Here is a 68,345-nt window from a genome sequence, read left to right as displayed (position 1 = left end):
GCACACCCCTCACACCGCACTCCCCCTCACACCGCACACCCCTCACACGGCACTCACCCTCACACCGCACTCCCCTCACACCGCACTCCCCCTCACACGGCACTCACCCTCACACCGCACTCCCCTCACACCGCACTCCCCTCTCACACCGCACCCTCGCTGTCCCACACGCTGTCCCTGGGGGTGTTGCATTGGCCGGGCTGCTCGTGCACAGGCCAGCCGTTGCTGTCTTGGCGCCACAGCCCGCACCCACAGGAGTCCTCCAGGAGAGCAGCAGGGCAGAGGGGCTGTGGGGCTCCATGGCGCTGCCACACAGCCCTGTGGGACAGCAGGGGGAGAGGGGCTGTGGGGCTCCATGGCGCTGCCACGCAGCCCTGTGGGCCAGCAGGGGGAGAGGGGCTGTGGGGCTCCATGGCGCTGCCACACAGCCCTGTGGGACAGCAGGGGGAGAGGGGTTGTGGGGCTCCATGGTGCTGCCACACAGCCCCGTGGGCCAGCAGGGGGGCAGAGGGACTGTGGCTCCATGGCACTGCCACGCTGGTGGCAGATGGAGCCAGGGGTGTCAGGCTGTGCTCAAGTGCTGTGGGATAGCTGGGTTGGCCTCACCACACACAGCTTTTCTGTGAGAGCCATGGGGTCTCCAGCTGAGCCAGGTGTTACTGGGTGACCATGGGACTCCCACAGCCCCACACTGGTACGTTAGGACCCCGCTGCACAGGTTCCTACCAATGATGAGGTCCTGGAGCTCCCCTCCGTTCTCTCAAGAAAGGAAAATAGTATTTCACAGAGAATGGTAAGGGTTGGGAGGGACGTCTAGAGATCATCCACTACAAGCCCCTGCTAAAGCCCCCATCAGGTGTCATAAGGACACATCCAAGGGGGTTTGGAACCTTCCTGAGAAGGAGCCTCCACATCCTCCCTGGGCAGCCTGGGCCAGGGCTCCCTCACCTCAGCAGTGAAAGAGCTTTTCCTTATGTTTCAATGCAACTTTTTGTGTTCCAGCTTCTGTTCTCCCAGTCCTGTCCTCCAGTAAATACCAAATAACTCAAAATGAAGAGAAATAAACCACTTTTCATCCAGTGGCATGCCTGGAAGCAACTGGCGAACCTGCTCCTCTGTGATGTGCCTCCTGATGTTGCTCTTGCTTATGGTGTCTAACAGCAGCTCTCCCATGGCAGCAGCCAAGCAGGTAATTTAGGGGCTGGTCATTCCCTGCTGCTTCTAGTGAAGGTCAGTCAAGGCACACACGTGTGTCCTGGGATGGTGGGTGTGCTCACCCACCCCCCAATTACTGCTGTTCCTTTCCTTGTGTGCTATTGCCCTCTCAATATTGCTTTCCCTTTTTGTAGGTTGCCCTTACTTCAGGAACAAGGCTTATCTTTTACATGAAGTTCTTGCAGGCCCCACCTCCACAGGGCAGCTCCTTGACTGAGGTCAGTTAATGATAACCAAAGGCAACAGGATTTTCAGCTTCACTCTAGAGGTTGTGAGCTCTTCCTTGAGAAAAAGGGCAATGGACCATGAGTAAATTATATCATTTTCCTTTGACAGCATTTGGTTTTGAATGATGTGTCGTTAAAGCAGTCTTCTGAGGCATGCCATAAAGAGTTAGAGCAGATGCACCAATGCATTGAATACCTAATGCTTAAAAACACGGCAATGAAGTATCTGAAAATGTTTTTCCTCTGTTGTAGAAATCCTCTGTCCTTTTCTATAGAAAAAACATCTTGCAAATATAATCCTGTAATCCCTCTGCAGGGCTCCAAGCAAAAAGGAACATTTCAGAAGTGATTTTAAACAAAATACCATGATAGAGTACGTACAAGAAGACACAAAGCAACGGAGCAGAAGTCAGAGAAACAGCTCTGAGAATGGATTTCATCTTTTCAGACAGCAATGTGCCAGAGCTGACCTGCTCTCCTGGTACTAGAGGGAACTCCACACTGGAAGTTGTGTCAGCCAGCAGGAGCAGTTGAGGCCGGCTCACAAACCAGGTGACTTTGTCAGGGCTCAGCATCACATTCATGGAGATTCGTGGCTTCCAGCCAGCTCAGACAATGTGTTGAACTTAATCACGTGCATCTGCAAAAACAGTAGGGACAGACATTTTGCTTCACACCCTCATTGCCACTTCCCTGAGCAGCTCTCAGGCCAAGTGCAGAGCAGAGAACACAGTTCTCCCACAAACTCTGAAACCCCATGGAAGAAGAGTATTCAGTCTTCTCTGAGAGCTGTCTACTCTTCTACCCCCAAAGCACCCTGGCTTTGCTTTCCAGTTAGACTCAACGCTATCATTTTAGCCTCACGGGATGTTGATTCAGCAGGGTCATAACACCTTTTTCCACCTGTTGACTTGTTGTTAGTGAACAGCAGGCGCTCAGAGCAGGAGAGAGGGTGGAGGAGGAAAGATAAACAGCTTTGGTCTAGTCCAGAATAAAATAACTATATAAGAAACTAGAAGGGTAAAAGGACCAGAGAAGAAAAACAGCTACCATGCAGGACATGGAAGGCATTCCATTGTTTCTCCAGCCATGAAAATGACTGGAAGCTTACTAATTATCTTACTATTAACCTCTTAATTAGATATGAGTTTACCCCAGCAAAATGGATTCTTCACAGGAAACACAAAAGCCTCCAATGTACAGCACGTTACGTGGCAGAACCCAACCAGAGTTAGTTGGTTTTGGCTGCTGGTACCTGGCTTGAATGCCAGCCAGCAGTTACATGGGCTCTTTTCTTCCTGTGTTCCCATGGAAAGGTCACATGGACATCTCTGGTTCCTGATGCACCTAGGGAGAGCACACTTATATCACACAGCCCAGCTGGGCTTTAAAGGAAAATATAGCCTGATGACTGTCATTCAGCTGGCTGCCAGGCAATTGTGCTGATAAACCACAGGGAGTAGCAACAAGAGGTGTACTACAGACAACCCAGCTGAAGAGAGGAAGATGCTGCTTAGGAAAGGTTTGTATCCACCACGGATGGGTAATTTCTGCAGCGAGGCTGAAGGTGCACAGATGTGCTTGCAAATCCCCAGCACCGCTACGCTCCTTTTTTTCCCGAGTTGGAAGAATGTGACCTAAACTGAAGGCAAAAAAAATCCAAATCCATTCAAACTTTGGCTCTGCTGTTATACCAGGTGAAGTGGTTCAATCATGTCCCACTCCTGGATTTCAAGGGATCCACAAAATCCATGTCCTCATTTCAAACCTCTTTTTTACCACACTGTATGTGTCCACCCGCTCCCCCAGGCCACGCTCTGACTCACCTGAGGCCTGTCAGCACCCCGTGTGCAGCCAGCTATGCTGCCCAGCCTGCTGGGAAGTGGCCCAGGTGACTGATAAAAATACACCTGGACCAGCTGATTTAAGCCTTGAGGAATGGCTTTGAGGGACCTCAGGAAGCACGTGCTGTGAGCCAGCCTCACGAGAGCCTCGTCAGAACCGCAGCAACAGCTACTGCTGCAGCCCTCTGTGGGAGCTGTTATCCTGGCTAGCTGAGGCCTGGCTCACACTCATGTGCCCTGGCCACCTTGGGAAGGGAGGGAAATGATGCTACAACCCTGCTAAATACAGCAGGACCTGTCTGTGAGGTTCATTTTTCAGGGGCAGAGGATCAGAACGCCATGCAGTAAGTGCTGAATGTAAGGGTGTTGTGCTGCGTGTTGCCTACACGGAGGCTGTGAGAGAGGACATCCAGCAAGTACTGAGGCCCTGGCTGGGCCCTGTGAACCCCTCACCATCACAGCTTTGGCTGGTCAGATACCATCAGATGTTCTTTCAGATTAGATCTGAGTCTCATCTGATTTACACCCAGGGCCAAAGGGTTTGACAGCCTCACAAGCCCACGGTGGGACTGCAGGTGTGCATGAATTCTTTGTTTCAGAGAGCAGTTGTCTGGGACCTTAGATGTGTGTAGAGACACGAAGAGCAGCGTGCAGAGAGGACAGGGCTGCCTCTCCCTGTCTGGCCAGGAGCCAGGGCTGGCAGGCACACAGGCTGGGTGCTGGATACAGAGGTCCCTACTTGCAAGGGGAATCCAGAGCTGAAAACCACATGATAAGAAAGCATCTGACTGAGCTGGTACTTAAATAAAGGATGTCAAATCCTCCTTCCCTTTTGTAGGAGTTATTTGTGCTCTATTGTCCTCCCTAATTCCTGCTCTCTGCAAACCTGAAGCACAAGATGAATTTACCATTGAACTCTGCCAAAGGTTTCTCTTAGTCTTCGGCCCATCAACACTTTGCAGTGAGTGGAGGTGTGGACACCTTACGCACACCAGCCCATTGGCACTGGGTTTAGCGGGGTTGGGAAAGGTAGTGCAGAGCAGCAACCTTTCACAAGCATCATAAAAGGGCTCACTCAGCAGAGATTGGAAGCTGCTGCCTCACTGCTGGAGGATCACCCAAGGGCCTGTTTCCCGGAGAAAGGTTGGGCTGGGTGAGGTGAGGTGGGGTCAGGTTAGCTTAGAGGGAGCTCCTTACCATTACAGACACAGGAAGGAATCACAAGCTATGTTCTAAAGCATGTGTCTAGGCAGCTGATGTCCTTCACTTGCCACTGACTCCAGGCCTGTTGTGCATGGGAAGCAGGGAGCTGCTACTCTCCAGGCCTGCCCTGAGGCTCGGGGAGGAGAGCTCAGGGCTTCCAGCAGGGCTGAACCTCACAGGGGAGGGATGGCTCTGCATGGCCCTGCTGATGCCCCCCTGAGCCTGTACAGACAGCTCTCAGCACACAGGCTGGCACCTGCCCAGGGACCCCAAAGGAGAGAAGCACTGCAAACCCTGCTCCTGCTGAGCTGTGCCTTCCCCACAGCCTGCTGCCTCCCCTCCCTCCCTCCCTTCCTGGCAGTATGTAGGTCACTGCTGACACTGTTTTCCTCCCAGCCTCATCTGCTCCTGAGTTGCCACTTTGTTTGCAATTAGCCCATACTTTTGTAATTGACCTAAATAAGCCTGTTTGTTTCTTTCTCCTTCATCCCATGCCTCATGTTTCCAGAGAGCAGTAATTAAGGAGGACAATGCAGCACTAATATCTTCTGCAAGCTCAAAGCAGGCAGTGCCCTGGCCAGAGTCAGTCTTGCTCTTGGGGATCCTCAGCAGTGTCAAGCAGAACTCAGCAGCTTTGGGTTTTGCCATGAGAAGATGACATGACAGATCTTTAAGCTTCAGTAAGCTGTATGGCTCTCTGGCCTCCAGAGAATCACACAATCCCAAGGGTTGGAAGGGACCTCAAAAGCTCACCCAGTGCAACCCCCCTGCCAGAGCAGCACCACCTAGAGCAGGGCACACAGCAACTCATCCAGCTGGGGTTGGAATGTCTCCAGAGAAAGAGACTCCACAACCCATCTGGGCAGCCCCAGCCAGTGCTCCCTCACCTCACACTGAAGAAGTCGGTACCTTTAATTCTGTTAACAGTAGGAAAATAAAAGAACTACAGTAAAACTGAATGCAAGCAGGCAAAAATGAAAGTGCCTCTGATAATGAGTGATGGCCAAGCATCCCATTGCAAGCCCTGAAATCTACCTGTTGGTAGCAGCTGCTGCTTGCTCTGTCCCCTGCAACCGCACTCAGCAAGTTGGTCATGTGTTAAGTCTCCTGTCCAGCCACAACCCTGCCCTCCCTGTTACAGCTCAGTCATAAATGCTGGAAAATCAAATGCAATGGAGCATGCAAGTTACCTCTCTCTCTCTTTCTCTCATGTTGCTGAGCAACACTCAGCTGGACAGGTTTCAAGCACTGCCTTTTGCCTCAGTTTCCCCATCTGTTCTTATGAAGTCCTGCCCGGAGGGTGACACCTCATGAAGGTTCCCTTTACTCAGCTCTGCCTTTTGCCTTTCACATCCTTGCAAAACAAAAAGTAAACATCAAAACAAAACCTTGCCAAGAGGGGTTTTCCAAACCTGCCCAGATGTTCTGCTGGGGGGCCAGCTCTCCATCCCCCTCCTGGGCTCCATCTGGCCTCAGCACGGAGCTCCCCAGGGTGTTACAGAGCCCAGAGGAAAGGGCTCAGCACCACAGTGCCCCTGAGTGTCAAGCTCCAGCCTCTCACCTCAGACACACTGAGATGAAGCACAGGAGCTGAGATGAAGCACAGGAGCTGAGATGCCAACTACATTTCATGCCGTTTGGAAACCAAATGGCAAAAGTGCTGTCACTGCTTCTCTTTGGGGGGGTTTGGCTGGTACCCTGTGCAGCCCTACCTAGGAGCACGTGGCTCAGGTTGGTCCCTTTGCTTGTGTTTGGTTCCATAGAGAGACCTCCCTGAGAGGGCTTTGATAGGCGACTGAGGCAAAACACATCTCTGTCTCAGAGACTCTGGCCTGGAAGCAGAAAGGCAGCACGGAGACAGGCACAAACAGAGCTGTGGCACTTGGCTGTGGAGCTGGGGTTTTCCAAGAAGCCTGAATTTGGTACTCAGCTCCAGCTGTGTTTCCTTGGGAAGTGAGGCAACGGATCACCATAAACCCCTTTAAAAATCCCCATCAGCTCAGCCCCTGGCTCCCTGACACAGACTGCAGGAGCCAGGTTTCCCCCTTCCTCTGTAACGTACCTGGGCTGGCAAAATTCACCACGCAGGATGAAACTTGACCTTCCCACTACCCATGGCAACCATAACTCAGTTACACAGGACAAACCTTGGTGTGAGTTGCCCCGAGGACATGGTATACTAAACATGATACAAGCAGAAGATGAGTGAAACACAAAACTCAAGAAACAATCCTGTCACAAGAGAGTTGGCAAGTGGGTGCCCTTCAGGACAAGGACACGGGCGGCTGCACACACTCTCCCTTTTCTTTAGGCCAATGCACTTTACACAGATGACAACAACCAAACAGGGAGAACTGGGATTAACAGCAACAGTCATGTGCTGGTGAGTCCATCTGAAAAGCAGTCAAGATCCACACACTCATCTGGATGGATGTGTTTGTTCCTGTGGCTAATGTACAAATACTGTCCTGACTTCCCTAAAGCAATGCCAGTGTGGGCAGGAAACTAGTGTCAGATGCAACAGAACACAGCCAATTGGGCACCTAGCAAGATGACTGAGCAAAAGAAAGGGAAATCTAAAAGCAGAGCCAGCTTTTAAGTCGGTGGGAGAAACTGTTTGGGTGTCGTGGTGATGAGCATGGCCCCAGAAAGCTCAGCAGGTAAAAGAGAAAGCAAGGAGGGAGCAGCGAGGGCTGTGCTGCCACGTTCATGAGCAGTGAAGCGAGGTGCAACAGCCCTGCAGAGAGAGACACCAGAGCAAAAGGGAAATTCCTCTTTTAGGTAGACTCCAGGTGGTGAGAAGTAGAGAGCAGAGTGAACAAATGTCACAGATGCAGCAAACCCAAAACATTCTTCCCATAACTGCAATTAGGAAGGCTGGAAGCAACAGCCTAGAGATGTTGCCTGGGGAAGTGGCACCATCCTCCATCCCTTGAGGTTCAAGTCCTAGCTGGAGAGAGCTCTCAGCAACGTGGTTTGATGTCATGCCCTGAGGAGGGAGCTGGACTCCAGCTCCCCACAGCTCCCTTCCCAGAGGAATGCTCCTACGATGCTACCAGTGCCTACAACAATTCCTGACATTGCCATGGCAACCAACTGGGTTTATGCTGCTGTTGCAGCTTCCTGCAAAGAGCAAGAGTGCATGCTTCAAAAACCAGCCCCCAGCAGACTCCCAGCACCAGCCTCAGCCGAGCTGGACTGCCAACCTGGTGAAGGAATTAATAGGTGATCAGCTTGTTACACAGCTCATTTCTGCTTCTATTCCAATTTCTTTTTAAGATAGTGGGAAGAAAATTACATGCAGTCTTGCAAAACGAAGATAATTACATCCTTCCCCCTTGGGGAGACAACCAAAACAGCTTCAGGGGAAAGCAGCCAGTGAGCAGCCCGGGCTGGCTGCATGTGGCTCGGCACAGCCAAGCCATGGCTGTAAAACCCACTCCTGCAACACAGGCCCTGCCATCCTCTCAGGCCCTGGGGAGTGGGTGCTTCACCCTCTGCCTTGTCCCTCTGGCAGCTGTGCCTCGCTTCCTCACCCGATGAAAACGGGAGTTTTACTTTCCGACATGAATGTGCCCCTTGTAAGCTTCATCTGCAATACAATCATTTTCTCCTTGCTCAGCAAACTTTGTGAAACTGGACATTTTCCCCCATCAAAGGCAGACAATGAGGCCTTGTCTACGCTGGAGGGTGGCAGTAAAGCAATTCCCAGCGAGGCTGCCATCGGCTCAGCTCGCTGGGTGCGAGCCCTTCATTACAACTCCTTCCTGGAGACTCAGCCTCTCCGTTCAAGCTGCCTGCCCCACGTGGCAGAGCCACACAACGTCTGTGGAGGGAGATTCTGCCTGAAGACTTTTGGGTTGGGTTTGGTTTTGTTTTGCCGTGGACGTTTAATAGCTGAGGAAGCGAATGTAAAGCCTTGCCAAGCAGCCCCAGAATCACAGCATGGTGGGGGTCGGAGGGGAGCTGTAGAGATCATCCAGTCCAACCCCCTGCTGAAGCAGCTGCCACCTACAGCAGTCAGGGGAGGAAAGGCTGCTTGAGTCATCTTTTCAAACCCAAGTGTCATTGTAACCTACAAGTGAGAGCCCTGGTTGAGGAGCAGGAGTTACATCACTACCACTGCAAAAGGTTTGCAGGCATTTCCTTCTTCTGCAGTGCTTTTGCATCCAGTCACCTCATCACAAGTTGTAACACGGTGGCGTCGGATCTACGTCACTCACAAGTACCAAGATAACCACAGCAGGAAAATCCCAGCTGCTGGGTCATGGGTGGAAACACTCACGTGTTTGAACTTTGCTGAAGCTTGGCCTGGCCGAGTTTATCCAGCCCCAGACCCTCAGCGGGCCCCATCACCACCTCCCACCAGCCCCAAAGCCAGGGGGAGACCACCAAGGCAGCAGCAGCCCCTCACCCTGCCCACCAAGGGCACGTTCTGCAGGGGCTCCCCATCGGCCTCACACCTGACCCAGGCTCTTACAGCACTAGGCAGGAGGGACCTTTGCAAGGCTGAGCACAGCAAACACGGCTCCAGCCAAGCCCCGAAGGGGCACTAATGGTTTATGGAACCACGTTTTACTTCAGCTGCATAATGATGTTTTATAGGAAAGTTCAGGCCCAGAAACAGCTCAGAAATGAGGTGTCACATCAGCTAATACCTTTGCCAAGCTCAGCACTGCCAGCACCTCAGGCTTAGGCAGGGATGGCCAGAGCTGTGCCCTCATACAGAAAGGGCCTCGGGCTCATGGCTGAGAGAGTGCAGCTTCAGCCATGCCAAGCAGTAAACAGTTCCTGCAGGAAGAGGTATCTTCAGCTGTTGTTTACCCCAACAGCTCCAGGCTTCACTGGATACCAAAAGAAACCAGACACCTGGGCACCCCTGGGGTTTTTCCCTTCAAGAGAAAAGCAACTTGGCAGGGAATCTCAGCATCCCTTCACAACAACTTCGCGGGTTTTAAGACATCTCGGGGTGGAAGATGCCGTGTGAATAAAAGAGCTTTTGCTTAGCAGTTGACTTGGAGCCAAGGGTAACCACAGGCCCAGGCTTGGAGGCTCTGCTGTATCAGGGCAGAGCCAGGCTGCAGTGTGGGAAGCAGCGGGGGCTGAGCCCCTTCTCCTGATGCTGAGGACAGGGACTCAGAGGTCCAAGCCCAAGCCTGCAGGAGAAAGGAAAGAAAGGGGAGAAAGAGAAGCATCTGCCCCTCAGGCCAAGACCAGCTTGTGCAGCTCCTTTAAGGGGAGCTGGCACACTTTCTCCCATAAAACATTGCTATGCAGCTGGAATAAAACATGATGCTGCAGAAGGTGCTGCAAGGACAGAGGCCATCAGTCCCCCAGTCCCCATGGGCTGGAAACTGTGCTCTTCCAGAAACCACTGAGTAGCCCCCATCCACCCCTCTGTTTCGCTTTGTGCAGCAGTGGGATCCATCACAGAATAAAAACAACCTCTGGCCCCTGCTCTAAGCTCACTGCTGGGAACACTGGGGCTATTTTACATTAACAATCACACATGACAAAGTCCAGGGATGCAAAGTCCCTTTTTCCCAGGCCCTTTGGTGCCTCAGCAGTGTGAAGCATTTCACACTGGAGCTCCTGGCTGGTGTAAAGCTGTGCAGAGCCACGGCAGCCCAAAAGCTCTGTGCCCATACAGCCCCGTGGCCCAGAGCAGTGGGGGCAGAGCTGGGGCAGCCCCACGGGCCCCACGGTTGGCCACAGAAGAGCTGAGGAGCCAGGCAGGTTGTCTTAAGGAGTTAATCACAATGGATTCCATAGAGCTGTTGCCTAAGGAGTTAATCACAATGAGAGCCACTCAAAACAGCATCAGGCTTGTGTTTGGGTACCTGTTTCTCCCAGCTGCTCTGTAACTGCCTGGGTTTAGCTCACGAGGGGCACTGGCTGCCTTGGGCTGGGGAATGACAGCGGCTCTGAGGCCAGGAGGGAGGCAGCAGCCCTGCTGCTCACCACAGAGAAGGGAGGAAGTCAAAAAGCACACAGAAGCACCCGTTTTCCTCCTGCTGGGAGCCCCCTCAGGCCCACAGGCAGGCATGGCTGTCCTTCCCGACCCCCCTGCTAACCCTGCACCCTCCCTCCACGCACACACCCCACACAGGCAGCGATCCAGGGCTGGCTGGCTGCTGCCCTCGTGCTGAGGAGCCACGGCTGCAAAGGCAGCTCGGTCAGAAAGTGGCCTCCAGCTTCAAGCCCCTCCCACTTGGATTTCCAGCATCTGCTTTTCACTGGAGGAAAGCCAGTGACACCTCGAGGGACCAGTCCTGTATGTGACAGCCCTACAAAGAACAGGGAACCATCACGAGAGCAGCTCAAAGCACACACAGGGCTTCTCTCTGCAGGGCAAGAAGCTGAGGACACAGAGCTTTGAGATGCTGCCCAGGCTGCTGGTGCAAGCTGCAAGGCTCAGGGGGCTGCCCAGGGCAGCCTGTGGGCTTCCACCTCCCTCAGGAAATTCCCTCACAGAGTGGAGACTGGAGAAGTCTGTTTCAAAATGAACAGAGGGGATCTCCAAAAGAGCTGTGACCTGCCTTGGGCCTCCAGCTCCCAGGAGACTCAAGACATGACAAAGGTGGCAGATAAGAACACAAAACCCAAAAGCATGGGAATTACCAAGTACTCAGTGGTGTTAATGACACCTCCTTGGCCTGCAGCAACAATTAATAGGGCAAACAGATGATGCACTGCACTTGAGTGAGCACAGATAGCACAATTCCTCCACTACCTCCATCTCCAAGCACAGTAATGAGTTTAGATTCCATTTGTTGCTCGTCATGGACAAACTGGCTTTCCCTCTGCAGCTTTCTGGGCTGCATGTATGGACTCAAACCAGGTAGTGCAAAGGCTCCCTCTTGTAACTTGAAGTCAACTGAGCTGACTGGTACCATCACCTGTGTTCCCAAGGAACATGCTGGAAAGCACAGGTCCTCAGCACAGACCACCAGACATCCAGCTTGACTGAATACCTTATGCCTTTGCTCCTTTCTGTTCCAAGAAGTAGCTTTGCCCCTTAGAGTAAGGAGTCATGGCCTAGGCATGGCATAAGGAGTTATGGGATAAGGAGCCATGGGATAAGGAATCATGGCATAAGGAGTTTTAAGGAGTCATGGCATAAGGAGTTATGGGATAAGGAGCCATGGGATGAGGAGTCATGGCATAAGGAGTTATGGGATGAGGAGCCATAAGGAGCCATGGCATAAGGAGCCATGGGATGAGGAGTCATGGCATAAGGAGCCATGGGATGAGGAGTCATGGCATAAGGAGCCATGGCATAAAGAGTTATGAATTAAGGAGTCATGGCACAAGGAGCCATGGAATGAGGAGCCACAGCATAAGGAGTCATGGCATAAGGAGTTATGGGATAAGGAGCCACAGCATAAGGAGTCATGGCATAAGGAGTTATGGGATAAGGAGCCGTGGCATAAGGAGTTATGGCATAAGGTCTCACTGAAGGACTTCATCAGCTTAAAACAAATACCTTACCTGCCAGTTTCACCCGTTTTTATTCCTTCCTGTGAGCTCTCATCTTCCTCTTCAAAACAACCAACTTCTGCAGCATGTCTCCTCCAGTCCATCACTTACCCTCAGTCACAACTGTTCTCTTCATTGTACTTTCTTCTTCCAGGCCTCCAAGTCAAATCTGCTCATCTGTAGCCCTTAAACCCTCATTTACCCAGCGTGTTACCTTCCATTTAACGGAGCTGGAGCAACAGACAGCGACTTGTCTCAGGCATTTTATCTACTTGTTCTAAAGATGCACCTCCTTGACACGTGGAGGCAGACCTCCAGGCTTGCTCCTGCACCCCCAGCTGTGTTGTGCATCTCTAAAGGAAGCAGATACACAGGATTAACCTGTTTGGGCTTGGAGGGGCGATTTCACGTGCACTTCACCTTCAGCTGGCGGGGGGGAGGTTTCCTTTTACACCACTGCCTTCCCGCTCAGGATGCATTTCAGTCCCAATAAAGCCCTTTTCTCTCATTTAGCAACTCAAACCCCGTTTCCACAACCAGCAGCACGTGCTGTCCTCGAGCCCACACGAAGCCTCCGAGCCGTCCCACTGCTGAGGCGAGCCCAGACGCTGGTGTTGCCCCGAGCTCTGCTCAGGGCACAGGCGTGTGCCACGCCGGCCCCACCACGTCACTTCTGCTCCCTCTCCCTCCCTGGAAGAAACTTTCCAAGCCAGTTTCTAGTCCACCTCAGTTGGTTTATTTTAGTTGTACACTTTGCCCCTCACATACAGTTAAGAGTCCTGTTCTGTTAGATTGCTACAAAAATATCCATTTCTCAAAAGCAGAAAAGAGGGAAAGATATATTTTAATATATAAAAGGGGGGGAAAAAAAAGCTAAATCTGACATTTATACTCTTAAAAACATTCCAGTCTATGTACAGGTGTGTAAAAAACCAGACCTCCAGCTCTCGGGGGCTACCGAGAGCGAGCGCCTCGCAGGGGGCTCCTTTGTTCTCCTCATCCTAAAAGCTTTTCATCCTCTGACATTATTGCCTCAAACGACAGCATTTAACGTTGAGCTTTTTGTTTTTCCAAAAGGTTTGTTCCAAGCCAACTGGGAGCTGGAGGGAAGAGCAGAAACAACCCCAGAGTCAGCACCGACACCCACAGCCAAACACTGGAGCCGCAGCGGCAACAAGGGAGAGCGATTCAAAGGTGCCTTGCTGCCAGCAGAACCCCACACAGACCCTTCCTGGAACTGCACCAACTTCCAACTGTTCACAGCCAAATCTGGGGTCTTTTCTGAGTTACTTAACTACTCAAGTGGTTACCAACCAGGAATCCAATTACCAGTTACCAACTGGTTAATTAACCAGTTACCAACCAGGAATCCAATTACCAGTTACCAACTGGTTAATTAACCAGTTACCAACCAGGAATCCAATCTTTTTGCTGTCACAAACCTTCACACCGTGGGGTTTTGTTGCAGTCAAACTCCTCCCTGCCCGGTGCCAAACCCTCAGGCATTGTCTCTCCATTCCCCTGAGGAAGGATGAAGCAGCCTCAAGGGACAACATTTCTTTTAGATCCCACTTGAAGAGTTTCCACCTTCCAGCTTTCTCTGTCCCACAGAAGTGTGCAAAGCACAGGGGCTTTTAAAAAGGAGCCAAGTGTCATCAGCACATGATTCTGTCATTAAAATTGGCCATTTGGAGCCATAAAAGGATGGGGGTGGGGGGGAGAAAGAAAAGTCAGGGATTGGGAACTGGAGTCACAGTTCTGGTAGCTGTTTCATGGACAGGAGGAGTGAAACCTACTGGCAGCAATTCATCACCCACTCCAGCCTATTAGAAATGCTCAGAACCAGACCCCCAGGTAAATGGATTTAAGTCTGTTTATAGTGGTACTAAACTGATTTAGTTCCTCCAGACTCCCACTGGTTTAAAAGAAGGTTAAAATGCTTTAATAATAAGCAATGTAGGTCTAAATACTCCTTCATATTGTAAATCCCCTTTCCTAAGGCATTCAGTGACAACTGTGAGCTCCTGCATCGCTCTCACGCTCACCTACACTCTCCCAAGCCATTAAACAGGGGCTTGTATCAATTACTCAAGCAGCAACTACGCAGCAGGCAAGAACAAGTTCCACGTGGCTGATTGAAACACCACGCTGCAAACGGCCCAGGGAAGAGCCTTCTGTGTCAGCTCTGGAGTGTGCCGAGCTCCAAGGGCTTCTCTCCTGTGTGGCACAACAGAAAAGGATGCAAGCACGATGAGGAAAGGCCCCAGGGAGGTGTTTCCCTCGTGGATCCGAGGCACAGCCCCAGCAGCTGCAGCTCAGCCAGCAGGGTGCCCACACACCGCTCCCGAGCTCTGCGCTGGAGACCCAGAGGGGGGGGAATCTCGGGCTGAGAGTCCCAGCTGCCGTGGCTAGGGTGGTAAGAGAGGATTAAACACTCCTGATCACCAAGCCAAATGCAGCAGTGAGCTCTGCTGTGGTTCAGGAGCAGTTCAGAAGCCCCTCAAGCGCACCACGGCTCGTTTCCAAAGGGGTAGGAGAAGGTTGTGTGCACGCGCTCGTCAGCAAATCATCTCTCCTGGGCTCAACATTTCATCTGTCATCGAGGAAAAAAACTATGAAAACAAACCCTGTGTACAAAAATATAAATATCTTTACAGTCCTGTAGGCCCTTCACATCCACCAGTTGAACAGCTGAAGAGAAGCTACAGGTTACTGAGCAAGCAGTGGCAGAGAGGAAGAAAAAAATACACCTTGTGACTCAATGCTGCCCTGTTTCCCTGCCAAGGAGCTTTTGTGTCGACTCTTTTGTTTTTTTGCTATACACAGCTTGTGCAAATGCAGTGAGAAACCTCTGAGCATCTTTCCTGAATGAAGGTTTTGGGGAGATATACACATATTTTCATATCTACATTCACATATACACCTGGCTCCTTCCTGCTAGGCTACAACAGGCCTGGAGAGCTGGCTGGGTTTGTCTGAAGCAACGCTGCTGGCCACCAAACACAGCTTGAAGGATGGTGGGGGTGGGGGGGGGAGGGAGAAAACACCTGGGAATACACTCAAGCTACTTCAGTAAGGTAAAGGTGGAGCAATGGGGTGCCCAAACGCCTTTCTGCTCTGCAATTCCTGCCTTCCAGATGCCCTGAGCACCAAAGGAGGGTTTGTACAGGGCAGGAGGTGCAAGGGAGGGGATTATTTCAGTAGTTTTATTGAGGGTAACATACTGTCTAGCTTGGAATGACACTGGGAAAACGTCATTTTCTTCCCCATGTAGTGAGAGTGAGGGATGTTTAATAGCAAAGTCTTCTGTGCATAAGCTCCTAAAGAAAGAGTCTCTGCCACAGAACTATCTAGCACCAAAGAACGGAATCTCTTCACTTCAGCCCTGTGCACGGCCTCCCGTTTCCTTACCGCTGCTCTGAGAGCAAGAGCCACCCTCACAGCCTGCCCCCACCGCAGAGCCAACGTGCCCCACCCCATTTCTGCATAGATAATTCGCTTGGTACAAAACCAAGGCACCCACCGTGATTTCCTTCCCCCCTCCCAACGACCAGAGAGCTGCCTCCCCAAACCACCAAGCCCAAAGCCATCTCCTTCTGCAGCCCAGGTTTTCCTTTGACAAACTAGTTCTGGGAAGGATCCCATCCGGGAAAGACACCATGTGCCCAGCAATGGTTACAAGGTCACCTTCCTTGCTTCGAAGGGGAAGAAGGACACCCAGAACACAACAGTGAGGTAAAAAGAACGTCAACGTGCTGTAAAGTCCCACAGCACTTGTTTCTCAGTCTGGGGCCTGCCCTCAGGTGGGGAGAGCGCCGATGCCACGGGGCGCTGCAGCCGAGGGAGGCCGCCAGCCTCCGGCACCGCTCCGCGGCTCCGTTCCGGTCTCCGGCACAACCCAGCCGCGTCTATTTGCCGGCGGCGCCGGGCGGCGAGGTGCCGGTGCCGGTGGCTTTCGCCCCCACGGGCGCTAAGGGAGGCATCGCCTTGCCGTCCTGTCCTTCTTGAACGGCCGCAGGCGACGCACTTTTCGCGCCAGCGGGCGCCAGTTTTGTGACTATAGGTGCCAACAAAGGCATCACTTTATTGCTCTGCGCCTCCGAGTCCGCCGGCAGGCTCCCCGCTTTTAAGCCGAGCGGTGCCAGCTTGGGCATGGGCCGCCACAGCGTGTCAGCGCCGCCAGCTTCCGCGGTGCCCTTCATCTGCAGAACCGGCGGAGCCGCGCTCGCGGCCTCTGCCACGGCGCCCAGGCTTGTGCCGCCGCCGCCCGGGGCCGGGCCGGGGAGCGGATCCTTCACTTCGGCACCGATCACGATCTTCAAGACGTCCGCCTCGGACGAGGGCTCCCCGCAGCTCTTGTCCCCGTCGGCGAGGTCATCGTCCGCCAGGTGCAGCAGGAGGGGGCTTATGGAGCCCCCACCCTCCGGGCCTTCAGACAGCTCTTTGAAGCCGCTCCCCAGGTGGCCGAACTGGAAGGAGGAGCCGGCTGCAGGCGCCAGCTCGCCGCCCGCCCTGCGCCGAGCCGCCGCGTCCCCGCCGGAGAACTGCGAGGCGAGCGCGCCCGGCAGCTCGGCCATGGCCGAGGCGTCGTCGTTGAGCTGCTGGTTGAGGAAGGCGATCTCGTTGAGCAGCGAGGTCAGCGTCTCGTCCGTGTCGTCGCTGTCCTCCACGCCGCCCAGCAGCTCGCTGGCGTCCAGCTCCGCCTCCTCCATGGCCGACGCCACCTTGCGCAGCTCCATCTCTATGCGGGCGTCCTTGATCTGCAGCCTGTGGAACGGCAGCTCTTTGGGCTTCGGCCTCTCGGCCGGGGGCTCCCCGTCCTTCCTCCTGGCCTGGCCTCCCGCAAGCTCCCCCAGGCACAGCTTCTTGCCGAAGGGCTCGGGAGGCTCCTGGTTACCCGCCGCGTGCCGGCGCTGCGGAAACCCGTCTTTGCCGTCAAAGAAGGCTTTAGCGGCGCCCGAGCTTTTCCTCTCGTCCCCGCCGCCGGCTCCAGCGCACGGCTTGGCCTTTTCCTCCGAAAGGACGTGACTGCCCTTGCTGCCCTCAGGGGGTTTCTCAGCAGCCTGAGCGCCCGCAGCCGCCGCGCCTTTGTTCCTGCTGAGGCCGAGCCCCGCGCTGCCCTCGGCAGCCAGCGACGTCACGTTGACGATCTTTGGCATCACGAAGGAATCCTCGCTTTCTGCAAAAGCAAACACAGCGGCACCTGTCAGGATCCACGCTAGAGAGACAACTCCTCAGCTCCTCATCACCTCTAGATACAACTCGCTCACTTGCAGGTCTTCCTCCGGTCAGCTGCCACTCACGGTGTGAGCAGCTCACACAGCTTCAGCCAAGTGAAGCCTTCACACACCAACAGCTTCGCGTTCTGCCTGCTCAACGGGACTCAAGTCCCACATCTGTTACCCCAGAGCCACCGGCCCAGTCCCTTCCTCCAGCAGGCAGGCAACTAACTGCAAGGCTCGGGATTCTGCCGATGGGCCAGGAAAACAGCACAGTTCCCTCTCCCTGGCTGGCTTCTTCATGCTCACCTTTTGCAGTGCTGGTTTTGCCTCCCACAGAGGCATTTCAGGGACCGTGGCATTACTCACTTTTTGCCTCTGAGCAGTTTCCTACTGTTGCACTCAGCTTTTTCCCAGCCCCAGCTCTGAAGTGAGCTTCCCTTCCTCATTACGACCCAAGGAGCACAACGAAGCACAAGGCCAGTGGCTTGCTTTAGCCACGACAGACAGCAGGCAGCACACTACTGCCAGGAACCAGCCCACACCTGTACAGTGCTCAGGCTCGAAGAACCTCTCCAAGGGGCACAGCAGAGCTGGCAGGGTATGGGAAGGGGTTGGGTCAGAGTGAGTGTCTGACCCCCCCTCCCATCACTGTGCCCTGCAGCTTCCCCAGGGGAGTGCATTACAGCACACACACCTTCCAGGCCCCACTTGCTCTGATTTTACTGAGGGCAAGCAGGCTTGCTGAGGTCAAGTTAAAAAGCTTTTCTCTGTAATCCCCCAGAGGCTCCTCTAAACTGATCCAAAGCATTCAGTGCTGATTTCAACACCCAGACAATACCTACCATCACTTCCTAGTGACAAAACAGTTTACCTTCATTTGTGCAAGGGTAAAGTTCCCTGCACACAAGCAAAACAAGATCCATAAAGAACAAAGAGCCTACCTGAACGGGGCTGTGTAGCTGGAACTAATGTTGAGGGCATTGGGTTTCCAACAACAGTTGACAGTGTAATGGGAATGGCAGAGTTAGTAAGGATTCCTTGCACCTGGACAGGGACTGTTGATCCTGGCAGCTGAATCATCACAGAAGCAATACCTTATCCAAGAAAAAGAGAAGGGTGGGTGAGGTGGGAACAAGAGTCTTTCAGATCCTCAGTTAAGCCTGGAAAAGATGAACTTTGCACTTCTAGGCAAGACTTTACACTGTAATACCATCTGGAAACCCAGTCTGTATTTGACTGTTTAGGTGATCAAGGGCCCTTTCCTGCCTTTCCCTAGTTTGGGAATAGTGAATATTGATTTTACTTCCCTGCTGGTACGCTGAGAGTTTGAGTCAATGACATAAAACCCTCTCTTGGAGTCAAGCTCTACCTCAGTCAGTTCTGTCGTAAAAAACCTCCAAAAATTAGAGCAAAAATCACACGTTGCTTTGTCAACTGCTCTGCAGCACTGTGAGCAGCATCACTGACATCCCAGGCCCATACCTGGCTGTGGAGTTATGGTGGTGCTGACAGCTTGAGGCTTTAGCTCTGCCTGCAGCAGCGTGGGGGGAACGGTTGCTACGGGCCCCGGCACCAGCGGGCTCTGCAGCGTAAGCACCTGCCCCTGGGGAGTCATCACCAGGCTTGCAGCAGTCAGTGTGAGAGAGGATGAGGTGTCCTCTGTGAAAAGGAAACAAGTGCATCAGTCATTTGCTCTGGTATAGCACCCTTGATGGCAAATGGGTGAAGTGCAGCTGTGAGAGAGGCTCCAGCTAGAAGGTTTACAAGCCCTGGGCTAGGAAAGCTGCTGCAGAAGCTATGCAGGCTGCTGGAACACCAGCCACACAGCTACAGCCAGGCTGGACCATCTCCTCATGCAGTGCCACCTCCATCAAGCAACACAGCAGCCTTGCTGAAGTTGCAAAGGTGACTTGTCCAGCAACAGAGACAGACTCATGACTCCAACTTCTGATGCCAAACCTCCCCAGGACAGGACAAGAACGAGCTTTGGGAGACCAGAATGATCTGTTCTTATACAAGCCCAAGACTACTTCAAGCCAGGTCTATTTACTGCTACCTAAATGAAAGGCATGCCCAGATCCTCACAATGTCACAGTGTTACTGCCACAGTTGGGGTTTCTGCCACTCTTTTGTTCCTTCCTACGTCTGTGGTGAGAAAGAGTGGGTCTCCCATCACCCTGAGCACTGTCTAGGGAGGGATGGTTTATACCCAGCAACTGCACGGTGCTGGGGGATGAGCTTCAGGTTCTGAGTCAGCACGAGAACCAGCACTCTGAGAAAGGACTGCAGTGCAACTCCATGATACCAGAGGATAACTGAATAGGAACTGACTTCCCATCATTCTGAGACTCAAAAGTGGTGCTGGCCTCACCCTTACTGAAAGGAGTCTCCACATCTATTGGATGGACACCTCCTGGTCCTATGCTCAAGCTCTGCCTCAAGAACAAAGCCGCCTGCACAAGCACCTCGCCCTCCCGTGGGGTGTTGCCTGTCTGTGAGAACCTTCAGCCCACCTTTGGCAGAGACTGCTTTTTTGGCCAGGATCAGGGGCTTGCCTCTTCCATTGGTCACAGGTGTTTTGGGTACTTCTCTGGAGGGAGCAGGAGATGCTTCTGGTTGGTTGCTGACAGCTGAGGTCACAGCAGGTTTTTCTGCCTCGGCATGTTTCTTCTTTTTCTGTGTTTCTACTGCTTTTTGCTTGGCATAGATATATTCCAGCTTCTTCAGGACAACCTCTTCTGTCTTCCCTACAGAGAAATGATCAGAGAGTCAAGCAACCTTCAAACTCTCCTTCCAAAGCCAAAGAGCTGAAGATAGAACCAAAACCACATTGCCATGATTCAACTGCTACACAACACACAACCACCCCCCCCACCAAAGGACACGCTTAGAGAGAAGCCATTAGCTGTTTATTCCAAAGACACCCATTGTTTTACTTACCTGCAACTCTGATGAACAGAAACCAGCTGGTACAAGCACCAGCTCTCACTGTGCAACTGCCACACTACCCACAGCTGTGGAAACACCCCTCACATCTCTCCTGAGGGGAAATGTCTGACCACCAGACAACACACTCACCTTCAGCTGCTAGGAAACCTCTTGACCTACTGGACCCTGTCATCCAATGATATTTAGAGCTAAACTAACAGATCCCTGTTTGACACTGACATGAAAATCGTTGCCCTGAACCAACCCAGAGGTTGTAGAGCTGATTTGTTTAGTGCAGGTGCACACAGTCTAATATGATCCAAGCTCAAATGGCTCTACTGCCTTGTTTCCTGTGCCATGTTCTAACACCACAGTCTGTCTTTGCTGAAGTCTCTGTTTAACAGCCTCTCCCAAGGCAGGATTTTCTTTCCCATCAGTTTTGAGGCACCTCACTAGGAAAGCAGAAGATCAGACAACTATCTCGTGAAGGTATTTGCCTTCATTCCCTGCCCAAAAGGCCCCTCTCGTCCCTTCCTGGGGTAAGATGAAGGTTTGCTAAAACACTTTCCAGTTTCCCTTCCTTGTAAACTCAAACACACATGAACTGATTCACACAAACACACCAGGTTTAAGGACTTCACACAGGTTTAAGGACTTCTCCTTTCTCCAAATGAGACAGTAAGACATCATAAACTCAGATGTTTTTGTCTCAAAGCCTCCAGGTGAGCAGCAGCTCAGAGAATCGTTTCTTCTGCAGACAGAGCTGCCACCCTCTAGACACAACTAGCACTAGTTCTCAGGAAAGTAGTAGATGGACAGTTGTTTGCAAACTGAGCAAAGGAGGTTTTGGGGCTGATGAATGACAGCACTGTGAGACACTGGGCACAAAAGCCATTTCAGCAAGTCGCAGATGGCACAATGAAGTGATTTTCCTCTCCCAACCACTAAACCATACCCCATGTGCAGGAACTCAAGCCTGCAGCTCGCAACACAGAGACCATTCTGCACTTCTTCTAGGCATAAACTGAAGCACAATAAAGCAATTCTCACCAGGAGGATGAGTCTATGCCTGAGTCAGCGCTCTGCAGGTCACGGTTTGGCGTCAAGAGTCTAAATTCGATGTGAACTAATGACTCACCTGGACACTCAGGGGATTACTCAACTCACTCCCACTCCTAAAAGCCTTTTCTTTCGCTATTCCAGCTAGTCCATATGTGACACAGCCCCAGTCTCACCTGAAAGCGTGGATACCTTCCGAATCAGAATGTCCTGCTTGCGTGTCAGCAACTTCTTCTGCGCAATAAGTTTATCTGCCTGGTCTGTCAAGCCTTGGATTTCTTCGTAGGACTGGAAAAGTGTCAGAGAACTGAATTATTAACCAATGACACACAAAACAACACCACACTTTTCCTTCCCACAAACCTCTGCAGAATTTATTTGGACGTTTGCATCACCTTGAGAAGCCAGGATTGAGGTAAGCGTGGGAAGTGCCACGTCATGGCAGCTCTCTGAATGCAAGCTGGAAAGCCATGAATATCCTCATCATCCTTCTTCTGAACTTCTGGTGAACTTCTAAAGCTCAGCTCTTTCAAAGAAAAACCCCCAAGCCCACAAATTTCATGGTACAGCCAGGAAGCATCATGATGCAGCTGCAAGTTGTGCTTTGTTTCTTGTCATCTTTACACTGAAGCCTTTAATGTCACTGTAATAGTTAACGAAACGCTGTTGTTCCCCTGAAGTCTTCAATGAGTTTCAAACTTGCCTCATCACAGAATGTTAAGGGTTGGAAGGGACCTGGAAAGCTCACCCAGTGCCACCCTCCCTGCCAGAGCAGCATCACCTAGAGCAGGGCACACAGGGACTCATCCAGCTGGGTTGGAATGTCTCCAGAGAAGGAGCCTCCACAGCCCATCTGGGCAGCCCCTGCCAGTGCTCCCTCACCTCAACAGGGAAGGAATTCTTCCTTGTGTTTCTTTGGAACCTCTTCTGTTGCAGTTTGTCCCCGTTGCCCCTTGTCCTGTCATTGGCCATCCCTGAGCACAGCCTGGCTCCATCCTCCTCACACCCACCCTTGATGCATTTGTAACATGAATGAGCTCACTTCTCAATGTATGCAGCAGGCTGCTGAGGGGTTAAAGACAGGAGCTTTCATGATTCACAGAGAACACAACAAGGACTGAAAACGTGCCATGTGTCCCCAAGATCAAGCTTGTAGCAGATGTCACCCTACTCCAGAGAGTCCTGCAAGGGCGACCCCAGGTCTCTATCCACAGTATCGCCGGGACTCACTCCAAGAGCTGGGGCTCACTTCATCGCTCTGTCCAGACCAAACGACCTTTCTCCTTCAGAGCACCTACCTGCTTGAGAATGTAGGATTTGGAGACCTTGGGAAGGTGTTGTAAGCCCAGAGCTCTCTTCAGCTTCTCAAAGAGGTCTCTCATCTCGTGCCGGCGCCGGCGCTCGTTGGCCGTGTGCGTCTGGCGGTAGTGAGCGAACGCCTCTGCCTCGGACTTGAGCCGCCTGCTCCGGAACGAGCGTTTCTGCGGAGGGGAACGTGGGCAGCAGGCTCAATGACAAAGGCCACGTGAGGGGCAAACACCCTGTTCAAAGGCATGCCTCGTTCACAAGGGCTCTACACACACCTGAGGACTTCATGCCATGCCATTCTGCTGGTATGTCTTCATGAAAGATCAGTGTCAGAAGCACAAGCAATAAGCATGAAATGCTGACCAACGAGAAATGACCAACAGAATCACATCACCCCTAAAGGAGAAGACCATGAGCAGTCCCTTCTGGTCAGAAGCTTTGCTTTTGTTTTTTTGCAGTAGGAGGTTCCTTAGGCAAACCACAAGGTCAACAGCAAAATCACGCGTGTCTGAGCCAATTTTTGTTGCTGTTTGCATCTCAAAGCAGTCTATTAATGAATGAAACAGTCACATCAAATGTAGGATGCCTGAACTTTCCCTGCAGTCCAAACAGTTTGCTTTCTGGTTTGTTTCGTGGGTACATAAGGGTTTGGGCTCAAGAGACATTGTGGGTGAGAAGGTGAAAGGCGGCATCGAAACTCATCACCAAGAAGCAGAAAGTGTCAAAGACAGGCTCTGATTTTGAATTTGCTGACAGACAATAAGCATAAACACTGATCTCTATGGATGGGGAAGCCTGGTCATTGCTCTCACAGGTTCTGTACAACTGTGCCATTTATTCCATGATGAAGCAATACTTAAAGGCAGCGTTAATGTATCATCACTTGAGATCTGCTCCAAACCCCAGTGAACCAGCAGAAAGACACCTCTGGTCAAATGACACTACTTCTGAGCCTGCTTGGCCTGAGGAGGAACCTGAAGGCTGACTCCTGAAACCTGGCTCCTGACACCCACTTTATGCTCACAGGCATACTGAGCGTGGTAAGGGCTGCAAATGCACCTGCTCTAGCGCTGGGCGTTAGGTTCCCTCCAAGGACACGCCTCATGTCGGAACGTCGAGGGCAGAGAGAAGAACACATGGAGCAGGAGAGGCAGGCAGAGCACCCTGGGGCCCATCTCCACCTCAGGCAGAAGAGTGGTACCAGTCTGCTCTCAGCTATGACCCAGTCCCCAGCCCAGCCCAGCAGACGCCTCTAGGTCTGACATCAAGTGCATCGCAGATGGTTACGGTGGACAGTCGGCGAAACCGGCTTCAAAGCCACCCTAAAATCCAGCATCAGCTTCACAAGGATTGCAATGAGCTTTGACTTGAAAGGACTACCTTCAACTTGCCTAAATACATATTACTTAAGCTGCTGTTGTCAGGAGTCCTTTGCCCCGTGTCTCCTGCAGCACGGGCAAACGCTCCTCAGCTGCTCATCGTCTCACGCGTGCCGTACAAATTATTGCCGCTGACAACACCAACCCCTCAGCAAACACCCTCAGAAACGAAAGGCTGCTGTTGCTCCCGTGCATAAAGCTGAACCTGAGAGCCACTGGTGCCAGGGGCTGTCCTTTTTCTGCAATGAGGTTTGGACCGAGCCGTGTGGGCGTTTGGCTTCGTGCGTTTCATGGTAACCACATGGAAGGCAGACAAAGCACGGGAAGGGCTGCACTGGAGATGCAAGTTTATCTTGAAAAGGGAGGTGTGATACCAAAAGGAGAGAGGAGAGAGCAAACATATACCTTCGTAGGTTTTTCTGTTAATTTCTCATCCGAAGAATAACGAGCATGGTATCTGGAAGAAAGGTAAAAAGGTTTTCCCAATACTACTCATCTCATGCACTCTATCCTCATTAACTACATCCCAGCAGCCTGCAATTGCTCATTTGTGTCTCTTGAAATCAAAACCCTTCCTTGCATTAACTCCATGAAAGTTGAGTTTCTCAAGATAGTGAACTCTAACTCCAATGGCATCGTCCTGGAGAAACTGTGCTGCTCTGAAAGCTGCTCCGAAAGTTAACCCCAAGTGCAAGAGACACACTGTGTTTCACTCTGTGCCAAAGAGAACCAATTCAGCCTGTGACTGGGAGCTGCAGAAAGCTGGGGGGTTAAAATATGGTTCTTTTTTTAATTAATTAACAGCCCAGATTCAATTCAGATGACAGAGCAGTCCCTCCCCCCCCAAGAACAAACCAACCAATCTCACATTGCTTACAACCCTAATGGACGGTAACAGCTTCCTCCTGTCTCAGGAGCTTCAAGAAAACAAAGAGCAATACACAGCACAAAGAGCAAAACATGACATCTGTTTTTCACCCTCTCACTGGAAGAGCTTCCCAATTGACAGCCACGAGTCACAGCATCCTTTATCTAAGGGTAAGAGTTGAGCTGTACCTCTTACTCTGCATTTACACCTGCGAGGGCAGCAACAGTTACAAAACCAAGCAAGGGGAAAAATGAACAGCCCTCCCCTCCCAACCAAAGCTATCCAACCATGGCAAACTAAATGTACAGAAGAAAACAGTTTCTTCACTGGGGCAAAAGACCAAGCTTTCATCCAGAGGATTAGGGATTAAGCCAATGGCTGCTCCTACCTAAAATAACAAGTCCAGCAGCTTGGGAGATGCCATTTAAAATGAAGATGACACTGCTCATACTCAGTTTGCAGGAAGGGAGGTGATTCACTCGTAAGAATTTTACATTACACAGCAGCCCCATGAAAAAATTAACTAGAGAGGGGGGGAGAAAAAAAAGCCTCAGACACCTCAGTGTGCTCTGACAGCCCCATCCTCAGCCACTGGGAAGCACCAGCGCTCAGCAAGACCTGACACAAGCCTTGCTTTACCTTAGCATGCCATTAAACCTGCCGTTTAACGGGTTCATTCAGTGCCAGCTCATCAACAAAACACACAACTGTAGTGCTCTCCAAGGATGCTTACTTCAGTTTGGAAGGTTGGGTTTTAGCAGCTGTGGCCTTCAGGCGGGCAATGTTTATCTTCTCTGAAAGCTCCTCCACGGTCTCAATGTCCACCTGCTCGTCATCCTCACTGTATTCACACGCATCCTGGAACAGGTTTTGTTTTGGTTTTGAAAGTGAGTATCTACTGAGCAATAGAGCTTAGGCCAAAACAGTTTCACTACAGTCTCAAAAAGAGATTACATTAAAACATCAAGAAGCATGAAAGAGTCACCATCACCAGCTCCACTGCAATGACCAGTGGGAAGCAGGTGGCTGCTTTAAGGGTCACCTCCAGGAGTTCCTCCCACTGGCAACTCTGCAAAGGGCAAACCCCACCTCTTGTCCGTTTTTGCTTTGACTATGGGCGAGATAAAAAGCTTTCCCAGGGCAGAGCTTTCCTGCCTCTGTTTTCAAAGAAGATTAAACTGCCTTTGCAACCTACTACTGCAGGCTCCTGCTAATTAGCACGTGAGACAAGTTGAGATGGTTATCACCTTGGTAACGGTCTCTCATACCTAAGACAGCAACAGTCAGTACATCATACAAGCAGGCTTCTTTGGCTCATACAGTAAACTGCTTACAGGATGAAGAGTATCCTTTCAGCTCTTTCAAAAAATGCTGCCCAATAATTAAAGGTTTATGACATTCTGAAGAACACTTTTTTCTCTCCATGCTTGCCTGATCAAGAAAACTTGCTACCATCTGTGAAGACAGAGACAGAACAACTGCAGTCGTGTGGCAACCAGAGTTAAGTACCAATCTTGCAGCCATTCACAGCACCAGGTGATCCCTTCTCCATTACTGAAAAGGGGCTTTTTTAATTACAATCTTTTATCTGCTTACGGCATGCAGAACTCTCTCTCCTCCTCACATAACAAAATGCAATCACACTTCCATTCTGTACTCTATTTCACCCAGTTCCCTGAACTAACCCAATCTTGTCCTCCTCCTATTCTTCTCTTCTCATTTTCCTTTCTTCTCTTTCCTTTTGAAGATCTCCAGTCGTCTTCTTCACTCAACAGAATACTTACCTGAAATTGATGCAATCAGTTAATCACAAAAATACCACCACTAAGTGCAAGGGGAGGGGGAAGCTGTCAGCAGGACTGTAATTAGTAAATGGCCCCTAATCAATAGCTTCAAATAACGAGGGTCATTATTAAACCACCTGCAACCCACACTGCTGCTTTAAGAAACTGATTAGAAAGGAGAAAGTGTTGCACTTACTCAGCTGACCACATATTAGGATACATCCAGCACTATTAATGAAAACAAACAAGAGCAGCTGGAATTACCACGCAGACACAACTAACAAGTGGTTAAGGATACACAGGTCCCATCACCAGCCAAGGAAGGTGCAGCTATGTTAGTTCAAAGGGACTCAATCAATAACCAGAGAGACGACTTTAGCCCCTTTTGACCCTGAAACTCACAGCTTGCAGCAAGGGCTATCTCAGACTCCAAGAACACTTAAACTGCCACCTCAGTTCTGCTGCCAGAGTGACCAGCACCGTGAATCACGCTGCCAGACAACAACCTCCTGCAATAACCCCATCTCCCACAGCTGGGTGGGCTGAGGCTACAGAGAGCTGAAAACAGAAGGAGGATGAATAATTAAGCCAGTTTGCTCTCTTTTGCTGAAGGCTGCACTAGGGAGAAAACCTTTGCAGAACACAGTAATGTGTTCCTCACAGCAACCTAGCCTCTACTGGAGCACACACAGAGAGTGTGTGCACACACACAGGTCTATTAAAAAGGGCACATGTAGACAAGTGTGCCTACAGTACACCTGTTTTCCTGTCTACATACACACACACATATGCAACACTGCCTGTAGAATCTTCCAGTCTTTTCAGAAGAACAAAACCATGCAACATCCTCCACCCTCACAGCCACTCTCCAACACTCCCAAGTATTCCCTCACCTTCCATTCCTGTCATCAGGCAGTCCTACAGTGTGTTGGCAGCATAGATTCTGTGCAGAGAGAGGTACAAACTTCTAAACTACTCACTTGGAGGAAGCTGACATTCCTTCCTGTACTATGAAGTATGGAGATATTACTGCTGAAACAAAGAAAAGCGACGCTCAGGTTACCAGCTGTAGCTGCTGGACCTGAACAGACAAGCATCTGTACTTCTACACCTTGCTGAGCACACTCCCATCTTACTAGCTCGTTAAGAAAGTCATGTCCTGGGAAAAATAAAGAGCCACCTTAGATGAGAAATTACTGGCCTTAAAAAACAATCTCAGTCCCTCTTTCTTCCACAGCCATTTTTAACACGCTGCTGGCTTGAAAGACACCAACCTCCTCTGCCCAGGAAAGCAGCTCTGGTCTCCCAGAGCTCTCCTGTTCGCAAAGGAGGTGAAGAAGTTATTCTGCTAACATCTGGGGTTTCATGCAGCTTTCCTTCAGAGCAGCTGGGAGTCTGCATTATGCCACAACAGGCCTCGGTATGTGTATAAAGAGCAGCGTGGAGGTAAAACAGATTCTACCTTTGACAGCACAGTACTGCTGGGGACATAAAGCCCATAAAATCCTCATTTGCTCCATCTTGAAAACGTCCTCCCACAAAGCAAGACTCCTTAGCACTGGGACCAGGCAGAGCACAAGAGAGAATGAACTGTCTTTCCCAAGGCAGTAGTGCATCGCTTTGAATTTGACAGGCTGGCCAAGAGCTCCACGTTAGCACTGCTCCCCACAACAGCAGGAGATCCAAAATCAGGAGACACCACGTCCCTAGGACCTTGGTGGGGTCCAACCAAACCCTGCTTGCAGTCTCTATTCAGAGTGGGGTGACTGAGTTACGACTACAGTGCACTTCAGCAGAGGCACTGCCCCAGCTCTCCAACGCTGCCTGGCATCAGTGTGCAGCTCCCCACGTCTGCCAGCGACTCCCAGCCAAGCACTCACTCTCAGCAGGAGCTCTGTGTGCAATCAGCATGCCTCAGAGAGTTTAACGTGGTGACCCAGACCACTTGAGTTTCTTCAGACAACAGGGACTGACTGATAGGGATCAGTTTGCTTAGTTACTCTCAGAAGGGTTTACTCATCACCAAACCCATGGCAGTTCACCCTCTTAAGCTTCTCGTGATGCAGTTCGGGGGGGGGAAACGCAAAAAGGCAGAGACATCACCTCAGGAAGCTTCTCTCCTTTTTGTAGAGTAGAAGAAGAGTCTACAAGAGTCTCTTAAGCCAAGTACACAAAGGTAGCCCAAGGTAAGGAACTGATATGCAGAGACAGGAACACTTCAGTCATTACTGCAATGAGAACCACCCAGGGGAAGTGTAGTAAAGAAGCTACAGCAGCTACTGCAGGTAAGCAGCAACCACCCTGACTCTCACTCCACTTCTCTGGGGTTTTAATGGCTACTTCCAGAGCAGCTAAACCCACTCCACCTTCCAAACTAACAGTGAAAGAGCTGCCATTAGTGTTCCCACACGCTACTAGTGGAATGGACATCCAGTAGCAGCAGTGGTAGTGGACAGCCACGTACACTTTGCTCCTGCCTCCCCTAGTTTAATGCAATGGGCACACTAGGTTTATACACTATGGCTTCATCCAGTCTGACAAATAACACCAGTGCAGCCTGTCTTGTAAAGACTCTGCTGGTCAAAAGGGTACATCCCAGTGAAAATATCACTTACATGTCTGGCTTTAGAGCTGACCTCTCCATTCTGCACTGACACCTTAACTTCACTTGCCAACAAACCAAGAACTCACCCAGCTTCCAGACAGGTTTTTACAGCCCTCTGAGAACTCCTTCCTCAGCTTCACTGCTCTACAACCAAAGCCAGCTTGTTCATGTTGCTGTGAGCTTATGGTGAACACACTCCAAACCATATCAGTCGAAACCCACATACTAAGTTTCCACAACAAAGGAAAGAAAATGCACCTTTGAAACATCAACCCTGATCACGGGCTACTCTATGACCCAGCATGACATTACCTGGCTTACCAATGGATTCCTAAGACCACTGTGTCTGGGAGGTTTATCCAGCATCAGGTACTAATTAACCATGGTTCATAGAATCACAGAATGGTAGGGGTTGGAAGGGACCTTTAGAGATCATCCAGTCCAACTCCCCGCAGAAGCAGGGTCACCATGGTTCTCAGAACGTGGTTATTAACTCTGCTGAAGTTACTGAAGGATACAGGAGGTATCAAACAGTCACTGTCTGGCTCAAGACAGGACAGCAACAGCTCAGTTTGCAGCTTGAAAGGAGGTCCAAGAATTGCACCTGCTTTCAGTTTCCTCCCTTTCACATAGCTGAGATGGCAACACATCCTTGGCCCAGGCTGCCCAGGGAGGCTGTGGAGGCTCCTTCTCTGGAGAGCTTCAAAACCCACCTGGATGTGTTCCTGGGCGACCTGATCTAGGTGGGAGCTGCTTTGGCAGTGGGGTTGGATTGGATGAGCTCTGAAGGTCCCTTCCAACCCCCACCATTCTGTGATACTATGAACAGCGAGCCAGAAAATGAACTGATTAGTCAGTTCTTCTGGAAGTGACATAAACTGTCTGAAGGCCAGAGTGGCTGACTTAACTGAGTTAGTCTGGCTATGGTTAGAAGAAAAAGCAGCCTAACTTGGTTTTGAACTGTGGGAGCACTGCATTAACACAAAAAGGGCTGAAGGAACTACCTACTTTCATATTTCTGAGGGCACTAACATCACCTCTCCTGTGTGTGTTTGTTCTTCAGTCCTTCTCCAGTTCAACCTTTCTCTGTCCACTCTCACCTCACCCCAAGAGAAAGCTGCCTCATTTCTCACGTCCACTTGACTGAGTCCCAAACCCACGTGGAACCCTTGATGCAATACTGCAGCGTTTCTTAAGTCACATACTGATGCATGAAAAGCATGGCAAGGAGCTACATGAGGGGTTGTTTTCATTTTGGGGTGAAATTTGAGGGAAATTCTATGAGCATTGAAACCTAAACGTGACTATGTGAACCACAACGTTTTACCCTCGTTCTGTGCCTTCTGAAGCAATTTCCTTTCCAGTGACTGTGGGATGAGAGCTTTCACACCCTACTGGAGTGTGTCCCTGTGTTTCAGTAGAGTCAAGCATTCCTTCCAGAAGTAAATGCTAAACACACTAAGTAACAAGGAAACAGAAGTGCTGGATTGGCCACTACATTTTAGGATCAAGAGTCATATGATAAGGAACAAAGTTGTTAGGATAAATACTGAAGACAACATGCAAAGGTTCTATCACAGCTTGCTCAATATAACCCCTGTTATACCCCTGAACAGTGTTTCTAAAAGGCCACCTATATAAAAGCATGCAACTAGAGAAGAAACGAGACATTGCCCCTTGCAGCTGGGATCTAGGCTTGCTAAAGGAGCCCAGAACACAAACATCACATTGTATCTTTCAAATCCACGGGTCAGGACAGGTCAGTTGGGCAACTAAAACACAAAACCACCACCAAACCAAAACCTTGATCACCAGATAGATGCTTACCATCTTCTCAATATCTACTTCATCTTCACTGGGGAAGTCAGAGGTACCATCCAGCATCTCGTCAGCAGAGTCATCGGTTTTTTCATCCTCTTCCTCCTCGTCGTCATCTTCCTCTTCTTCCTCTTCCAGATCATCAACAGCGATCTCATCAGCAGCCTTGCAACCCTTTTTGTGCTGCCTGGGCTCCTGCACCCTCTGCTCCGGGGTCAGGCGGCCGCTTTTCTCCGAGGTATCAGCTTTGTTACCCGCCTCGCCTTTGTTGTCTAAGGTGGGCACGATGCTGGATATTTTGCTCCAAGAACTGTTTACGTGTGCTAGAATGTCATGACCCGTTTTCATTTCTTCCTGAGAATCAAAAGCACCTTGTCCTTTACTGTTCCTGCCTTCCTGGCCAGCTGCCTTTGCTTTGCCTTCCTCGGCATGGCCTGCATGCCCTTCTCCCGAAGCATCATCCTGCTCTGTTGCACAACTGCCCTCAGACTTACTTCCTTTTTCCTCTCCTCCAGTTTCTGCTTCTGTGGAGCTGTTGTGTTCCTCCCTGTCTGTTTCTGCCTGTACAGCATCACCCTGGCATCTCTGTTTGTTCTGAGACAGCTCAGTCCCTCTCTGCTCCTTCTCCTCCTCCAGCTGTGCACCTTGCTCCTGCTGGCTCCCTGACTGCCCGGGACTTGCCTTGTTGTCCTCCTTCATCTCTCCTTCCTGTTCTTTGCCTGCTTTCTCTTTCTGTTCAGCATCTATTCCTTCCTCCCCGTGGTTCTTCAACTGCAGAGTCTCCTCATTCTCGAGACTCTGTGGATGTGCATCATCCAGAGGAGCAGCCAGAGACTCATCTGCTGCCTCACAAACAGTTTCAGAGTTGGCTGCCACAGCCTCCGCTCCGCTTTCAGGACTGACAGGATGCTCCTTCTCCTCAGAAGCCCCTTTTTCCTCCTCATCGTTCGGCTTCTCGCTGATGTACGAGTGGTCAGACGAGATGACATCTGTGGAAACATCATGCAGAGAAGAGGAGCTATCATCACAAGAGCTCTCTAGCACCTTGGGCTCTTTCTCCACCATCTCTAATGCAGCGCAACTTTGATCAGGCGTGGCGCCAGACGCCGCCTCTTCGTTACTCGACTGGGTAACCGACAACTCGTTGTCTTCTGGCTTCTTATCTGACACTGCAGCCTCGGGCTCGGTCACTTCGGCATCGTCTGAGCACGAAGCCTTGTCGTTCTCCTGCTGGGCACCACCCAATTCCTCTTTCTTGCATATTTTCCTGAAATCCTTCTTCATCTGAAGAGACGCAAAATGGTGCAGGATAGAGTTTGGCACGGTCTTCTGTCCCGGGAGCTGAAGCAAAGCGAAACTACCAGACTGCAGAGGGATGAGATTAGCAGTGGGAGCCGACAGACCACCTGGGCTGCAGGTGATTTTGGACTCGGAGGCCGTTGGGCTTGTCACGCTGCTGGCAGCGGAAGGAGAGATCCTCAGGGTCAGAGTGCTTGCCTGTGACACGACGTTTGTCACCGAAGGAAGAGAAGACGCCTGAGTGCTGAGGTTACTCGTAGAGGATAAGGTGGGCACTGCTGTTTGTACAGCTGAACTGGTGGCAGGAGAAGTGGAAGACACAGAGGAAGTGGGAGACACGGGTGACTCTGGAGGTTTCGCGGGCGCGGGCAACCGGATTCCTACAACGGATCCTACGAGAAAACAAAACCTCAACTAGTATTTCCTCAGAGCAATTTGCTTTTAGGATGTGACGCTGTGCTGGCATCCAGCAGTCTCAAGGATGACCATGTAATCAGGTACTTGACCTCAAGTCCTCAGTGGAAGAGCTGGTAACTGCATAAAGACAGATGGACTGTTCAGTCTTGAGACGGAACACGAGGTGCTTTGAGTACAAAGCACGAGGTGGCTACTCTAACAGATTTAACAGGGGCTGCATTAAGCTTTCCAATCAAAAGAAAGGGCATTGCCTTTCAGGTCCTCTGTGTTTTACTTTTCCACTCACTGCAAAACAAGAAAATGGGGGTTTTCTCAAAGAAAGAAAGAAAGAAAAGACAATCCCTGGCAACTAGCTTCTCCTGCACAGCAAAGGAACGTACAGCAGAAAGGAATTCACCCAGCTTTCCCCCTGGTTCTTTACCATGCCTCATGCTCAAACCTCAACTGAGGCACAGGATTATTTTCTCTCCTCCCCACAGTTTTGCTGTCTACTGGGCTCTCTCTTCTGCTCAAGATGCCCCTTTATAAAGGGAGAAGGAACACCCTACTGGAAGGCAGACATGCATTTGAAATGTACTTTGTTTATAAAGGTTTTGCTTACAAACAGGTACAACAGCCTCCTACCTATTTTCTGTCAGTTACTAGCTCTTCCAACTTGAACTATGCACTAGAGACAAAAGTCAAACACTTTTCTTCTCTTAGAAGGAGAAAACGCAGTGGTTTTGTACTGCAGTTTAAGCTTTGATGGGAACAGCTGCTGTACAAGCACTAACAAACCCACGAGCCAAAGCAAGCCAGAGCAGCACATCCACTGAGACACAGGTAACAGCTTATGCTTTTAAAGTTACCTCTCAACCGACAGATCATCAGACCTGCTTACAAGTTATGGCAGCACAATGCATGTGTGTCTGCTGTCACACACACAGAGGCCCTTTTCCTTGCTGAACACAATCCCCCAGTGCTGCTGCCTTGGCTGTTACCTGCTGTATTTCAGATACCTGCTACTCCAGGTGCGTTACACTGGAAGAATTACATTATGTTCTCCAGCTACCCCTGCAGAACCAAAACAGACTGTGGTTCAGCGGGTCCCAGCAGGGGAAAGGAGCACCAGAGGCATTTACTACACAATTCCTGGGTAACGCAGCTGTCAGCCGAGAAAGAAGCAGCGGACTCTGTACCTAGATTGCGGAACATCACGGGCTGGGCGCTGGGCTGCGTGCCTGCAGCTCGAACCTGCTGCAGGGGCACAAGCTGAATTATCTGCCCGTTCGGGTGTCTGAACAGGTTCACATTCCCGGGGCTCCTGAGGGGCTGAAGGATCATCCTCTGCCTCTGCGTGAGCTGCGCGTTGTTGAGCGGGCGCAGGGCGGGCGGCGTCTGGTGCACCGGGATCAGCAACAACCGCGGCCCTACACGCTTCTCTGTCCCAGGAGACATCTTCTGAGGAGACTGACTCACAGCTTGAGGAGAGGCATCTTCTGCAACGGTTAACAAGTTACACAAACATCAGCTTGTGAGGACAGCGACAAACCAGCAGCAAATGTTTTGGAAACAACCGAGTCTGGAAGCACTCTTCCTCTTTCTCTTCACGGAACACACTGAGAACCAGACAGGCCAGGACAATCTATTTCACACAGTTCCACTGACATCTCATAGAAGCACAGAGTGGTGGGGGTTGGAAGGGACCTTTAGAGATCACCCAGTCCAGCCCCTGCTTAAGCAGGTCCCACCTGGATCGGCTCACACAGGAACGTGTCCAGGAGGGTCTTGAAGACCTCCAAGGAAGAAGTTTTCCATGTTCATTGATGACAGAGTAATTCCCTACCTACTGCCTGGACTCTACACCAGTCACGAAACACTAGCAGATGGAGCTGTGCTACACATTTCTGTAAGCCAAGGAATGATGAGAGACTTCCAGCTCGTTACATAGCAGCCACTGCCCTTGTAGTTACATTTTCCTCCCTCCTCTACTGGCTCAGGCTGGAACAAAACAAGCAGCCCAAGAGACTCCATTTCTTACCCTGTTCTGCAAAGGAGGATGAGGCAAGTGAATCTACACTCAAATCAGGCTCTACAAGTTGCAGACTATTCCAGGCAGAACGAGAAAAGGAGGAGTTTGCAGCAACAGCCCAAAGCACCCCAAGTCTTACCTCTCTTTGGATTCAGTGAAGGACTTGAATTAACTCCTGACAGTAGAACCGGAATAGAAGCAGCAGGGGAAGTCGCTGTGGTCACCACGGAGGCGGCTGTTGTCAGTACGACCGTCGAACTGGACGTTGTGACAACAGGACAAGTGACAGTTGGTGTCGTCACCACCGTTTTAGGGAGTGACACGGCTGCTACGGGTGCAACAATGCCTGTTGCTTTGGTTATGCTCACAGTGGCGGTGGGAGCGGTGGAGGAGGGGGCAGCGCAGGTGGCGACTCCAGGCGTGGCGGGAGCAGCCGTGACCGTCACGGCAGGAACGGCAGAGGCAGGTTCGCTGGCTTTCGTCTGGCCAGGAGAGCTCACGGGAGACGCCGCTGCAGCGCTGCTTTCCACGGTGACTGGCAAAGTGCTGATGGCCGTAGTGACCCCAGGGGAGACCGTGCACTGAGCTGGGGAGGTCTTGGAGGGAGCCACGGGAGTGACAACCATGATGGGCGTGGGCTTGACGCTCAGCTTCTGCGGCGCTGACGGGGGCTGGCGTGTGCTGGGGCCGGGAACCTTCCTCTGCAGAGCTCCAGCTTTGTTCATGACAAACTGTGTGAACACGCCACCAGGTGAGGGCCGGGCAGCTGCAAATGAAAACCTGCAGGTCAACATTTTCACGGATTGTGTCTTTGCCTTTCATGCAGTGCTACAACCGTAATCTCAGCACGAACCTGAGCCTCCGTTTCCTTTGCACCTCTTAATTGAACTGCAACCTCTGTGGCAGTCCTACCCACATCTCACAGAGGAGAAACACATCTGCTTTATCCCACCTCTAGAGCTTTCCTTTGTGTCTCCTCCTGGCCACACCAAAGAATCATGTCTTGAGGGGTTGTGTCCTCGATCCTGAAACTACTGACACACACGTCTAATTCCAGCACAGGAAAACAAACACCTACGTGAAATAATGGTCTCACCAACTGTTTTCTAACCCCACATTCTTCCTGTGACCAATCTTCCTCTTTTCACTGCTTCTTGGTTTTCATCCCCCATCCACAGCCATGGGAGGAGGAGGTGGGAGGGGGACAGAGTTTGCCGTGTCCCCTCCTCACTGCAGTGACACTCCTGCAGCTGGCAGCCGGGGGGCACAAATTTCACCAAGGGGAAGTGATTGCTATTGGGGAAGATCCTTTCCCTCATCCCCTGGCTCCCCAAGGGATCAGAATACTGCACCCCTCCAGATGCCTACAGAGGAGTACAACAGCATAGAGATGATGGAGCAAAGCCAAACTAGGGCTGATGCCACGGTTAGTTACGGAGAGAGCATTTTTAACCCCAAATACGCCAGAACACTTCAGTCATAGGTGCCAATCACTTCATCCATCAATGAAATGCAGCCAGCTCTTTAATATTGCATAAACACAAGAAACAGTCAAGTTTTATTACAGGACAAGGAAAACAACACACCCATTTACATGGCAATGAAAACTTAGGCAGAAGGAAGCAAAAGAACCCACTGGAAGTTAAAAAGTTTTGCCAGGACACAGGTAACATCCTTTCCTCTTGCACAGTTTCTTCAGCTCTTTAGTTATCACCAGGGAGTATGTGGATGGGCGCTGGGGACTTCAAAAGAAAACCCAAAGAAAAACCCCAAAAGAACTCCTGCAAAATGTAACAGTTAAAGGCAACTCCCTGTCTTGCCATGCTGGGGTAACCATCCCAGTACCAACTCAGACACGAGCACCAACTGCTTCTTCCGACACTCTATTGTTTGTTTTAAGCTCAGAGCGCTGACTAAGTCCAATCCCGTTTAGCTTGTGAAATCCAACGAGCTTAGAGAGGCTGGTGTGGTTATTGGCTGCACACCTGTCGTTTCACTAATCCACATTTGGACCATGTTGCCTTTCACTGCTGCTTCACACATCGTCAGAACACCTGACAGCGAAGAACCACAGATCAGAGTGATCCTTTCCTTCCTTTGAAGTTAAATCCACGTTGGCCGAGATGCAATTAAGGACTCGCAGCGAGGAAACCCTCCAAACCAAAAACCTCCAAGCTTAACACTCAGTGTGTTGCCATCCACTCTTCCTTGTCTCTTGGAAAAGAAGCTCTAGCAGCATTAACAGAACAACTAACAGTCAGTACCTGTAATCTTACTCCGAAGCCAAAATTACAAGTGTCTGCTTTAAAGAGGTTATTGACTGCAGAGGTGGTTCAGGTAGGCAATGCAGCCCGAGGCAGCGCTCTCTGCTGCACAGACACCAACAGCAAGGCTGTACACTCACTTTTTGTACTTCAGCTTCAAGCAATTTAAAACACAGTAAGAAGTTCCGACCTACCTATCTGCCTCTGTGCTGGGACATGGGTTTTCAGAGTCGTCACACTGGGGGTTGAAGTAGTGCTGGTGGAAGATGTAGTTTTGGGAGTTGATGTTGTGGGCACCTGGACTGATGGTGTCCCAGAAGCAGCTGCTTTACCATTGGATGCTACCTTGGAGAACATAGTACTGAGGGTTGAGATATCAAGTACTGCGGGTCGCAGCCTGCCTGTGATATAAGCTGCTAGCCGATTGGCAGGATGTAATGCCCCCATCTGTCCCAAAAGCAGTTTGGCCTGAGGATATCTTTTATCATTAACCTGAAAAAAGTGGAAAAGGGAAACTGTGTGAAAAGAATGCCAATCCACCACCTCTGGAGAGGTGTTTCATTGCATGGGACTTCTAAGTGTCCTCTGCAGCAAAAATAAAGAAACCATTGCAATTCAGAACGGGAACTCCTCATCTCCCTTCCGCCCAGGAGAACTCCAAACAGCTCTGGTATATCCAGGGGATACAGACTTGAGATGCTACTCAGACTCTCACATAGAACCACAGAGTCCAAAGGAGCATGTGAAATGGCTGACACAGGAGTGAAGCTGGCACTTACTTTCCCTGTCCCTTATTTACACTACAGCCCTGGATAAAAACGGGTTCTCAAACTGGAGGAGTGTTTGCAATGAAATTCTTAAGCCTAACGAACACCCAGCATCACAGAAGAAAGAATACTCATGTCACACACACTGGGACAAAACTCTAAGGAGCTTGTAAGACCTTCAGCAGCTTTTTGCTTATCCAAAGTGTGACCTGACACCGTGACTCAGGTACGACGAGTTGACTAACTGCCAGTTCAGAGCTGCGGTGGTACCTGACTGCGCAGGAGACAAAACACCAGCACCTTTTCAGATGCCAGCTTTTATGCTTAGTGGTGGGTGGGAGGTTTGGCTAGTGCTGCGTGTAGCTCTCAGGTGGTTTGATAATACCTTCTAAAAGCCAAATGTATTTATCACACTGCTAGAGCAAGTCCTGAGTTTGTAGTGATCAATTTTGATTGAGGACAAGAAATCCCCCCCTACATCTTCTCCCCTGCACTAGCTTCTCTTTGTGAGGGTGCCACGTCCGCAGAGTGTCATGAAAACAAACGCCACCCTCATTCATCTGCATCCCTTACTATAACCACAAAGCCTTTGACTGAAAAAGATCTCCACCCTAGCCCTACAGCTCCTCCTAACACTAAGCTGGCAGCACGAAACTGAAGAGAAAGGATTCAGTCAGAATGTAGGGTTCTGAAGCCTCCTGATGACCAAGCTATACTCAGCAGGGGACGCGGGCTCTGGGTGAACACTGGCAGTGAGCTGCAGCAGAAAGCAACTATCACAGAATCCTGATTCCACGCTTACAGCTTCGTTTTAAAGTTTTGTCCCAGTGTACACTTCCTTAAAAACACTCCCTGTGTGGCCTCTGACAGCCACTCATTTGGGAGGACTCTGTCAAATGCACCTGCAGAGAGCTTCCCAAAGCAACGAAAAGATCTTGAGAGAGGTTCTGTGCTCGGGCCACCGAGTCCCAAACGGCCAAAAGAACAAGCTAAACCACCAGGTTTCCCGTGCTTGAGTCAAGACTGAGAGGGACACGCTCCTGGGGGGGCAGGAATGCCACTGAACGCTAAGAATCCTCGCCTGGACAGCCAAAAGACTAGACAGACAAACTACAGCCTGCTCTCTTCTTCAAGGGCTTCGGGGCTACCGGACGAGACCGAACCTCATCTCCACAGTAAAGGCAGAGGGACCCACCTGAATCAAGCCCGAGGGGCTGACATTAGCTTTGCGTTTGTAGACGACCACCTTCCCCGCGGGAGAGAGCCCTGCGTAAAACGGCAAAGCTCTGCCCCCGGGCAGCTTCTCCCGCTGCGCGGCCACGGCGCCCGCCCGCAGCAGCCGCAGGTGCTCGGGGGTCCCGCGCGACGACGCTCCGCTAGCGGGGGGCTCCAGGACACGGAGCTCGGCCTTCTTCTCGTCCTTGCCCCGGTAGGACGGCACCGAGATCTTCACTCTGGAGGAGTAGACGGGAGGGTGATGCTCGTCCTGGCCTTTGTGCTCCGGAGCCAACTCAATAAGGAAGCTGCCCACTTGGAGGCACTGGGGAGCGTTACTGTCCATATGCTGCGATAAGATGCTCAAGATCTTATTGTTATCTTCCTCCAAGTTGCAGTCAGAGATAATCTCGATAAATTTGGTTGGTCCACCTGGAGTGGTGTGATGAACAGAGGAGGTAGAGTCCCCCTCGCTACGGGAAGACCACGAGCTTTTCTCTGAGGAAGAATCGAGATAGGTTTCTGCAATACTGCGGCATTTCAATCACCTGGATATTCAAACAGTTTCATTCTGCCCACACCTCCACCCTTGTCTCAGCTGCAGGGCAACAGCGAGCAAAAACTGTTCAAAGCACCGCTAACCCTGGCAGAGCTTCAGAAGCAAAGCAGCAACTCGCTACAGACTAAGGGAACTGCTCCTCACAGCTGGTTCCCTGCAGCCAAACCACCTCGGGTTGTTTCCCATTGCACCACAAGCTAAACAAAGACGGCTCGTTTCCCGGATGAAAGATCTCCAAGCAACACCAACATGCAGTGGAAAGCATCGCTGGTTATTCAAGAGGTGGCACTTGTCTCTTGGAGGGTCAGAAAGGGACCAAGTGTCCTAGAATGGCACAGCGTGTGACTAGCAGAGCTGTCTGTTGCAGCGGATGTGTGGCAGGAACGTGACCTTTTGTCGTCACTGCGGATCCAACGCCGCTTTGTGCAACACTGTTAAGGATGTTGAGCCCTGTGTCCTGGCCATTTTAATTGCACCTGACCACTCACCAGCATTGTCATCTAAATGCATTACTGTTCCATTGCCATCCTCAAATGGAGAGTGTGCTGTTGTACACGTTAAACGGTGACAAAGCTCAGCTCAAAAAAGGCAGCTGTATTTCATTAGTGGGTCACACAAAGCCTCCAAGTACGGGTCCCACTTTAAAAGCTCAGAACGTGATCTGGGCCACCTCAGGCTGAAGGAGAACACAGATGTCTAGCCTACTTCTTTATGAACTGGAAACTCAAACCCGGTGTCTAATGTACCAAAACTCCCACCTCTCAACTCAAAGAATTCAACGGCAAACACCTTCAAACGTAGGTGCTTCCTTGTCCCACATGGTTCTAAGTGGAGAACACGAGGATCCCAACCTCACAGCACCACTCAGGTGTTCATTAACTCTTCAGTAACTACAAAGTAATAGTAACAACAAAAAAAGGGGGGGTGGGGGGAAAACCACTCTTAAAGACAAGTCTACTGCACAGTGTTATCTTCTACTGCTAAACAAGCTACTGGAACATTTGAACCTTAGAGCAGGCACTGGATAGTTAGTCTGTGGTATCTCCCACATCACACACACACAATTGCTTAAGAAAGGAAACTGTAAGCATACCATAAGGTTTTTGTTTACAACTGCAATAATTCCTGCCAGCAAATGGACTTTTGTTGCATCAATAGCTGCAACTTTTCAGTAGAATAAAGCCAACATAATCCTCCACAAAAACGTGGAACTACCAAGAGGTTGAATGAATTCTACTCAAGGCTCGGCTCTTACCTTCTGGTTTGTCAGTGTCTTTGTCTGCCTCACAGGCTGTTTTCTCAGGAGACTGAAGCTCTGGTTCTTGCTCCTGCAGGAGGGAAGAAATTCAAGAAGAACACTCATTCTGTGTCTCTCTCTCTCACACCACAAACTGAACTAGCTCATCATACCAAACCACACAACGCATGCTTGGACAACGTTACAACTCTCGTCTCAGCAGAGCTCTTTTGACAACGAGCTTCTACTACATCCTAAACACAGTTGGCAGTCAGGAATGTCCACAGACAAGACTGTTTCTATCACGGCAACAGGGCAAGTTTAGCAGCGCTGATGGCTAACAGGCTCCCACCTCCACAGCCCTGCCACCATCAGATACAAGTCAAGCCCTTGTGGTGTGGACAAGTTTCTAGAAAACAATGACTTCAACTTTCCCAGTACTTCTGTCTGCATCTCAGTTACTGGATGACTTTTTACCTTTACACTGGAACTCTGTGAATCACTTCTGCCTTTCTGTTGCCTCTTCTTCTCCTCCCTCCTGCGCTCATAGGCTCGGACCCTTGCACAAGTCATCATACTCTCAAAGTACAAGTAGACAGGATCCTTGTCCTCCTCTCGAATCTACCATTCACAGAGAAAAGGAAAGGAGAGGACACACATTGGAGTCGTGGAACACTTTTGTTTCCTAACATCACTTCAACATTAATGCTTCAACAGTAAGCACCGAAAGAAAGGTGTAGCACTTAAAGCTGCCTCTGCCCTCTTTGTATCACGTAATGGTATCACACGGGTCTGTGTCTTGCTTCCAAACTAACATGTTCAGGGAAGGGGGGAATGGAACACCACCACCAGCCCCCAAAACCCAAACCTGTTCACACACTCTTCTATGTGGGGAAGTGAGTCCCAGATGTTACCTGTCAACATTACTTGGTGTGCACTGAATAGCCACTGCCATCTTTGCTCTTCAGATAGTAAACTAGACTAAGCTCTACTGCTGCTGTTCCTTTTGTTGGATACTAAGGTGAGGTGAGAAGGCAGCTTCTTCCAACACTGGCAGTGAAACCTCAGATAAAGAGACTCCAGAACTACACCCAACGTTGTGTGTCTGTGTCCCAAGCTAGTCATGACTCCCAGGCTACATTATGCAGCTAATAACTTACATAAACACCACAGGGCCAGCAATTCTTTGCCAAAAATAGCACAGATTATTGCTTTTTGTTTTAAATGAAGCTGTTACTGACTCGTAATCACCTTTTACCATCTGCATATTGCTACAATAAATTCTCAGCAGAAGACAGACGAGGTTAAAGGTTCATCCAGTCAGTTGGTCCTGGCGTATCAGCACACCTATGGGCCACCCACCCCAGGCTTTCAGCCCGAATGCCATCCAAGAGAAAAGCTTTTGGCACCGTTTAATCTTCAACACAAAGGAAAACAAACACATCTATTTTCCTCTCTTACCACTGGGTTGGGTTTGGGAGTATACACTCTGCCTGGCTTCGTTCCACTGGAAGATTTATGCTTGCTAGAAAGCAAGACCTCGGGGCTGGGCATCGCCGTGGATTTCACCGGTTCAGTAACGGACGGTGTTGGGATGAAAATTGGTTCTGGATCTATTTCACCTTCTACTTTAACCCACAATGGACAATTCCTAACAGGCTGCTCTGGCTCCGAGTCACAGATAGCTGGAAAAAAACAAATACAAGAGGTAAAGCAAACCAACTTCCTTCGAAATGAAACCCATCTAACACAGCAGTTGCACAGCCACACCGCAGCCACCACCCCGCACACACAGCAAATGCTACTGCTGTGCCCTTCTGCTCCCAAATTCTAGACAAAAGAGACTGGGACTTGCAGACAGGAGAGAGGAAGTGAAAAGAAGAGATTATTCTACCTGTACTGTGGTAGCAGGTCCAGGAAAACGCTGAAGAATCTGTGATCTTCACTCATGCTGTGTACTTAAGCACAAAATGCTGCCCCCAAAAACCAGACTTTATACCTCACCTCTGTGGAAGAACTCGTTTATTCCAGTGGACACCACTGTGTTCTTTATCATCTGTTGCTAAAAGTACTGCTAGCAAGAAACTGACAGTCCATTTCTACCCCTTGGGTTTCCTCAGGCCAGATCTGAAACTGCCACAAATCACTCTATTTCCACTGAAGGTCAACGAACCACAAGGCTCCATACAGCAACTGAAAATACAGCTCCAGGTACTTGATAAGAAGGCAAGATTACCAACAGTGATAGCAGGAGTTATCTCACACACTTAAAAGATACCTGGAGAGTTGTGGAAGAGCTTTAACTACCGAAAGGAAACTGTGGTAGTCTACAGGAGAGCAGACGTGGCATCTCCTGCATCCTGAAATGACATTGCTATTGCATCCCAATGAAATGCCCACCAAGACAGGTGGTTTCTGCAGTGCTGTAAGTAATCACTTTTGCCCAGCAATACTCACTGTATTCCACCTTCTTCCTCTTCTTCTTATCTTTCTGCTTCAGCTCATCCTCCTCCCCATCACCACCTTTGTCCACATCCTCCTCCTCTTGCTGTCCTCGCGTTCCGTAGAAGACGAGGTTTCCTCGTGCAGCCTTTTTCATGATTTTCTTATGCTTGGATATTCCCTTTACCAGCAACACTCTTCTCTTCAAGCAGGTGCACCCAAACATGCAGTCTGGCCTGCGGCAGTGCGTGGGCTGCCGCTTCTCCATGGCCAGGCTGGCACACACACACCCCAGCCGACAGAAATCGTTGTTGCACGAAGGGGCCCCTCGGCGCCTTATGATTTTGTGGATGGGTTTGGTTTTGAGAGAAGCCTGAGGGAAGTTTGAAAAGAAGCACATGCTTCAAATTCAGGGAGAGGAAATTTCAGGAAGATTAAACCAAGCACATGGGAAATTGCTAATTGCAGTTGCCTCAGAATAACCCCTTCAACTGCACGGCTTACAGATGGAAATGGCACCTGTACTGAAATAATCCCAAACCAAAACAGAACAGGGGGGAGTTTTGCATTTGAAGGCTCCCAAGAGGCAATTTGAGACAGCTAAACCATAGAATCGTAAGAATACTAGGGGTTGGAAGGGACCTTTAGAGATCATCCAGTCCAAATCCCTGCCAAAGCAGCTCCCACCTAGATCAGGTCACACAGGAACGTGTCCAGGTGGGTTTGGAAACCTCCAGAGAAGGAGCCTCCACAGCCTCCCTGGTCAGCCTGGGCCAGGGCTCCCTCACCTCAGCAGTCAAATAGTATTTTACTACTGGATATGGATGTTAATAATGGATATTAATCATTTGAATATTACACCTTGGTAACAAGTAGGATGTGAAGAGAAGAAACGAGGCTATGGTGTGGCAACCAAGTTACACGACCAGAGGGAGTTGTTTTCACTCACTTCAACTGAAAAAAACCCAACTCATAATAAAAAAAGCCAACAAACCCATAAACACAGTTACTCAACAGTGACTGTATTAGCTGGAACTTTTAATGGTGAAGATATGAGGTTCCTCCAGCTACTAAGCATTCACAGCAACACTCTTGTCACAGCGATGTTCTTCCCCACATACCGCTGAATCAGCACTCCTCAACTACACCAAAAGGAACATCAGGCTTTGTCGTGCTCCTCAGGAGCTGCAGCCTTGTTTTCTGCATCTCTATGCAACATGGGCAATTTGGACAGCCTGGGAAAAGCAACAGCACAGAAAGCAAGCAAGTGAATGGAGATGTACCTGAGCTGTCAGCAGGGTCGCCAGAGAGATGTCTGCTCGCTCCTCTGTAATGTAGGTCCGTGGTTTGCCATCCCACACTGCACAGTCTTCCAAGTCCATTAACTTCACTTGAGACTTTGACAAACCCAAGGGACGACCTCCCTGAGGCGCCTGGCGCAGGCTGACCTGTTTGGGAAGCGTGCCTTCATCCAGAGCCGGCACCACGCAACCCTCCGCCGGGTTAGCCAAACCGCTATTGGAGACGGCCTTGGCAGCCCTCTCCCCTGACGATGAGGAGCTCTGCTTCTGCTTCACAGCAAAAGGGGAGGGCAGTATAGGCTTGTAGGACGATCTTCCTCTGCTGGTTGTTGATGTCTGTTTGGTTTGAGACTTTGTTTTCCTAGAGGTAGATGTCAGAGGAGTGGGCTTGAAGGTGTAAGATGTTGATGGAATTATGGTGGACTGCTTCTTTAAAACACTGTCAAGCGTTCGCACGTAGCTGGTGCTCTTGGTGGGAAGCTGATACACCACGGGAGAAGTGGAGGTGCTGGAAGAGAAGCCCATACTTGTTTCCATCAGTTTCCCTTCGTTTTCCAGGTATTCATCCAGCTTGTCGCTGCAGAAGGCCGAGCGGTTCTTCAGAGAACCTTCTGAACTGCCACCTAAACAAATCAACAGCTTGAGCTGGGGAAAACACGCTCACAAACCTGACAGCAACCACACACTACACAAGGGGAGAATGCTTCTCTGAAAAGATAGAAACAATTCCTCTGGAAGAGCACAACAAAGGCATGTCAAATAGAATCCACTCAGAAACACAACTGGCTGTCTGAACAGTCGTTTCTGGGGAGGTTTCACACCCGTGTGCGCTCACAAAACCACCAAGTCTTGTCCTGAACACCAAGCCTACCTGGGGCACCACAACACATCTGCAGTCCCCCACCACCACCTCATGTGTGAGTGGTGAAGGTACAACACAGATTGTTTCACCTAAACAGAAACTGGGCAAACTGCAAATGCTGAAGCAGGGAAGAAGCAATTAACTGTGTAAGGAACAGTTCTGGCAACTGCACTTAAAATGCACTGATGGAAATGAAAAGGGGGCAACAGAACTCTCACATCACCATACCTGCAGCTCAATTCAGAGCTAACAAACCCACCCCAACTCTCACAGCACTGATCTTCATTGAAGTCTTTTGTGTAAAACAGAACACGCCTATTTTTAGCTCGCTCAGGGTAGGTTTCTCTGTTCCACCATAGACCAGGGAAGCACTACCAAAAAATTCTCTAATCATGATAGCTTTTATCTTACAGAAATCAAGCTCTCATTAAGACACACACAATCACCACACTGCCAGTTCTATGGAAGGCCAAGGAAAAAGGCCACACGTTGGAAATAAGTCCTTCGAGCTCGTCTTGGCTTTTTACCTTCATTTCTAGAAGCACCATGCAGCTTCCCTCGCCAGCCTTTGATTTTCCTGAAATCATTTGTCTTTCCTGTCCTGGAAACAAAGGGAAATCCTGTATCTGGAAAAGAAGAAAGCTAGTCTCAGTTTGTGAGTCAAGTCTGATTGCATCAATGTCCCAACAAGCTCTTTATTCCCGTTCAGGGCTAGATCAACGGCAGCAAATCAACAGATTGAATAGAGACCTGGTTTTTATACTCCTTTATTGTTAACAGAACACTTAAAGTCGAGCTTCCTGGGAAGTTCTGCTGTTCTGCCATGCATTCCCTATCCCATATAAAACATGTTTCCTCCTGTATTCTTAGTTTTATTCTCCTTAGCAATTGTGCAAACAGCTGATTCCAAACTAGACTGGGCGAATCAGCCAGTCAGGCTAAAAGGGAACAGGCGGCTCTGGAGCTGATACTGTCACCTCTCTGCATCAGGAAAGCAATTTCAGTCTCTCCCCTCAGTGGAGTAAATGACTCCTGTAAAACCTGTAGAGGTTTCACTTAAGGTTTGCTGTTCTGTCAAATTCAGATGAGACAGGAAAGGATTGCAAAAGGCAAACAGTGACATCTCTGTCAAGTCATCCATCAGCTCTGGGAGCCAAGCTGGAGTGTAAAAATACTAACAGGGATCCGAATCACTGTTTTACATATTACTAGGCTAGAAATAACTGCATTTGACACTGAGCTGACTGAGGTCTGCATTGGCTTTGCCTCTTCTGCAGCATAAACACAGCTGAGAGACAACATCTGCCTCTTCACCAGCTCCAAAAAGCAGCATTGAGACACGGTAATCAGAACATTCAAGCAGGAGAACGATAAACACCCCTATACTTTGTCCAACTAGTTTAGTATTTAAACCAGTATCTACCATCTATCCCAGTCACAGTGCATCTGAAACACCAAGCCAGTTTCAAAAGGCACAGTCAGCACTTTTGTGAGTACTCAGCCCCAAGCTGCTCTTCTGCAAAGTCCTAACACTCAGCTCTGCTACAGACAACTTCTTTTCTTTTGGATGTGAACAATACCAGAGAAATGTAGATTGCTTGAGCTTTTCCTGAGGGATCTGAGAGCAGTTCACGTGGATATTTACATTTAGCAAAGGCAGTTCCAAAAGACAAATCAGGCTGATATTAAATAAACTGGACAGGTACTATTACTGGATCACAAGCATCACTAAAAGGGAAGGCTGAAGACAACCTGGCGAGAATTTCTCAAGACTCCTTGGCCAGGAATCCCATGATGACTTAAGGAAGTTCTCACTTCTTGTCACTTTAATCTCTTCTAAGATGTCAAGTTCAACTAAGTGGCCATTTCCTCCATCTGATCATTGATAAGAAAAAGGTTAAGGATTTGCTGAAACCTCAAGTGTTTCCCTTCTACTACCAATGCTCAGATGGAGGAAATGGCCAGTGCTAAAATGACAAAACTGAGAACTTCCTTAAGTCACCAAGAACTTCTCAAGTCCTTAGGAACTTCCTACAAGAGTCTACTCACCTGGAGAATTGGGGTTGGTTCCTGGATAGCTCCACAAGCAACTTGAGTAGGAAAGAGGAAGCTGCACACCCAAGTATTTCAAGTCAATGCTCATCGTTGGGTCCACAGAGTTCAACTTCAGTCCCACTGCAAGAGGCAAGTATCAGTGAATGGCTCAATGCAGCAAGATGTTTGGAAAAAGAAAGTCAAGACATTTGCTTACAAAATAAACTGTTACAGAGGGGCTTTTCCAGCATTCACCCACCATTGCAAGAGAGATGAGAAAGAGCATTAGGCACTCCCACTGGTACTTATCTCCCAGATTTGCAGCAGGTATGAGTTAAAGAGTATTTTAGGGGCTGGGAAAACAATGTAAAAATAGTTACTTCTCATAGTTTTCTTGATTATTACTGAGGTTTCCACTGCAATGTATAAACTCAAGTGCCAGTCTTGTGAGGCTTCTCACAACAAAAGCGTGTGTTTGGTTGTTAGCACTGTTTACATCCCTGGAGGCTAGAGTTACACAGAATCACACCACCTGAAGGGCTGGAAGGGACCTCGGAAGCTCATCCAGTCCAATATCCCCCTGACAGAGCAGGACCACCTAGAGCAGGTCACACAGGAACTCTGAACTGGGTTCAAGCAGTAACTATTTGACACTTCGTATCACTGTGTAAGTTACCAATCCTGCCAGGGCTACTTACACACCCCCTCCTACTGAAAGCAGTCCTCATGCAAGAACACGAACCATACACACTTCAGTTTCAACCAGCAGTAAGGGACAAAAGCAAACCACTGAGGAAGTAAAGTGTGTCATATCAAGTGAGTTGTATTCAGCCAGCACTCTCAGGACCAGTCCATCCAATGATGCACAACTCAGTAGGTTATTCCAGGCTTGGCATTTTGCATTTCATTTTTGCTTTATAAGCAGGGGGGAAATTGGCTTTAAAGAACCTAAATTGCATTGTCAGTGTCACCACAAATGCTTAACTACCTGTAACACCTTCCTTCATCACCTCCTGCAAAGCACTCAAATGGGAAGAGTCACTTGTTCACAAAAGCTGTCTTTATCTGGATTTGTTTTGCTACAGACACAGAAATGCTGAGGGGCTGCTAGTATACCTGACTCCAACCCTGTGACACTGCATCCAAGACATGACTGTTGGTAGTCTGGAGCCCAGAACATCTACTTAGGGTTTTAGCCACAGAAACCCACAAATGTTGCCCCTGTTGGCAACAAGCCTGAAATTCATATATGAAATATGAGGTGTGAAACTGAAAATGTGCAACTTGACAAGGCTGAGGACAAGGTGGCATTGGCACATAGAGTAGGAAGCTTGGGTTGGTGGTGGACATCTGTGCTCCATACATGGCACCACAGCGACCTGAGAACAACACACGTGGAACAGACCTCAGACATGGGTGTTTAAAGGGATCCCATTGTCAAAGGCAGTCTAGTGAGATGCCATTTTCCAATCTCCACAGAGAAAATAAGCAGCAAGCAAGTCTATCTAACTGTCTGGTCTAGAAACATGTCAGCTGGGACACGCTGAGACGTCACCCGTTTCATCTCCAACTCTAGTGAGCACAAAATGGAAAGAGTACACAGGTGACTTTTCATGTCACTCCATCTGAACTATTCTGTCACCTTCAAAACCAAGCATAGCTCTGTTGATCACTCCAACAAAAATGAGGTTACCCATACACAAAATCCCTTGTTTCAGTTTAGGGTGGTGAAGCAAAAGCCACCCAAACAAAAACACAGGGTGGAGTGAGCACAGCCTAGAGAGGACAAAAGGTCACGGTACGGTGTCAGCACAGGTATCACTGTGCATGACAGGTGAGTTATCACTTGGATCCATCTGTCATCTCCAGAGAACTGCTACATTTCAGTTGCTGTAACCAAATAGCAGCAAATGGAGAAGTCTAAGAACTTTCTCCTCTGCAGCAGCTGCACAATGCATGACAACAGTGCCTCTGACTTCCAGGAACAGAAGGGATTCCAGTTAGTTCAGACAGACGAGGCATCCCACAGCACTCCAGCAGGAGCTTTCCTTCTAACACCTTCCAGACAGAAAGGAGCCTGGTCTGTAGCAGACGACAAGGAGATATTACTCATCATCTGTGACCAGGAAATTTTGGACAACAAGTATCAGAATCAAGGCTAATGAGGCTGCACCAAGCTCCAGCATGCTACTTAGAATCAGTTTGGCCTAGAGGCACTCGCTCCACAGCCACCTTCTTATGTCCTATTGATGACCTTGTAAGAACAGAGAGGAAGGAGGAGAAAATCCACAGTCTCCTTTAAAATCATTGTGCTCTTTCTCAAGTGTGCAATGAAAGGCAACAGATCTGTAACTGCTTGGAAGGTGAAGGTGATATGCACAAATATTAACTCCAGTTCCTTTGCAGCAGCTGAAGTCTAGCAACAAAGGAACACACACTGAGAGCCTGGCGACATGACATGTGTGTCTCTGCAGCAATGCTCTTGCTGCAAACAGTCTCCACATAATTTCTCTTTTCCCTCTAGAAGTTACACAGGTGAGGGTCACTGTCTCCATTGATGAATCACAACTCACATTGAACAGGCTCAGCACATTGTCATCCAGCACTGGAAACAACAGTCACAAGTGTTCAACACACTTCACCACCACTGACTGAGGTGCTGGAGACAGAAGGTGTGGGTTTTACAGCTCCTGAGTAAAACCACCCTCACTAGTGTTGTGGTTGCCAACATACCAAGACTTTATTAGACTTTTATGGGGTAGAGATAACATCTAGGAGACCCACAACATAGTCCTAAAAAGCCTTAATGCTGCTGCAACAGTTGCTGTGTGCTGTGTCCAGCAGTGCCAGCAGCTGACCACAAAAGGCATTTCACCACCGTTTGTGAACTACAACCACACATGCAGGCCTGGGAGGGCAGGCTGGACAGTCAGGGCTGCTCTGTTTCTGGAATCCTGGGAAGACAATGCTGCATTTAGACATCCATGATACAGCCACCAGTGCTGATGCACCACCGAGCTACAACCTGGCTGGACGTTGGTTAGAGAATACAGAATGGTGGGGGACGGAAGGGACCTTTAGAGATCATCCAGTCCAAACCCCCTGCTAAAGCAGCCCCACTTAGATCAGCTCACACAGGAATGCATTCAGTTATCTTGTTTCATTCCCACCTCATCAAGGAGGGAGCTCTCAGAGCTCTCACACCACTTTTGCCAAGGTGGAAGATGGGAATGTCAACTCAACACTAGCAAGACACACAGGCATCCCTGTAAATGGCTGCAGAACTGACAGGCTAGTTCTCATCACAGCCCATGCATACATCATCCAGTACCTGAAGTCTCAATCCCTACAGCATTACAGCTGTAAGTTTGAAAGTCAAGGCCAGAACCTCAAGAGCAAAAGGTAAGACACTTCCCTACAGAACAACCTCTTCATCATCTGCTCTGATGCCTATATGAATGCCACCAGACTCAGGACTGAAGGCTTTCAACACCATCAGCACAGAGAACATCAAGCTCTGCTGTGTTGATCCTTGACCACGCTCTGGCCTCAGGATAATGTTGTATATAAATGAAATCTGGATCTACAATGACCCAAAGAAATACAGACTCAGACATAGCAAATGTAGTCTTAGGTAAGTGTTTCTGGATCTCCAGCTCCAGCATCCTCTGAATGAAGCATACAACAACATGCAGCCTCTTGCTCTGCTGTTGAGAGCTTCAGGATCTATCTTTTGCCTCTTTCACTTCTTCTAGTTCACAATACAAGTGTGTGAAAACAAAAACATCTTTACTGGCTCACTGAAACTACTTCTAAAGCCTGAAAGGAAACAACTGGGTCAGCCACCAGATCCCCTCTCATTGCCCCAAGTGGCAACAGGGAGAGTTTCACACAAATTCCCTTCATGATTCACATTTGTACATGCACACCTGTACACTTCCCTGTGTTTGAAACAAATGGACACTGGACCCCAGCTGTATTGTGTACACAAGGGATTACATCCTGGAGGAAATTAACAGCTCAGTATGATTAAGCATCACATACAACCAGGTGCTCATTTACCTTCCTGAAGGCTAGGATGTATTACTTGCTTATGCCTCAAGGTCTTCAGCTCTCCCATCAATTCCTTTTCCAGTACTTGTATTCTTGCTTGACAATCTACCCAAAAATAAGAGGGAACATGTTAACAAACATACACCATGCAAAAAAACCCCATTACTTCAGTGGTTATAATGGCTTTAAATGGAAGGAGAGGAGATTCAGATGAGATGTAAGAAGTTCTTCCCTGTGAGGCCGGTGAGGCTCTGGAGCAGGTTTCCCAGAGAAGCTGTGGGTGCTCCATCCCTGCTCCAGGTCAGGTTAGATGGGGCTTAGAGCAACCTGGCCTAGTGGAAGGTGTCCCTGCTCCTGGCAGGGGGTTTGGAACTAGATGACCTTTAAGGTTGCTTCCAAACCAGCTGTGTGATTCCAGGATTCCTTTTCCAGCATGTCTGTAAGTTACAGATTCCCTTCCTGCAGGGAACAGCCGCTTGCAGAAACCAATTAAAACACATACCTGGATCATTTGTGGTCACCAAGGGAGCCTGAAGGTTCTGTGACTCTTCTCCTCCAGCTCTATCAACAGTGTGAATGTCAAGAGCTTCCTACATACATGAAGAGGCTTAAGTAAGTGTAAGATACCTTAAAGTACATCTTAGATGCCAAGTAAGCCCCACCAAATATCACCTAAACACTTAAAAGGCGTGAATGTTTAATAAACAAGTATGAACTCATTTACACTCAGCTCCAGATGCCACTGCTTCCCCCCAGGTCGCCAGGAGGTAAGAAAATGTTATGACTAACACAGGGACAAGTTAAGAGCAGGCTTGGAGAGAAGCCATAAACCTCACAAGTCAGTCTGGAAGAAAAGATACCTTCAGCTTGTAGTTACAAAGGGCCTCAAAAACGAGACATCATAAGAGATTCCCAGGTTTTACTCAAAGCAGTAGTTTTACCTTTGATGCAAAGGACACAAAGAGGACTCCATCAACATCTTCAAGGTCTGGCTTCACGTCTGGAAGGACACTCCCAGGCCCCAGGGAGGTGTTCTTGCTCGTTATTACAGCTTTCCCTATGCCTTTAGGGGGTCGACCAGCCTTGGTAATTTTTAGTTTCCGTGGCCTTCCTCTTTTAGTTGTAACTGATGACAGGGTGTTTTGGCTGCTGCCAGAGCCTTTCAGGGACATGGCATTCTTCAGCATGCCAGACCTTTTCCTTCCACACATCTCTTTAGCTGAAAAGTGACAACTTACTGAGCCCCTGAGATTAAAATTAGAGGATTTCGACAGACCCCACTGGTCCTCTCTGATGGAAGAGTATTTATGTGTCATTTTACTCCCAGCAGACTGCTTTCTCATGACGAACTCCTCAGCCACAGTGGCTGTGTCCGAGCAAGAGCCTTTGTGATTTTCAAAGCACTCGGGCAAGGAATCCATCACTGCACTCAACGAGGACTTGTCCTTCTTGCAAGAGGACAACATGGTCTGTGGCAGCTCAGATATCTTCACCGTGCTCTTTGTGACTGCACAGGGTTCCAAGTAGACCACAGGCATCTTGCCACTGTCCAGTTTTAACATTTTGGCTCTGGCAACACCCGAAGGGCTGGTCAGCAACCGCTTCCTGGACCTGAACTCTCCATCAATCCCGTCCGTGTCGTTTCGCCTCATCAGGTGTTTCTGTACGATGGGATCATCATCATCAGTGTTGGAATACTCGTCAGTTTCCTCATCTGTGTCCTCCTGTTTCACACTTACTCCTTGAGTGCAAACACCCGACTCGTAGTCATAATCGTCTAAGGGTTCCTCTTTAACCACAACATTAATGTGTCCGTTGGGGTCCAGCGGGGATGCCACACAGGAATTGCTTTCATAGCTGCTAGCAACAGGGCTGGGGTGGCAGGGAGGGGACAGAAACAAAACACAACATTTTTATCAAAGCTTCTCCTTTACCAAAATTCTATCATCTCCCACAGCTCTTGGTCACACGTTGTAAAAACCTTGCCAGATGCTGCGAGGCACGAGCCTGCTGAACAAGCTGCCCTTTGCAAGCTTATGTCTTTACAACTAAACACTCATAAAGAAAAAGCAAGCCACCATTAAAACCAGTTCAACTTCTTATCTGGAGGCAGCAGCACAACTTCCTTCCCTGGGAATACCAGGGGACATTTGCACTCTGTGAGACTCAGCGTGGACTCACGTTTGAAATGCTCAGAAGTGCTCTTAGCTTGCTCTGTCTCTCACTAAGTCACTGGGATAAGGCCATTGTGCTTGCAAACATTAAGCCAAGTAAGGGCACAAAGCACTTCAGTTTACTAATGTTTTAGTTACCCCATCCTGAAGCCACATCCAGGGCTACCAAACGGAACTGCTGCTCAGAGCGGTTACAGAACCTTACTGTTCTATTGAATTATGGCCCACCTTCCACCAGGGCTGAACAGTAACCCAACCAGAATTTGCCACCTCTTGCATTAGATCCTGTAAGCTAAGGCTGCAGCCAGTTACACTCACACAGTGGGCTTCTTTGACACGTCAGTCAAACACCCTGCAGTCAGCAGCGCTGTTAAGCTCACCAGAAGCTTATCACCACAAGAGGAAAAAGCCATGAAACCAGAAACTCATACCCACAGTGAACCTCAGAAAATAACAGAGCTTATGAACTCAACTTGTCAGAAGCATTCCAATGTTCCTTTAGCAGATGATTTATGTCCCATTGTTATTAGGATTGTTAAAACAGTATTTGTTATGTTAATGCTAACCACTTCAAATTAACTTAGCTGTCATAATATAACACACATAAAGGGAATGTTGCCTTATACATTTAGCATACACGTGTGTGCATATTTCATTATTGCCATCCATCACCCCCCTTTAAAGAATGAGCGTGCTCAGCTGAACCACTGGCTGGGACTGAGAGGGGGAGATGTGGAGGGAGCAGCTGCTCCTGCCTGCACAGATTGAGGAGAAAAGCAAGACACACAACACGGAGTTGGGAGTCTCCACCTCGGGAAGAAACACTGAAGTGTTAAACATGAGGAGCAGAAAGTCAGGACACAGATTCCTATATTTACATCTAAGATTCCTAAGAACACAACAGAAACCATCTAGAAAACCTGCTGTGAAAAGAGGAGGACACTCAGTGAACAAAATTAAGCCTGAAGCAGAAACCTGCCTTGTGAGGGACCAGTCCTGTCCTGGAGGTTCCTATTAGAAAGCTTCCAGCTTCCATTTAGTAATAAGAAGATCAAATGTGAAACTAAAAAGCCCTTCTTCTCCAGCAAAAGCACCATGAAAGAAATGGTAAGACACCAGATCCACAACTGAAGTGCATGAATGTTATCGAGAAGATGTGAGTCATCTCCTACCCTCTGAACAAAGAGACAAAACAAATCCTCACACACTTGCTGCCCAGGAAGACATTTCTACTCTGGACCAAAAGAAACTAAGTCAATTTGCATCATCTGTTAGTGAGATGAGTTTTCTTCCTCGAGCAAGAAGGGAATCTAACCAAATCCAAGCTGTCCAATTCAAACAGTTCTCCAAATAATCTGCAATGATCAAAGTTTCCACTTTTTCAGCTGCAGCTGACCTCAGGAGGAAACAAGAAACCACTCTGAAGAGAAAACAAACCTTTCAGTAATTATTTTCAGAGGTTTACTGTTTTACTTCCACTACACAATGTTATGTAAACACTTCTGCAGGCTGCATTCTCAGGAAATAAGCAAAGTCCATCCTGTGTGAAACCAGCACACTTTCAGTCTTGAGGGTGGGTTTCTGTAGAACTTATGACTTTTGTAAGAGTGGGAGAAGTCTAGAAGATGTTCTTATACACTGACAGTGGGAGAGAATGCATAAGAAAAGCTGGGGCACTCTAGATCCCAAAACAATTCTGGTATTCTTAAGAATTATTACAGCTGAACTCCACTGAAGCCTCCAAGAATGGAGAACATCATCACTTGAAGCTTTTCAGTTACTGCAAAGCAAGATGATGTTTTCTGCAAGACTAAAAAAAAACCCATCTAGTAAATCTCTGTCCCCTCTAAAACCCATTGAGGGAGTATAGTGAAATAGCCTTAGAAACAAGATGGGTAATTCTGTCACAAAGACAACTGTAGGAACTGAGCTCTAACTGTACCATTAACTTCACCCTGGTACCCTGCAGTTAAATACACCAGTACTGGTCCACATGGGGCTTTGTCACTAAGTCTAGCTGCTGAGGTCTGGTGGTCACAGACAGACATGAAGAAACCTGGCACGACAGAACCCTTTTTTTAAATCACTTCTCCCAGTTCAAAGTATTTCTAGCACCTCTTGATACAGACACCCTCCACGCTCAATCTGCTCTGTTCCACTGTTTAGAATTTGGAAGCTCAGTGACACTGCAGCAGAACAATTGGTTTGGCCAGGCTTGCTTTCCCAACACAAACTGCTTAGCGGGTCCCACACTACAGGTAGGCTCTCGAGGCACACTAGACTGCTTTACTACTGTCCTTGTGACATCAACAGGAGGGTTCAAGAAGTCTGTACTGCCCAAGTGCACAGATATAAAACTAGCACAGAGCAAATTAACGGTGCAACAGTTATACCTTCCCTAGGTGCAAACAGGAGGTGACTATCAACAGGCAGACTACCTCGGGCTACTTTGTGGAATAAATGAACTCACACAAGCAGTGATTGCCAAAACAGTGGCATGCTGCCAGTTACAACTTGCCTTGTAGCAATCCCTGCACGGATCCAGCCTACACACCCGTGCACACCACACCCCCTCGCCCATCCGCTGCAGAGCGCCGCGGTGTGCAAAGCGAGCCTCAAAAGAGAGGCAATGTTTTGATGACTGCAGTGTGCTCCCTTCAGAACTCTGAAACACTAAACTTAACCTTCTGAAATGCTAAGAGGGTGAAGAGAAACCCCCCAGAACTCCTTTATAAAAGGTGTTAAAGCAGCACGGGGGGGGGAAAAAAATACACAAATCTTCCAGTCCTCAGACACATGACAAAGTCCAAAGTGACAGATGACTGTTTAAGCAAAGGAAAGCTTTTCATAATACCAAGTGCTCTGCCACCTCAGCTTTTAGCTGTAAACCTGTACACTGAGCACCCTGCTATGTTTTACCACACACCCCACCAGCACTCGTGCTAAAAGCAGACCGCTCACCAACCTTTCGGAGACTTCTTGTTTTAGCTTTGGCATATCACTTGAGGACAGGTCAGAGTCCGGGAAACTCAGGAAGTCCCTTTCTGAATTAAAGGATTCTTTGTCCAGGTTGGCATCTGATGGGTTTTGACCGACAAATGAAGGATCTGAAGCTCTTTGATGCAAATCCAACGCATCGACTTCAGCGGCGCGGCCGCGGCCGCCGGCGGCGCTCAGGATGTCACTCGCTTTCAGTTCCAAGTTACCGCTCTGCTTCGCGTCGCGCTGGGGCCGACTATTCAACCCATCGTCTCGGAACCCTTTAGCAAAAGGGTTGTAATCTATTTTCAGCTGGGTGATCTGGATGTTCTGGTAGGCTGTCACGGCGAAGAACTCCGTCTGCGGGAAGGTGAAGGTATGGACGTCGGGGCCGTTGAGCTGAATGACTCCCGTCGCTTTGTCTGCAGGCACCAGGTGAAGTCGTGGCAGGTAGCGGTGCATGGAATGCAAGATGATATGACCCTCTTGGTCCAGGGTATTGTTGGTAAGTTTGAGTTTGTAGAAGGACACCGGCTTGTGCATCCAGTACTGGCCAGTGGAAGGGGATTCTGGGTGAATAAACACTCGCCCCAGGACGTGGGGTTCTGCCTTCCCGCTGGGCTCCCACCAGCGGCCGTTCCATTTGTACCGGTGGTTGTCCACGGGGGAGATGTCCAGGACCAGGATGTACCTCTGGGTGGCTTCCAGACCCGTGATCCAGTATCGGCAGTAGGGGAACATGCGCCTCCCCTGCTTGGTCAGGATCATCTCTGTGTTGCGATGGTAGAACTCATTCCACATGCTGTTGTTGTCCAGGGTGACCGTAATGCCCCCCGAGATACAGTCAGCTGGGAGGCAGGTCCTGGCTTTGGACATCACCGGACTGGATACGCTGGTGGCGAGAGCACAGGCATCGTGGTTTGCTACCAGGATTCCTTGGTCGGCTTTACCGTTGCCCTGCTGCTGTTTCAAGATGACAAAAAAGGCAGGTGCTGCTCCAGACACGGTCCCACCGTCCTGGCTCCCCACGACAACCTGCTGCTTCTCCATGGTGAGCACCCCTGCACGCTCTCCAATCAAACGCCAATCCTACACGGTCCCGATAATCTTCTCTGTGCGCTCACCATCCTGGAGGCAAAAGGGAAACTCAGTTAAAATTAGTCCAACACAGTCTAAGAAATTAATTAAGCTTCATGAGAAGTCCTTTTGGTAACAGCTGTCCACGGTAAAAACTTCACAGCTAATCAGAACTGAGTTCAAGTAGGACCTACCAAACCAAGGCTGCCTGTACAGACATGGGGGCTGTGCTATCTTTAAACTGCATTTTCCTATGATGCTTGGCCACAACACAACTCCTTGCCCTCCCTGACACTACTCAGTGCTCTTTGTTCCCATACTGCCTCAGCACTTGGGACCATTTGCTTATTAAACAGCATTTAGCAAAACGTGCCCCAGGTTTTCAGAGGAGCAAACGGCACGGCGCTGACACAGAGGGAGAAGTCCCTTGCTCCTGCCAGAGAGGTCCCAGACTGCTCAAAAATGAAAACAGGGAAAGAAGAGAAAAAGAAATAAATCCCCCAAATGCCTTTATTGAAACAGACTAAGTTTTGTGTGGTTGGGATCTCTTTGCCAGCCCCAAGATCTTCCAAATTGCTTGTCAAAGGCAGACAAAGAATACAAGGCAAAAAAACCCCTTCAAAACAATAAACTTTGGGGAAAATCAGACAGGCTAATGCCCCCATAAGGCCATGCAGCTAAGATGAAGTGGATGAGCTCACAAGTGGGGCAACTCACAAGAACTCAGATGTTTGGTCCTTATTACCTATGGAAAATAACACCAACAGATTGATTCTTGTATCAAGTGTCTACTCACAGTAGGAACCAGAGACAAGAATGAATCACAGTCACTGGGAGTCAGCTGCTTGAAAACAACTCTCTGGAAAGAAAGATGATGAACTGAAAATCACAAGTTTGAAGCAAAGTAGGTATCCAGCAAGGCATTTCTTTTGTTAGGACTGGGGTACTGTAGGAGGAAACACTGCTCTATGCAAACCAGCTGCCACTTGCATGTAGGAAATGACTTGCTTGTAGGAGGCAAGTCATGCTCCACAGTAAGTGTTCTTGACACCTAACATGAGACCTACTTCCATGTTTAAAACTCTGCACTTTAAAACCCCATGGAAAAGTTAAACTGGAGGCAAAAACCCAGTCAAAACTGTTCTCCATGGGCTGGGATCTGCCAAGTTAAGAGATCTGGATTTCAGTTTTGAGGAGGAAACAATCCACTATAAACACACTCACACTGACCCAACCACCCAGGACTGCTTTCAGAGAGTCTAGAACACAAAACAAACGAGTTGTTTAGACTCAGCTTTATGTTTCAAGAACGTTTCCCTGCTTTCTCATTATGTCCCAGTAACACCTAAAAGCTATCCTCCCAAAAAAAGCTTTTCCATGTTCATCTATACAAACACAACAGACATACAAATGTCTACTGAGTAATCAGATACATGGAGTAGGAAGAAAGAGATCTCATCCCAAGCTCTATGTGATACTCCACCACCTTTCCCTCTCTATATCCACACACAGCACCTTCAGATGTACACTGAACCTACAACCCTAGAGTGTGTTCACATTAATGCTGTGGTAGCTTATGAAGGAGATAAGCCAGATTTGAGATCACCCTGGCAGTGCAAGATACTCAGGAAGCCTGGGACATTTATTTCTGGCACGTGTTAAGTTCTACTTCAAGTAACATCAAAAAAGCTCAAGCACCACACATTCAGCAACAATTGTGTGCGTGCAGACAGCCCCTGAGTCATGGGTTCTGTTTTCCAGCATTTAAAAGTTCCTGCCACTGACAGCACCGAGTCAGCCCAAGACCTGTGTGGCCACAATGCCATTGTGTGCAATTACTGCAGCCAAAAGCTACATTATTTCGGCACCAACGTGATCTATTACGACAGTTTCGTGTGTTTTATTACACTTGGTCACACTAGCTTGTTTTATTGTAGAATAGCACTTCTAATGCAGTGTTTCAAGTGAAACGTGCATATATCAGCTTCAGATATTCACCTCTCCGACCTTACATTCAATATGTAACGGCAAACCAAGCAGCTGAAGGCAAAAGTACTCAAAGCCGCACCGAGACTTATCTTCCTGCTTTTAGCATATGCAGGAAAAAAAAGTTTGGCGGGAGGACTGGATGATCCCTAAAGGTCCCTCCCGACCCCTGCCGTTCGGCGACTCGAGGAATAAAGGCAAACCCCGGGCAGCCGAGGAGCGGGCGGGGCAGGGGGCAATGCCCCGCGCAGCGATGACGCCAGCCCGTGTGCGCACACAGCCAGCGGGCAGCGCCAGCCCCGCCACAGCCCGCCGAAGCGCCGCCGCCCGCCGCCGACGGCCCCGATGGCAGCGAGCGCGGGACGCGCGGCGCTGCCGTTCCACGCCGCGGAAAACGGCCCGCCCGGAGGGGCCGGCCCCGGGGCAGGTGGCGTCCGGGCCGCGGGCCGAGCGGCGCACTTGTCGCTCCCCGTGTCCCACCCCCCCCCCCCTCCCCGCCGGAAGCCTCGGGACGGGGACGGGCGGCCGCCGCCTCCGGGGCACGACCGGGGCCTTTCCGGGAGCGGCGGGGTGCGCACCCAGCGCCCGCGGGGACCGGCGCACGTGGAGGGGAGGGGGAACGCGGCGCGGCGCCGGCCAGCGGCGCTCCCGAGGCGGCCCCGCCGCGCCCGCGGTGCGTCGCGTCGCGTCGCGTCGCCGGCGGGGAGCGGCCCCGCCGGGCCCGAGCACCCGCAGCCTCGTGGCGTCAACTGGGGCGGTTCGGGAGGCGCGGGCGCGGCCCCGCTCCCCGGTAGTTACCGTGCGGCGAGGCGCGAGGCCGGGGGCGGGGGGGGCGGGGGGCGGCTCTCGCTTCCTTTCTCCTCACGCGGACCGTGTGTCCGCCAGCTGGGGACAACGTGCGTGCGCACCGCCCTGACGTCAGCGCGCCGCCGCCGCGCGCAGGCGCGCCACCGCCGCGCGCGCCCGCCCGCCCCCCGCCTTCCCCTTCCCTCCCTCCCGCCTGCCCGTCACGTGCCGGCGCGCGGCCGCGGCCCCCGCGCAGCGCCGCGCGCGGAGAAGCTTCTGGAACGGGGCGCGGGCGCGCCGCTCGCTCCCTCCCTCCCCGCGCTCCGCCGCCTTCGAGCCGCTGCCCCCGCCGCACGGACCCGGCCCCCCGCACCCCGGGGGGAGGGGGGAACGCCTCCCGCGCTGCCACGCGACGGCCGGGGGGCGGCGCCGGCGAGCTCCGCGCCCCGCACCGCACCGCCACCCCCAGCGCACGGGCAGCCGCCGCAGGGCCGCTGGGAGAGAGGAAGCCCAGGGACGGGAGCGGCTCCGGGGTCGGGGTCAGCCGAGGAGGCAACGCGAAAGCCGGCATGTGCGTTAGGCTCCCTCCCTCTGCTCGACTCCTCCTCACGCGTCTGCAGAGCTCGCGTCCGCATCTGACCCGACAACAAAGCTCCATAAGCATCCCCGTGACGTTTCAAAGACACTTGAAAACTGTCCCTCAAAGCAGTAACAGAGGTAGGTCTGTAAGAGAAAAGCACGGGGCATTTTTTTTCTCCTTTTAACTAGGAAAACGGACTCGGGATGAAAAGAACACATTGCAGGGACAGAGAAACTATGCGACCTGAGCTAGGTGACCCTGCTTCTGCAGAGGGGTTGGACTGGATGATCTCTAAAGGTCCCTTCCAACCCCCACCATTCTGTGACTCTATGAAACAGAAGATTCTTTCCTATTTGCAGAATGTAAGACTCACGTGGGTACTCCCAGCAGTTTATACAGGAGGCAAAAGGGAAGCTTTAGCCCCACGGTGCTGGGTTTGTCTGGAGCAGAGTTAATTAGCTTCACAGTAGCTGGTACAGGCCCATGCTTTGGATTTGTGCTGGAAACAGTGCTGATAACACAGGGGTGTTTTGGTTATAGCTGAGCAGTGTTTACACAGTCAGGGCTTTGTCTGCTTCTCATCCCACCAGCGAGCGGGCTGGGGGTGCACGACAAGTTGTAAGGGAACACAGCCAGGACAGCTGACCCCAGGGATATCCCAGACCATGCAATATATTGCCCAGGGAGAAAAGCTGAGGGGAGAAGGAGGAAGGAAGGAAGAAATGGTGTCTCTCTTCCCACCTGCCTGCCCATGGTGAATGCATTCCTTGCTTTGCTTTGCTTGTTGGAGCAGTGTCTGCATTACCTGTCACACACAGTCTATGAAGAGAGCACTCCAGTTTAGCTGTAAACCCCAGAAGGGGGACGTGCAGCTTGACCAAGGACCCGGCTACCAAGGGAGTGCCACCAGCTGTGTGTGTCTGTGCACATCTACCTCTCTAAAGAACAAGGCCATGGGGGTGGAGGGGTGCTGGGCATGAGGCAACCAGAGCAGTGCAGTCCCAACCAGCCAACAGCCAGCCAGCATGAACCAGCACTGGCCTCAGGGGCTTAAGCAAGTGGGAAGACTGGGACCCAGGAACCAGCCGCTGGGCAGACTGAATGAGACCAGCTGCCAGAGGGAACGTACCTTGTGCATACACATACACACCAAGTCCTTTTTTTCCAGCAAGAAGGCCCTTAACATGAATAAGAGCAGTCCCCCTGAACTGAGTAGCCGTGCCACACTCTTGGCCCAAAAGCCACATGGTTCCACTAATGATAAGCAACACCAGAGAGTGCCAGGGATTTTGCTGCCATGCTACCTAACACAGGTAGAAATGCTGGCCTGCAGCAAAAGCAGAACCTCTAGTTTTTCAAGAGAACAGATGCACCAGTGGAAGTCACAGCAGAACCACAGATTCCCACCAGCTTAAGCAACCCCGTTCTGAGCAGCACAGAGCTGACCAAATGCTCCTAACACGCTCCCTGCTGTGCAACACCTTGACAAACTGTGTGTTCAGGATCCAGTAAATCACATTCCTTCTACAATAATGCCTACAAGCACGAAGCTCTAGTTCAAGCCGACATAGGACAGGTAAGGCAGGAACCGTAACTTTCACCAGAGAGTGAAAGCCTGGCAGACTGTGAGAGCCCAGAGGTGGCTAGTTGGAGCTGTAGCAAAAAAAACCCCAGTGTGTTCAGCCACTCTCATTTCTAACCTGTCTCCAAAAAAGAACGACTCAGTAACAGATCACGAGCTGGAGGGTCACAAGGCTCAGGCTTTGCTAAAGCTCTCTTTGAGGGAGCAACACCGGTTGCAGACATAGTTAAGCAGAACATAACAGTTGCCAATCTGGCGAAAACATGAGAGGTGCCGGCTACATTTTTGTTAGCAATCCTCTTTTGAGCTGGAACACAAAGATCTCTGCTACACAAATAGATACAGGACGCCTCTGTCACACAGTATCCTTTGGAAGGCAGGACTACCAGGGGCATTGCTGGAGGATAAAGGAGGCTTTCAGCTCTCCAATTCACCAGCGGAAAGTAAGCGCTAACTGAACCTAGACTCACAAAACAACAGCTAGCAAAGCTATGTCAGAGCAATAGAGCCACAGCAGCAGTCCACCAGCAGAGCCTACTCTACAAGTGTGTTACTATGGTCAGGCAGCCCTGACAGTCACACAAAGGTACAAGCTTGGGCCGCTAAACAAACCCCACGGATTTGAAAGAGCTGAAAACGTAGCCGTGTCAGTCTGAAGCGTTGTGCAACGTGCACACTGGAAGGGTTAAAATACAAACCCCTACTCTCTTTAGCCAATGTTTTGCCACTTTGGAGAATAATTAACACAGCAGCACCCCAGAAGAAAGACTGTTAATTTGGAAACTAGAGATAGTTTAATCCAAGCCAGGGAATGGTATCTAGTCCTGTTTTTACACCGTTAACCAGCCCCACTGGCCTCCAACTGCTTCTCCTCTCAGAGCTGAATGTGTGCACTATGCAGATGTCTCCACTCATCCGCAGCATCTGTGACAGCCTTGGACCCCCATCCTTACCAGAAGAGAATCCCAACCCAAATCTACTTTAAAAAAAACCCGTTTACATCAACTTATTTATGATAGAGAAGTAGCTTAAGTTCTTCCTTTAGCTGCAGTGAGGAAGTGTAGTCCCTTATCAAGAGTAAAGTGGCAAGCAGTGGCAGAATCCAGCTAAAAAGTGGAAGGGGGTGTGAAAATATTGCAGGAAATGGACTATTGCAGAAAAAACAAAGGGTAAGAAATCTGCTTTTCCAGGTTGAGGTTTTCTTGCCGATGCAAACACATTAAAAAGCCCTATCCTCCCACTATCCCCACAGCAAGTATGACACACCTTGTGTGCTGTCACGTTTTGGCCAACAGCATCACTTTCTACTGAAACCAAACGCACTTCATCGCACCAAAACCAAATTCACTTGGCACTCAGAGCCCTGACTGTTGCATCACGGTATGTTGTACTTCAGGAAGTGCTTCAGCAGCTGTCAGCTGCACCCCTGCAAAAGCAGCAGCACAAGGGTCAACACTTGGGGGAGGAAGAGGAGGGAAATACCGGCTGCACCTCTCCAGGACTGATCTTTCAGTCCCCCCATGAAGTTGGTGCTTCAACAGTGTTAACAGTGCAAGGTACAGTGCACAAAACTCTCCATCTCCCAAGAGAAATGCAGAATACAGGGATCTTCTCAAACACTGAAGACCCCAAAACAGAACTACACAATCCATCTGTGAGCCACGGGTGGGAGGGCAGCGAGACAAGCCAGTGTTCACTATACAAATAATTGCTCTCTTTTTCTATCCAAGATGGTTATTTTCAGGAGTGAAAAATGGGGTTTACATTCCTTTCCACACATGCCCACTACTCAGACATTCAATGGTTGCACTCAATGCATTTTTTTCAATAAACTATTATTTCAACTGCTGAATATTCCAAAATAAAAGAGATGAAGCAATGTTTGATGCTTTTTGCCGTGCCACACTGGCAGAAGTGAGCCATAACCACCAGGAGTAATGCCATTTTGAGGATTTTCTGTCCCTTTATGGCCATAAAAAGGGCCATTTGTCACATTCATGAATCTTCAGCTGGGGATCTTGTGTACATCATAGGAAAAAAAAAAGCAGCAAGAAAATTAAGCAAAACAAGGCAGGCAAGTAAAAAAAACCCCTCACCTGAGCTTAAGTCTACCCTACTCATTCAGCTGTTCTCTTTTAGCAATACTCGCTGCTACAGTCACCAATGGCTCACCAAGTTAGAGCTGCCAAGGAACTTATGTTCCCCTTTTAAGCTGTGGTAAAAAGAGAACACCAAATAAAGTACCAAACTGCTGGTGATGGGTTCCAGGTTTATATCCCATCTCCACGGTGGACTTATTTACTTACCCTGTGGCCCAGCAGAACACACTGTGTTAGCAGAAAGGACGAGAGTTGGCAGAACAGCACAATGCCATCACCACGAGCATTTGTTCAACAGTGATTAGGTCACAATCTTGTCATCCTTCAAGTTGGCTTTTCCTGAAGATGGTGACTGTAGCAATGAATGCAAGCATTGTTATTGTGGATATGTTCACATCCCTTACTGTCTTTCTGGTTTGGGCTTGATCGAAAAAGACAAGAGCATGAAAAGAGACTTTCTTCTGGTTGCTTTCTTCTCATGACAAGCCTTTATCATTCTTCTCAGCCATACCAATCTCACTGCATTCTTCCTTATCCAGTTCAGAAAAAGACACATCGAGAACTGAAACCAGCCAGAATCCAAAGGTGGAAGCACATTCCATCCTTCTGTGGGGAGAGATGAGCACTCCACCACCACCACCACCAGATTCTCTGTTCTAAAGTCAGCTGGTATTAAAAAAACAAACACAACACACATACCCCCAGAAAACCAAACCCCAAGACATACACCACACCACATCCTTAACTATGGAAGAATAAGAGACCAAGCAAGCCTTGCTGGTGCCACAGTTAACGGCCCTGAGGCTCCTCTGTGCATACCATGGTTGATTTCTTTCAGCAGACCTTCTGCTGTCTATGAAACAGCCTCTTCTTAGATGAGAGCTCTTTCTCTCTCCTCCAGAAAGAGATCCACCTCATTGTGTTTGTGAAAAGAGTATCTCCAACCTCCCATTCCTTAGGAGATCAGGTTTTAAAGAGACAACATCCATAACCACATACTTTACAAGGGATCTAGTCTGAGTGTAAATGAAAAGGTGTTAGAAGCTGAGAACTAAGTTCCTTCTTTATTTTCTCTGATAGGTGCCTCAACAAGTTTATTCACAAGTGACACTGGCATTAGTTTCCTTCACTCCCCATGGCAGGCACAACAGCATCTGCAGCAACAGAGAACAAGTGCAGGTGATGTTGAGCATTGCACCTGGCAGCAGCTGCCCGTGAAGTGAATGAACGCTGCCCATCTCTGCCACACCTACAAAGCGTGCTTCCCCCACACACACAGGCACGAAAAACCACTCACCCACAGCAACATTTCTCAGGCAGAGTGAATTCCCCATTCCATTTGTCAACACTGACTCTCAAGGAACTGTGCCTGAGGGCACCGAAAGGGTGCAGCAGCCGCAGAGCTGCAAAACACTTTAAGTGCCAAGACCAATTCATCAGCTTGTCCTCTCTTCTTTACACAGCCTTTCGTTTGCAGAGTCGAGGCAACTTCTGATCTTCAGGGCTTTCTCAAACTCCATCCAGTGCAGTTAATGACAGCTGGTGAGTTTGGGTGCTGCGTGTCAGAGGTGTATGGCACTGCAAGTGCATCAGCTTTGATGCTTTATGAAGTCAGGCAAGAAACTCTCACCGAGTTACTGAAAACCCCTCACCTAATCAGGCTGACAAAACACCTTGCCAAGCCCCGTGCCCACCAACCACACACAGAGCTCGCCGTGCCCCTCATCAACCGACGTGCTACCCGAGGCCACCGCCAGCTCCCGAACCCAACACCGTATCGGCCCGGCAGGAAAGCGCCGTTGCCTTCCGCACCCGCCTCCTTTCAGGGGGAAGCGGCAGCGAGACAGCCGTGCGCAGCGTCCCGACACACGAAGCCGCCGGAAGGTACCAGAACGGGGGCTGGGGGTGCGGGGCGGGTGCTGTCACCCCCCTCCCCGCACACACACACACACCCCGCCACCAGCGGCCGCAGGTTCCCCTCCTCCCCTCCGCCCCCCGTGTTTGCGCCGAAGGGCGGTGGCGCCCGCCGTTAGCTGGGCAGGCCCGCGGGGCGGAGCGGAGCGAGGCGCGGGCAGCCCGGCCCCCGTCTCACGGCTGCGGCCGGCCACGCCTCCCGCGGGGGGACGGTCCCCGGCAGGAGCGACGGCTCTGGGAGGCGGCAGCTGCTCGGGGCCGGGCGTCACCCGACCCTTCCCGGCTGCGGAGGCGCGGGGGGCTGCTCCCTCGCCCCGCTCCTCCTCCTCCTCCCGTCAAGTGACGGCCGTCCGCCGCGTGAGCGTGGCGGGGCCAGGCGAGGCGAGGCGAGGCGAGCGGCGGGAGGCGCGGCGGGGCCCGGCCTCAAACGCGGCCCGGGGCCGGCACCCGGCGCGCACGTGACGCGCGCACCTCGCGCCACCTCACGATCCCGGCGCGGGCCGGCGGAGGGGAGAAGGGACGGGACGGGACGGGACGGGACGGGACGGGACGGGACGGGACGGGTCACGGCGGCACCTACCTGCGTCCCGGCTCCGCGCGGGGCACCGAGCGACGGCCCGGCCCACGCGCCCCGCTCGCGGCTGCTGCGGCCTTCGCCTGCCACGCGCAGCCTCCTGCCGTCCTCATTGGCTGCGGCCGCCCGTCACGTGGGGGCCGCTCGGCTCCTGCCCGCCGCTCCGCTTTCCCTTCCTCCCCCTTCCCTCGCCGTTACCGCCGGGGCCGCCTCCCGCCATCCTCCCTCCCTCCCTCCGCGGGCCGAGGCGGGTTCGCGTTCCGGTACCGGGCCGGGGGGGGGGGCGGGGGCTGAGGCGGCCGCGCTGCCTCGCGACGCCCGGCGGCCGCGCGCACGCGCACTTCCGGCGGCCGAGCGCGCGGCGCGGCCCGCCCCCGCCCCACAGCGAGGGAAGCACGCGGCGGGACGCGCCCCCTGCCGGGGCTGCGGCGGCACGGAACGGCACGGCACCGCACGGAACGGAACGGCGCGGAACGGCATGGCGCGGCGCGGAACGGCACGGCATGGAATGGCACGGCCCGGAACGGAACGGCATGGAACGGAACGGCACGGAATGGAACGGCACGGCACAGCATGGAATGGCACGGCACAGAACCGAACGGAACAGCATGGAACGGCGCGGAACGGAACGGCACCGCACGGAACGGCCCAGAACGGCGCGGAATGGAACAGCACGGAACGGCATGGAACGGAACGGCACGGCACGGAGTGGATCGGCATGGCCCGGAACGGCGCGGCCCGGCCCGGCCCGGAACGGAATGGCACGGCACGGCCCGGAACGGCACGGAACGGATCTGCACGGAATGGAACGGCACGGCACAGCATGGAATGGCGTGGCACAGAACCGAACGGAACAGCATGGAACGGCACGGAATGGAATGGCACGGAACGGAACAGCATGGAATGGCACGGCACAGAACCGAACGGAACAGCATGGAACGGCACGGAATGGAATGGCACGGAACGGAACAGCATGGAATGGCACGGCACAGAACCGAACGGAACAGCATGGAACGGCACGGAATGGAATGGCACGGAACGGAACAGCATGGAATGGCACGGCACAGCTGCAGCAGCTGCTGCCTTGCACCGCCCCCCCCTCCTCCAACAGCCTGGCGGCGTCAGCAAAGGGAGGCCCCAGGTGGATGAGGCCCTGTGATGGTTTCCCTGCCTTGCCAACGCGCTGCGTTGCTG

General features: G+C 50.5%; 1 protein-coding gene across 16 annotated transcripts; it reads right to left on the bottom strand.

The window, feature by feature from the left end:
• Positions 1-12,681: 12,681 nt before the first annotated feature.
• MGA (MAX dimerization protein MGA) lies at positions 12,682-67,464 on the bottom strand. 16 transcript variants are annotated; one of them, XM_061998155.1, is made up of 26 exons: positions 67,158-67,464; positions 56,540-57,681; positions 52,342-53,272; positions 51,903-51,990; positions 51,410-51,505; positions 47,363-47,488; positions 45,841-45,939; positions 44,434-45,074; positions 43,166-43,523; positions 42,170-42,393; positions 41,186-41,329; positions 40,727-40,799; positions 38,893-39,410; positions 37,125-37,422; positions 34,806-35,432; positions 33,834-34,133; positions 30,949-32,630; positions 26,418-26,516; positions 25,466-25,590; positions 24,270-24,321; positions 22,476-22,658; positions 21,354-21,465; positions 19,704-19,937; positions 18,673-18,849; positions 18,132-18,284; positions 12,682-17,147 (listed from the first exon to the last, which is right to left on the bottom strand). In XM_061998155.1, exons 2-26 carry the CDS (start codon positions 57,601-57,603, stop codon positions 15,877-15,879), a joined length of 9,675 nt encoding a protein of 3,224 aa, XP_061854139.1. In that variant the 5' UTR covers positions 57,604-57,681; positions 67,158-67,464; the 3' UTR covers positions 12,682-15,876. The 16 variants fall into 16 exon arrangements, 15 of the variants coding, with proteins under 15 accessions (XP_061854139.1, XP_061854141.1, XP_061854143.1 ...); XM_061998157.1 differs by lacking the exon at positions 67,158-67,464 and adding an exon at positions 64,871-65,367; XM_061998159.1 differs by lacking the exon at positions 67,158-67,464 and adding an exon at positions 63,831-63,888.
• Positions 67,465-68,345: the final 881 nt, after the last annotated feature.

The sequence above is a fragment of the Colius striatus genome, chromosome 6 (genome assembly GCF_028858725.1).
Source record: "Colius striatus isolate bColStr4 chromosome 6, bColStr4.1.hap1, whole genome shotgun sequence".
Lineage (NCBI taxonomy): Eukaryota > Metazoa > Chordata > Aves > Coliiformes > Coliidae > Colius > Colius striatus.
This window is presented reverse-complemented; position numbering and strand designations above follow the sequence as displayed.

Coding starts and splice junctions, on each gene's coding strand:
- MGA (XM_061998155.1), bottom strand. CDS start 57,603: ATGGAGAAGCAGCAGGTTGTCGTGGGGAGCCAGGACGGTGGGACCGTG. Junction 24,322..25,465: donor ACCCAACCTTCCAAACTGAA/GTAAGCATCCTT, acceptor CCTTTCTTCCAG/ATACCATGCTCGTTATTCTT. Junction 19,938..21,353: donor GAAGGTATCCACGCTTTCAG/GTGAGACTGGGG, acceptor ATTTCTCTGTAG/GGAAGACAGAAGAGGTTGTC.